The sequence below is a fragment of the Symphodus melops genome (assembly GCF_947650265.1).
Source record: "Symphodus melops genome assembly, chromosome: 12".
NCBI lineage: Eukaryota > Metazoa > Chordata > Actinopteri > Labriformes > Labridae > Symphodus > Symphodus melops.
The window spans coordinates 3,988,408-4,059,520 of NC_136702.1; the positions used below are offsets into that span (position 1 = coordinate 3,988,408).

Sequence of the window (71,113 nt, forward strand, 5' to 3'; positions counted from 1 at the left end):
TGATGACGAGTCTCTCAGTTGAGAAAGAAATTGACTAAAAATGCAAACAAGTACTCTTCACTTGGCATCAGATATGAGCATGTGGGTGTCAGACCCAAGAGATTCCTCCTTCTGTTCTTTCTCTGTGTGCAACTTCGATTTGTGGACATTAATTTCATTCAGCACACAGATTATTATGGTTGGAGCTGATTTAAACAAGTGTTCCCACTAAAAACCACAAACAAAAATATTACAGGGACATTTGAAACACTGCTAATAATGTGAAATAACATTTTAATAGTAGACTATATAGTATGTTGGAAAAGAATCAGTTTCTCGAAATGCATGCCCTTTTCATTGTATTCAGTCTTTTAAACTACTTTGTAGATTAATATGATACCGACCTTTTGAAGTGGAAGCATTAACCTGGAAACAGAAATCTGACGAAATATATAACCTTACTCTAGAAATTGTAAAAAGCTATGGGTTATCAAACATTTTCTCTCTGTGGTGAGGGAGTTATTGAAAGTGTACCAAAATAAAATACTCTGACGTTAATCACCTGATGACAGGTACAGTTCTTGAATAACTTTTAAGCTTTTCCCTTATCCTAAATGAGCATTCCTCTGAATGAAACATCTGCTATATTTCAGACACATTTCACTGAGTAGAATCACTGCTGATAATCCACCCACCCTTTATAAACTGGCAGCAGTAAATCCACATGTTAAATACAGAATCCATCAAAGAGATGGGGAATATACATGGTAGACAGCTGGTAAAAGAAGTGAGTGGGAAGACTAAAAAAAAGCCATAAAGCTTCACTCGTCAGTAAAGATCAATGACAATGCAGAAATTTGTTGAATTTTCTGAAGCAAATCATGACAAGATTTCATTACAATGTTAAAACATAATTTTACACTTCAAAATAACATGTCAAGCTGCAAGAGCTTGAAGTCTCTGCATAGCCAACTGAAATCCTTAATTTACTTAAAAATAATTGATGGCAGTATTTTAGATTGCATCTGTATTTGACTGGCATCATGTTGAATCTCTGCAAGCTTAACAGTTGTGAGTGAAAACTAACTGCAGATAAAATGTCCTGGAGATAATTACAGGCAACACACGCAGACAGTGAACAGAATACAAGAACAAAAAAACACCAAACTAATAGTGTAATAGTAATAACGATCAGATTTGGTCTCTTAGGTTTAGCTAAAGCAAAGTATGTGGGAGTTAAACCAAATCCCAATACATTCATTTGGGTATTTTCAGCAGCAGTGCTTGCTTGTTTGACCGTACTTGCAGTTTTGTGTGATTGGGTGACCTCCCCACAAATTTCTCTACACGTGCATCTTGAAACATTGAATTGATCTCTCTAGTCTTGGGTCACCTTGTACTGATATATTTTTATGCAATGGTGCATGCTGTCTGACACTGCTAGTTGGCCCTCAGGCAGCAGAGTCAGGCCACGTGGACTACTCAAGCCATTGCTTATTATGGGCCATCCTACTCCCTGTGAAGGGTATAACAGGACCCTATGCTGCTGTCCCCAATCTGCAACCAGAACATTACCATCTGTATCTATACAGATTCCCCATGGGCAAGTCAGCACTGGTCCCATACCAGCACATACACCTAGAACTCTCACTGTATTCCAACCTGGTTCCAGGACTTTGATGCAAGGCACACAACCTGTTTCGTTACCCCTTTCGGACACAGCTATCATGCCTGAGCTCAAACAGGCTGCCACTAAATAGGGCCTATGGAATCCAGTAACCACTGTGCGCTCAAGACGACAGCCTGTCTTAGATTCAAGTTTCAGGGCAATTAGGGTGCCTTTCCTGATATCAGCTACCAAGAACTCATCCAGTCGGGTTATGGTCACGCCCCTTGGAGCCTCAAGCTCATCTTTTGCAGAGCTCAATGCTGACCCTCCAAAAGTCTGGAGCAGGCGACCATGCCGGTTAAACACGAGCAGGGCTCTCTCTGCTGCACAGCTAATTGCAATCAAGCCTTTTGCATTGACAGCAATATCAAAGTAATTCCGACATCGTCTTGAAGAGGCCTCAGAAGTTGGGGAGGTCACTTGCTGGAGGACATTGCCCCGAGGATCAGTCACCTGTTTCAAGAAGTACATTTATTTTATGGCTGGTTGCAACTTAATTTGGCATGGTACACATGCTTTATTTGGTACATGTCTGAAAGTTACTTTACATAAAACATACCTGAACACGTGCATTCCCACAGTCCACTATAAAGAGTTGGCCCTGTGGTGTGGCGTGGATTCCACTTGGCAGGGTGAGATCTGATCGACCTGAACCCTGCTTTCCAAACTGCCTGGTCAGATGAATTCCTCTGGGGTTGAATGCTCTCAAGGATAGGTTGTCACCTTCCTCCTCAAGTTCCTCCAGTGCTGGCTCTCCTTTCTCCCCTCTGCCCCTCTTTGATTCTTGGGAGTTACTGTCTATGTAAGGCATGGATAAAGACCGAGCTACCAGTGGTTGTTTTGAGCCAATTGCTGTAATGTTTGTGTGTGGCTGCTGAAGTACATTATACCTCCTGTATGTGGGGTACGCTAGTGCCCGTTCCATGTCAGAGACCCTTGGTCCTCTACTGAGAGTTGGTGAGTTTGACGGGGAACTTGACATGGAGTTGAAGTTGCCACACTTCATGTTCGACACTTCTACATGCTCATTTGTCCCACCGCTGATAAACGGGCGTGTCTTGTGGGTCAGGTCTACTGCAGACTTTGATAGACGACAATTGTAGTTTAAAGACCCTCTGTTCATGCTGTAGTCATGAGATGGGCTAACAATGAAGGTATAGCTGGAATCAAGGCTGTCTGTGGGGGATGGTGCCCTGCCAGAATCACCGTGGGTCCCTAGGGAGTGTTCATCAGAAGACTGGCTGAGGCATGAGTGAGGTCGCCCTCTAGAGGTGAGGTCCAGGCAGCTTTGGCTGGTCAGAGGCTCTCTTGGAGTTATTCTTTGATAAGATAGGCCACTGTTGTTGTAACACAAATGTTTGCTATTGGATTTTAGATGTTGTCTTTTATCTCCATCCTGGCGGTCTAAACTTAAGCACTGACTAAGCTTAGTATGCTCCCATTTTCTTTCAGGTGAGGGGGATGGCTTCCTACCAGAGACAGTCATCGATTTCCTCTGATTCCTGGGAGAGTAATGTCTCCCGTTACTTTTCATTTTGTACCTCGACTCTCTGCCATCGGTATCCATGTTTTTATGTACATTGGGGACAGCCAGAAATACATCTTCCGTCTGTGGTTGAAAAGACACTGAATCTATTTCATCCTCCTGGGATGACTCCAGGTCGGACTGCTCACCCTTCTGAAACCATGGACTAATCCTTGTTGGGGTGAGCGTTTGTTCCTCCTTTGGTTCCATGTCACTCCGGTTCGAGAGGCTTATCTTTCTGACAACTCTGCCTGTTGGTGAGGTCCACCCCTGTTGCAGAGAGCTTTTTTGTAACTCAGAACCTTGATTTTTTGTTTCTTCACATTGCATGTCCTGTGAATGGAGGGCACACAGCTGCCCATGTTGCCCACAACCTCCGACATGCAGGCACAGGCTTTGTTCTTGCACTCGAATATCTCCGAATGCCACAGCATTAGGTTGGGAGCTGGGCTTGAAGTTCACTTTCTTTAGAGAAACTGATACTTCCCATGGCTGAATAAACTCTGCTACCTCTTTTAGCAGCACGTTCTGGTTTGGTCCTTTTTCATCCAGACCTGATCCTTGACCAATGTCTTGAACCTGCTGCTGAAGTTGTACCAGTTTACGAAGCCTTTGGTCCAACAGGGACTGGCTGACCCGTGCAGCTGCCATGTTCTCCCTCTGGATCTGCTCCAGACGCTGCTGAGTGTCCCGATGGTCCTGCTCCACCCTCTCAAGCAGGCGTCGCTCTTCTCTGCGTGCTCCCGAGATGGCCCGCTCTAAAGCAAGCTTCAAAGATTCCATCTCAGTTGCATGGCGCTCATGTAAATGTTGCAGCTCCGCCTCTGCCTGGGCAAGGTCGCAACGTGCCTGTGTTATCCAGCATAGAGGGGACTGGGGCAGGAGAGCAGCAGATGTACCATCAGACTGACGATTACAACTCGGACTATGGCCTGGGATAGGGGAGGTGGGGTTACTATCCAAAGGAGATCCCCCGAACATAATGATGGATGGAACCTTATTTATCTGCAATTTCAGTTTCTACTGAAAGACAAAAAAAAGAGAAGGAAGACAAAAATATATCCATAAACAAAACTGATAACTACATTTTAAATTAAGTGATTCCCATTCCACACAATTTGAATGTCAATGTTGCTCACAGAGGAATAATTGACTCCACTTGGCTTGATGTAGAAATCCGGCCCACTCCTTTACAGCCCTACGAAATGAGCAACAGCTCAGACAAGGATTTAAAAACTCTTTTTATGTTCCTCTATGCCATGCTATGTTGCAGTATAGTAATATTATAGTATGCAAAAAAAATAACAGTCTACATGTGCCTACTAATTTGTAAGTGATGTCCAAACATTTAAGTTTTAACTACCTTAAGTACAAGATATTATTTACAATGTTACATTACTTAGATGTGATTTAAACAAGGTAGTATCAACTACTTCAACAAGACATCTTTTGTTTGAGGTTTTTCCAGGCAACAGTGAATGAATACAAATGGTAAGGTGATACGACAATAAAGGAAGGCAATACAAGAGACAAGGCTGTGGGCCGAACAAACAAGCAAAGAGGAGGAAGAAAGTTTTGAGTTTTGCGCTGAGAACTTGATTAGCATTTCAAATGGCGGCAGACAGCCCGAAGCATCCATAGTGAGGGCGAGAGTGGGAGGTAAAGAGACAGCCTGAGTGTCAACACAACAATACTTCTCAAATCCCCAGTACTGCAAATAGTCCCAGCTTTGATATTTTATTCAGGAGAAGAACAAAGTGAAGCATTCTTACCGGGAGTACATTAGGAAGTTTATGGCCCCAAATATTTTCAATATCTCACAGATTTGGTGCAGATTCACGTGTTGTGTTTGAAAACTATCTCATGCTTCTGACTTACTCTGACAACAATTTCCCAAACAAAATCAACTCTGCATCAACTCTTAAGCCAAATACCTCGGAACAAAGCTTGTGACTGTAATAAATGCATCTCAAATAAACAAGTGTTACAAATGTGGTGAGTTAAAGCTCCTGTAATTAGTGTTTGGCTGTTAATTAAAAAGGTTTTTTTATGCACAAATAAGATAAATGGACCATTAAAGAGAAGACCAATTTTTTCTATTTAGTTGTTATTCAGCATGTCATCCCTGGCAGCCTTGGATCCAGATGAGGTGAATAACATCACACAGAAACAGACGACAATTTCAAAATTCCACATCAAACATTTATTAGGATTTGCACGACTGACATTTAACATAAAGAGGGATACTACCTACCCATGTTCAGGGAAAAAGATAGGCCTAAAGTTAAATCAAACTGACTTTGTCCACAGGGGGCGGCAAACCACAAACCAAAACTTCCTCACAGGAGGGTAAATATTGTAAAGTATATCATAGAACAATGTATATCCCTTAGAATTTAATATCTTAGATCTGCTGCATTTATAAGATGGCTAAATACTATATATTTTAAATTTAGTGGGATACAACTGATAATGGTGATACAAGGATTCTGTTTAAGTAGCAGTTGCTGTATTTGTTGTGGTTTTGTTTTTAATGTTTGAAGTTGTGGCCTTTGTCAGAAGAATGAATTGTTTGAATACACGTAGCCCAGTTAGTCTTCATGCTGTGGTTTCAATTCCCCGACACATAATTTATTAAACGCTCTGAAACATTATTTTGTTCTTGTTGATACTTGAGAACATTTTAATCTACCTGCATTCCTATAAAATAATGAAAGAGGAACTTAAAATGTATCTCGGTGTCTATAAAAATGGATATTGAATAGTCTCCCAAGTCTCATGTGCCATTTAGATTATTTATATTAGAGATTATTAACACATGTATTAAAGGCTCTGCACCGGCTACACCTCTACGTGTCCCAGACTCTTATTACAAAAACTACATTATAGATGAGGAGCGTCACGTTTCTCATCATGTGAGTGCTTCTCTTGGATAGTTGGCTCACGTTCAGAATATAACAGAAATCTAAATAACACTTGGGTTCCCATTTTCACAGAAAAGAGAAGCACTCAATCTAATTTTACCTTAAAAAAACAAACAAACAGTAAAGCTCCTGTAAGGAATGCTTGGCACTCCTCCTGGACAAAGTGTTACTTCTTGTCTTTTAGCTGATCTCTTCCTTAACATGTGTATGTTTTGTAGTTTTTTCGGACAAAAACAGTCTCATCATCATTGTAGAGTCAAGAGTGTCACTCACTGTGAATATCTGCAGTGGAAAATTTTAGATTGTTTCTTCAGTGTGCTATCACCTGCTCCTGTTGCAGGAGTTACTGGCATAGATATGAACAACGAAAAATGATCAATGTTGTCACTGATGACAACTCTTTTGATGTAGTAGCTCCTTTTCACGGCAGCATCAATATTCATTTCAGTCTGTTTGAAAAACTCTTCATAAGAATTTAAAAATCAGATTTTTTAGCATGAGAAAAAATCCCACAAACAATTACTCGAACTTACCTGTCGTCAGGTACCAGCCCTGCTACAGCCAAATGCTCAACTCTAATTGAACACATCTACCCACCCTCTCACTTTTACCTCCTACCTCTTCTCGTGCTGGGCCCCCTCTCGTTGGCTGTTGCTCGGAGACCAACAAGCCGACTCCAGTTTCCTCTGTATGTAAACTCAGAGTGTGCATCCAAGATTGATATTATACTGCTCTTCAAACTGAGAAGACGACTATAAATAATAGCTCATTTATTAATAACACAAACTACATGGGTCAAGAGAAAAAAAAACTTGTTTATGTTATAAACCTAATAAACCTATGAGCTTTTGCACAGATATGTGTGTGCTATGAAATTCAGTTTGAAGTTACTTTGCGATCTACATTTCTAGGATTAGTTAGAATGCTGTTTGTGGTTCGCTTCATGTTGCTTATTTGAGCTTTTGGTGGTTATGGCTGCAATTCATGTTTGATCATACAGCATTGCTGATTTTGTTTTCAGATATGTAATTTCATGCAAAACCCAAATAATCAATTCAAGATGGTATAATCCTTCGACTTTCTCTTGAACGCATTATTACAGTTACTGTGTTTAACTCGTGTTTCACTGCAGCATCCTCTGAAGCCTTAGTTTAATCAGCTTTGGTTTGTGGTTGCCTAGACACAGCTGCAGTTGACACTCTGCCTTCTTCTTCTGCATCTGTTCACTATAAATGGAAGATGACGACAAGTGGGAAACAAATGATTAATTTACCACCACACTCTCGTTGCCATCATTATTATTGTTCAGTTCATGTTCAGCTATATTTATCTGAGTCGTATCCCCTATAGAGTTGTACTGCAGGGGTCTGTCTGCATGCCAGTCCATAGAAGGCGGTGCGAGTGCTGTAAAGGATACATTTAGCCTTTTACCAAGTTACGAGTCCAGAACAGGTCTATCAGGAAGCTTTGAAGACAAACATGAACCGTTGTACAAGTCCGTTTGGCTTCGTTCCCTCCTTGCACCACTTTATTTTCTCTGGAATGTGCTAAACAAATAAAAGTAAACATGAACCGACAGCATCCGAGAGCGCTGTGATGGAACCATTCGACTACACCACAATCGAGTTAACATCCTAAAGCTTTCCCGTGTCTCTTGTTAAATCCTGCAGAAACCTTGTGGATACTTTCAGACCTCGAAAAAAATCACCCTGAATAAGTGAGTGAAATAATGTTTGTTTAGGATGCAGATCCATACAGGTAAGAGAGAAAAATAATGACACCAGGACACGTGACATATTGCTAGGCAAAGAATTTATAAATTAATAAAAACATTCCCTTTGTAGTGTTCTTCTGACAGCTTTTCCCACTTTGTATTTCTGTCCATTTTTCTAATGATTTCAAAATATAGAAAAATATTTCTGACAACATTCATCATTCCATTACTTTTAGCATGAATGTTCATCCTGTCTCGATGGTTATATCACATACCTCTGCATTTGTCTTCAACCCGACACTTCTTTTTTACAGTATTTACACGTTAATGCATTCAACATCATCTTTCAGCCTCTAAGGGGGGGGGGGGGGACACACCAGAGCATGATTTGCATAGATCACAGGGGTGAAATCAGTCAGTGGGTTGGAGGGGTATTAATGCTTAAAACATAATATATATTTTTACAACCTGTGACAAAAAACAACAAAAAAACAAAACATAAATCAACACATTGTAAATCCATTTCATCCATGGCACTACGACACGTGTTGGGACTCACACGTGAAAACAATCTCCCTGCAAAACAGCTGAAAACAGCAATTTAAAAACGACATAGCATAAACTCCTCTTAACAATAGAAATGGCAACTAAAATGTGGAAAAAATTAAACTAAAGTGGAAGCCTCATTTGGCACACATCATGTTCTGATTTAAGAGATTTATTTTGACCAACATTTACGTTGGCTGGCAGTGGAGGAGCCAATCAAAACCCAAATAATCTGAATTGAAAAGAAGTGACGGGTGAACACTTTGGCATGCTGTTTGCAGTTTCTTTCTGTTCAACATCAACAAGCACAAACAGAAACTGAAGAGATAGCACGCTCTGGATTCAGATCGACATAAACAACGGTGAAATGTCAAAAGAATCTGTTTTACAGTTTGACACACGAACCGTCGTGCTCAAGACCGTCTGCCTTAAACACAGACGGAAAAAACAAGGGAAAAAAAGAGAAAGAAATCGGTGGCATACAGAATCAAAACTTTTGTTTTCAGCTTTGGGTTTACAAAACATCTTTGTCAGTTCAATCAAGATTTTCTCAAGTTCTGAGTTGAGCTGAGGTGACATAAGGAAGCAGACAGCCGCGCTGACAGTTTGAGGTGTCAACTCTTCAGACAGTTAACGGTTCTGTTTTCTGAGATTTGGTTTCGTTTGTTGCTTCTTTAAAGTCAAAGGCTTTTGGATGATAGTTTCAGATATCCTGACCGACTGATTTGAATTGATTTTTTGGATCAATGCCAATATCAATAATAATAAAAAAATCAGATACCAATAAATCGGCCGATTTTTTCTTTGATCTATGTTCGATCTTTAGCGATACATAGAAGCAGATATACACGTTTATTCCTTAAAATGCAGTAATCAAACACTTGTGGAAAAGATATACAGTATAACGTAGACAAGATGGTGTCTAACTATGCATGTGCGTTCATCGCTACTTGACACTCTGGAGCGTGATGATGCCTGTTGCACTCCATATAGCGCCCTCTGCTGGTGAAAGAGAACTGCTAGTGAAACTTAAATGAAATGCTTTTTGACAGGTGAATGAATGAATGAATATATATATATATATATATATAAATAAATATATATATATATATATATGCCCTAAAATTAGCCGATACTGATAGTTGATATGCTGATATCGGCTGATATTGTCGGCTGGCAGATTTCTCAGTGACGTTCTAGAAGAACCTGCAGTAAAGATGACTCTTGAGTCATGTTAGTTGCTGCAACAAAACAATGACGTGAATGTGAAGAATTGACATCAACGTTGTATATCTACTGGTGCTATAACAGTTGGAGCGCTGACTTGTCTCCCAGCAGGGGAAGACGTGTGCTGCCTTTTATTTGTGTTACGAAGGATGAAAACAACTTCAAACAGCTTTCTAAGGTGAAGACGATATCAAAGACGTTAACGCTCCCCGCTTTATTTCACCGTGTTTTAAAACAACAAATTAAAGAAGCTCTGCTAAATATCGGATACCTCGAGGAAGCTTCCTGGTTACCGTATGAAAGACACCCTATCCCTCACTTTACCTTATCCATGTCTCTTTATTCTTAGAAATCTTTAAAAATACGAATGACAAAATGAAAGCAGTGAGAAATGACGTTGGATGTGTAGGCAGGTGTAAACGAGCTCACACCAGAAACGTGTTCAGTCTCAGACAAATGCCAACAACAACAATTTAAGTTTTGCAGCTCCCTTTTTGTTGTTTTGTTTTAACTTGGTGCTAAATGTGAGAAACACACTTTGCTATGTCCAAAACATCTTTTAAAGGACTGCTCTGGTTTACAGATGCATGTCCATCACCTTGGTATGTTGGTAAAAACTTTTGGTACATTTTTTGGGGGGAATACAGCCGAACAGTGTTCAGACTGTTAAACAGAGACAATCCATGTTTCAGGTCTCATCACAGAGAGATTGTCTTTGGTGTTGAAGAATTCAAAAACCACATTACTGGCTGAAATTGCTTTTATACACTAACTAACATACTGACAGAACTGAGCATGACCCATCATGCTGAAAAATCTCCACCACAAGGGTTTATAAAAAATAGCGTATTTAAAAAGAAACACAATCTTGAGTGTAAACGTTGAGGAACCTGCAGTGGAGTGAAACCGCCCCTCGGCCTTTCTTTCTCTGTGCACAGGAGACATTCATCTTGTAACACAGTGATGTAGCGCAGGCTGAGGTGAAGAGATGGACGGACCGACGGCAGTCTGTAAAAACACCAACACACACCTCGAACGATTTGATTCGCTGGGAGAAAAACATTCAGCATGGAGCGCGTCTGCAGGCGTCGAGATAACGCACTAAAAAACTACTTCATGGGAGGGATCTCAAGGTCACCTTAAAACCTAATAACACTAACACTATCTCTTATTAATTTCTTATAAACCTGTCCTTAATGTGCATGCAGAGACTCTTACAGTTTTAAAAATCACATAACGCGTCTATAAATTCCATAGAAAAGGGATTTACAGGTGTAATGACGTTCTACATTTACAAACAACGACTGCACCTATGGCTTTAACTGGCTGAGGAAGCCAGAGACATGTCCAAGAATGATGAATCTTTCAAAGATTAAGACTTTGCAGGATGGCAGGCGCTTTTAGCGGTTCATATCCTGCCAAAAGGCGAGAGAGGGCGAGAGAGAGGGCGAGAGAGAGAGAGAGAGAGAGAGAGAGAGAGAGAGAGAGAGAGAGAGAGAGAGCGAATGTGCAGAAAATCGAATGATTTAACAAAGCAGGGTCAAACTTAAGTCGGTTTTACATTACAGTCTTACAGTTAATTATCCATTTTACAGTTTCCCTTAATTCTGAAGAGATTGTTACCAAGTTGCCTCATCATTTCCTGAAGGCTTTGATGAAACAAAGTAAGAAAATGAAGAAGGGACTGCAGGTAAGATTAGGAATAACGATCTTATCAAACAAAAGAAAAATCAAAGAGCAGCAATTCAAACTCGCTTGGCTAAAAAGTTTTTAACACTGTGTGGCTGCGACTTCACTCAACCTCAAGAAATGCAAGAAGAAATAAATTAAAGGCTGATCACACAACACTGGCACTGACCTCTCCTCCTCACATACACATTTATACTTGGTACCGAACGATGAAATCAAGAGTTGGTAGCAGTTACACAACTTGAAATAATAAAAAGGGGGGGGAGTTAGTGTTTTAAAAATAGCAGCTCGTTTAGTTCCAAGATGAACTGTTGTGTGTTCAGTTTGGCTCGTCTCACTCAGAAGAGACATCCTGCAGCGAACACAAACAAAAAACGGCAAAAGTTGAAATGGAGTTCGCTCTTAAGAGCTTTACTTTTAGCTCACAAACAGAACGCCTTTTAAAGAAGTCGTGCCTCATGAGGTCTCTTTTTTTATGTCAGTTCAGAAAATGGAAATTGTTCCTACGCTTCCCTTCTTGCTTTCTTTTCAAGCACACTCTGGGGTCTTAAAAAAAAAAAAAAAAAAAGACTGAATGACACACGAAAGGTATGAAATGTAAAAAGCACTGCTGCCTCTTTAGAAGCTACAGGTGGCATCCTGATGGCCTGCAGAGTTAGTATCACCTTGGTGTCATTCAATCAAATAATCTCAAACACACACACTGGCTCCCACATGTTGCTGATATGTCTCAAAAATGGTGCAAATGCAAAACAAAAAGACATGAAAAGTATTAATGGCATCAATAATCTGAAGATTTCCAGTATTTTGTGTTGGCCTTACTAATTTTCAGAAAGAAAGAAAGAAAGTGGCACTGACTCACTTTTGTTTCCAGTTTTCCTTTTTTTTGTCTTGGCAGCGCTGCAGCCTTTCAGAGGTTACATCTGATGGTTTTATGTCAGCGCTCATCGTGGCTGGTTGTTGATGGAGGGGGGAAAAAAAGCTCCATGTTGAAAGCGGTGATGACGCTTTCAATGTTTTCCTGCTAAACTTTTTTTTTTTTTTGGTGTCATCATTTCTTTGAGGACAGAACCTTCATTTCCTCTGTGCTGCCTTTGAAAATGCAAAGATGAGAGAGTGTCAACTAGCACCAGTATGTGCACCTATCTCTATTACCTGTGGCTTCACTGGCTCACAGAATACCACGGCATGGTATGTGTATATACAAGCTCCGACATCTCAGACATTCACTGAGATTTTCTGTGTATAGAATGCAAATATAATACATGATATGCACAATATCGTGTACGTTTACAGGGGAGTAAAATGCGTCCGGTCTTATAGGCATCCTATAATGATTTTGGTACAAAAATCTTTTGTCATCACAAGTTCGAGTGCTCCAGTCTCTCCATGTAGTCCTGTAGGACTCGTTTGAAAATAAAAGTCTGCTGAGAGCTCATTATGAGGAGTTCACCGTCTACTCCTCTGCCTCCCGGCTCTGAGGGAAAGGCAGGCTGACGGCGTGCTCTTGAGCCAGGGCGGCGAGCTCCTTCAGGAACTCACAGAAGATGACGGCGCAGTAGACGGCGTTCTTCACTCGCAGAGCCTCGGCCTGCTTCTCCAGCGACGTGCCGCCGCCGCCTCCGCCGCCCCTGAACAGAGCGCTGTGCAGTGACTGGCCGCCGTCCCGAACGTGTGCGAGGGCCAGCTGAGCTGCGTGTCTCGCCCGCGTCGGGCTGTTTGTGTGACGGAGTATCAGGTCTCCGAGAGATGGCTTACGACTTTTCACTGAAAGAACACAAAAAGTTTACAGGAAAATACAACATCAATAAAGACCTTCAAAAAACAGAAATAAATAAAAAACTTTTCTAATAACGTTCCATCTTTGTGTCAGACATTTAGAACCACACTACATACTGTATCAACAATTCTTGTTTTTAACATTTTAATTATAAGGAAAAATACATTCAGCGTCTTTCTATGCTTGATAAATTGTTTTTGAAATGGATCTGCGTTTTTTTTATTTATTTAAAGGACACCAAAATCCATCCCTGGATTTGGCACAAAACAAGAAAAAAGATAGTACTCCATCACTGACAGAGCATCATGTTTGTAATGTGTGATCTTTCTCTCTCTGTCTCCATCTTTATGTTTTTCCTCTCTCTCTTTTGCACTGTGGCCTACATGAACATGTTCTAATATGAATGAGATCGGATCCAGCCCCCTTAACTCTTAAAAAGACTCTCAAAGCAAATCAGAAAGCCAAGAAAGATAAAAAGATAAATAGATGAGAAGAGAAAAGACATAGCTGACAGACTGTCTGATTTTTAGATAACATGTTGTTGAGACTTAGTGTGGGAATAATTCATTTTAATTAAAGGAAAACTACATCAGAGTGTGTCTCAGTTAGAGAAGCCAGCCTGAAGGAAACACTTCGCTCTGACTTTTTTTTAAGTGTGCGCGTCAACGCAGCTTCTGTTTCCATTCTCACCGAGTGAATCGGAGCGCCGCAGGGTCGGAACTCCTGCAAGCGTGTCGGACCAGTCCACTTTGCCTCTGGCCACCAGGTACTGCTGGGCTTTCTTCAGCATGGCGGGGAAGTCCTCGTGGGAGGCTGCAAACGCCTCGATACGGTTCTTCACAGAACCTAGAACCTAGAGAGGGGAGCCGGTCAAACGTTACAGGTGCTGTGATTGACCTCTGAAAAATGTTATCTGATGACCACAGTACTTCAGACATGGACAGTGAAGCTTTATCACTGCATGTTACGGGCCTGATAACAATCCTATTTTATTTTGAAAGTACCAGGTACTTCCTTGGAGAAGCCACGGGGGTCATGAACATTGAGGACTTTTACTTCCTTTCTGTGTCACTGCTAAAACTGAGGCAGTTAATATGTTTCTGTCTAGACGATGGACAGGTTTGGACTGCGGAGGAATCGTACTTTAAGGCCAACACATGGAAGCGTTTTCTTCTGCTCGTGTGTACCTGGATCAGTGACTTGACACTGGGCTGGAAGACCATGTTGGTGTTGAGCAGGAAGGATCGGAGGAGCGGCTGAGGGTAGCAGGCCAGCTGAGCCACGATGCCCGTCAGCAGGATGTTGACGTACAGCGAGTTTTGGAGCATGTTCTCCAGCTTGGAAAACAGAACCACCATGAAAGGACCTGGACAGAGACAGAGAGAGAGAGAGAGAGACTGATGAGTCACTAAGTGGAAACATAGAACGCACAATTATAGCTGAGCTGCATGTGAACAAACTGGGGGAAATCTGAGAGAAGTCTCTGACGGCCTTTGATAAAAATGACTGATGTGTCGATCAGACTGTCCATCTGAAAGGAAGGCAGCAGCAGGAAGCTCGAACAGCTCGAAAAGGTGCAACGCGGAACATTTATCTCACCACCTCTTTGGATTGACAAGCTCTTATTATCCTACTTTGACTTGCCAAGAAACTTTGAATAGAAAAGGTTCATAACAAGAAAGAAAGTGTGAAATGTTATTCAAGTGCAGTGGAAGCATGAAGCTGGTACTCAGACATTTTGATTAAAGCTGCTTCATCATTCTTCTAAATGTGCAGCAGTGTGATCTCGAATGTGCTGGTGTCACCACATGATGCACTTAAATAACAGGGTGATGTGTGCTCAGAGAGGTAAGAACCTGAGGGAGCAACAAAAGCTTTAGCAGCTACTACAGATCTTTAAAATCAACTGATTTTATTTGATTTGAAAAGCTTTGTGTTCGCAGCCTGTGGCTCCGCCTTTCTGTGCGACGGCTCTGACCACGTCAAGTAGAACACCTTTCGTCCTTTCAGAAAGGCGCCGTTAACGTCAGCGGTGCTCGTTTTTAAAACAATGGTTCTCAGCTGATAACAAGTGTTTGAAGAAGTGACAACAAAACTCCTGTTTGACAAGACACAGCAAAGAGTCTGCTGTTCACTTTACATCTTGTCAATAATAATAATAATAATAATAATAAAAATAACGTTCTTAGACTGAATCCTTCCCTTTGTACACATTTACCCAGCAATCAGGTAGGCTGATGCACAAGGTGACATCACCAGTGAGAGTCTCACCTGTGTACGGCTGAGGTGCGGGCTGATTTAGAGGTCTGGCAGGACTACACAGGCCGCGCATAGAAACTTCTCCCTTTGCGTCTCCCGTGGGCTTCCCCTCCAGCCCTGTGGACAGCTGCTGCTGCTCCTCTTCCTGCCGCTCGCTTTGAGACTCTCTGGCACTTTCCTCCTTCTGGCGGAGCCCTCTGCTGCGCTCCTTCACGCGGTCCTCCAGTTCGCTCAGCTCCTGCGTGAAGGCCTCGATGCTGATGCCCTGACCGTTGGAGTCTCCGGGCAGCTGTGGCTCCCCTGGTGCCTGCTCCAGCAGCTCCTTGATTAAACTCTCTACAGACTGTTGCGTCTGGTTGGCTTCTGGAAGATCTGAGGATGCACTGTGTGGGTTCGAGGTGTCGCTGGTCGGCAGTTTGGTGTCAGACGGTTGCTGAGTGACGGAGATCTGAGAGGCGTTCTGGTTAGAGCAGAGAGATTTAGCATCGCTTATGTCGTTGTTGCTAAAGATGGACTGAGTGAGAGCGGTGCAGCTTTGGGAGGGACAGGTGACGAGTGATCCGTTTTGATTTGAATTTTCATCCAAATACTGCTGCTCCCCTAAATCTCTTTTTACTTTCTTAACCTCCAGCCCTCTGTCCTGATTGTCTGAGCAGCCGTCAACCGAGCCAATTGTCCCGTTATACATCGCCTGGTAGCTAACAGTAATGGCAGACGCTGGAATGTGAGCAGCAGGGGACGAGGAGGGATGCGAGGTTGATAAAGATGCACCTGAGGACGTGGAGGGGACGAGGTGAGGTACGGGCTTTGGCAGGAGCTCCTCTCTCTGCAGGCTGCGTTTCTTCGAGCGAGGCGTGAGGCTGATGCAGTTGTTTTTGCCGATCGTGACGTCCCACTCTCCGCTGTCCCGCTCCGAGCTACTCCACTCAGATCGCGCTGCAGCGACGATGGCTGCCCTCTGCTGGCCTGGAGGGGTGTTACTGCTCCCTCCCTGTTGGATGGAGAAATGCTCAGGGAACACGGCCACGGAAGGGTTGGAGGTAGGGGGGGGTGGGGGTAGAGGGGCCGTGTTTGGGGAGGGGTTTTCTCCATCGTAAGGTGCAGACCAATTACGACATTCCCAGGAACAAAGCTCGATGCCCCTCCGAGCGTCTCTGAGGTACTCCAAGTAGCCTGAATCCCAGTCCAGACCCTCTGCATGAGGAGGCTGAGGGTGCATCGGGCTGTCAGGGGAGAGAGGGTGGGAGCCTGAAGGCCCTGACTGCAGTGCCTCCATGCTGGTGGGGTTAGACGAACCCCCTCCTCCTATACCACTTCCAATGCTCTGTTGGCGCATGAAGAAGGATAAGCGGGACGGGGTGCTGGGTCTGGGTGGGGCTGGAGACTCTGTGCTGGGACTGTTTAATACTAATGGATGAAGAAACACAAGAACAATCAATTTCCTTTCAACATCACTGCTGAGTTTATAGATGTTTTTACGTAAATAAATGTACAAACCGTCTCTTTTCTACAGGTGTCTGATTGTTGCTCACCTTTGCCCCAGAATGGATTATCCTCATCCCGCTCAGCAGAGGCTGCTGCATTGAACCGGCAGCACTCTGGGATTAGCGACAGGAACTTATCTGCTGACTTTCCGTATATGTCAGTCTCCCTGATAGCTCGACGCTGACTCAGCATTACATGGGTGCAGGGCATTAGGTACCTAGGAGAAAAGCACACATTGTTTTATCTGGGTTTAAGTGGACAGGTATAACCCAGCTGTGATCGCAGTTGTGTTATCTGCAGACCTAACAGACTGGTTTGTTAAAAATATATAGACCTCTTAATCTTTGGCAGCGATGAAACGGTTACTCTTGTGACTCAAAGACGAGCCTTTAGTTGAATGACCATGTCTAGAGAAAGATGTGATTTGCATATTAAATGAGTCAGCCCTTTGGAGGACAAGCTGAGATGTGCAGGCACACCTGAGAACGAGCTGCAGCATGATGTCTTCACAGTTCAGGGAGAGAAGAGTCCTGAAGAGGCTCAGTGAAACCATACAGAGCTGCAACACACGCAAAGGAAAGGAAGCCATTATCCACAAAGATAAGGTTTACAGACAGGTCCAACTTTTGGGATTTATATTAGTAAACACAAGTTGTGAAAAACTGCTCAACCAATCTTTCCATGATATGGACATTTTTCAGTGACTGAAAGAAAAACTGGTTTCTTTTGATTTTGAAGTTTTTATTTGAGAAAAGACTTGAAGACTGAATTCTATCAGTGTTAGTTGTGTATTAAAAGACCACCTTCAGTGATCAACAGAACAGCCCATAGATGCAGAAATGTTAACGTTCACTTTGCATGTTTGTTTTAATAAAAACAGACATGCAATCAGTTCGTGCTCTCAGCCCACGCACCGCCCACACAACAGAGTTTATATAAGGCCTCCATCCCGTAAACGTATATATACAGATTTTTTTTATACCCTTGAGTTGCTGCTGATGCGTGTCAACAAAGTGTCCAGGATGGTGTCGTTGTCATGGCGATGCATCAGGATGAAGCGCAGGAAGGTTTTGAGAAGGGAAGTGTCTGACACGCTGCGCAGGAAGAGGTCCAGATAGGCGGTGCTGGCGATCATTTCGTCCACTGAGGACTACAGGCACGCACAAACAAAAACAAGCAAACATCAGAAAAACAAAACAGGCCAGTGAGACAGCTGTCCTGTGAGTAATATCTATGATTTAAGAAGACAGGTAACAAGATCATTTGTTTAATATTGTGAAACCACTTTAGCTTCACCAACACTCTGAGTCATCTTGGGTAAGAATCAATGTTCAGAAAATAAGTCTACTTAAATGTTTCAAGTCTCCTGTTAAAATTCAAAAACACTGAAAAATGCCTTCCAGTAAGTCAGAAGGAGTCTTAACTGGTGGCTACATTTCCTTCTGAGACACAAATGATGCTCCGCCTGATCCTGTTTTATTTACAGGGTAAGTTTACTCAAATCACAAAAAAAAACAAAACTGGAAATTTGCCTCGCTGCTTTGTTCTCCTGCCAACCAATCAGGCAGCAGCTTACATGCACCACGAGTTTCCTGCAGAATGGCAGCTAGGTTTGGCCAGAACGTGGAATATATTGGACAGAGTGTTTTTGTGCTAAAATCTGGATATGGCCAAAAACATATTTTCAGAGATCACAAAAAAAATGTTTTGCCCACTAAATTTAAATAGAATCAAAATCATTAAAATAGGATGAAATGACGGATAGACAACCAGTAAAGACGATGCATACAGCAAAGGCTGCTGCTGGGGATGAGCAAAAAATATACAATTACAAATTCTTTTCCAATGTATCTTGGGTAAAAGGAGGTGTACCTGTGTTCTTGTGTGTGCCACCAATCCCCTTCCTACCTTGTGCAGTGCCGGGCCCATGACCGGGACAAGGAAGCCGTTGTGGAGGTAGTCCAGTAGTTGTGAGCGCACCAGGGGATGAGCCACCTGCACCACAGCGTTGCAGAACTCCAGCGAGTTCATGAACAGCACGAGCGACGACACACCCATCCAGTCCTCCCGCCGCAGGGCGTGCCAGTCGTCTCCCCGGACCTCGATCTTCCTCGGCAGAGACGAGTAGAGAGCGCTGAGGCCCGTTGCCAGCACCTAGGGAGGAGAGGTAGGTTTCAGTGAATCAGTTCAGATGGATATGGCCACCTTCCATACATGTGTCTGCAGAGACCGTGTCCTCTGACTGTATTTTGATGTTTTGGCTGACTCGTTTCTGAGCGGTGGGGCTGGTCGGTTAGTTAAGGCGTTGAAACAATTCAGCAATTGGACTTGATTCTAGCCGGCAAATATGACAGATGCAGACAAGCAGCAAATGAGAGAAAATATAATCATAGTGAGGCGAAATGCCATGTGGATAAAGTTAGTCTCAAAATAAGGATGAACCTAGTGTTGGCTTTTACTCACGTTGGCGGAGGTGGCCAGGTAGGTATCAAACAGCAGCCGTTAGCATGTGCTAGTGTGCGATAGCTTACAGTAAACATACATACTAAACCCCAGTGAGAGTGCATCTCTGCTGGTCTATCAACAGGTTTCATTCTCCTGGAGCCCTTGGCTTGTAGAGACAGCCTCAAGTGGACACTGGAGGAAATGGAGTTTTTTTATGTACTGCTGTATTTGACCAACGCCTGTGGTTGAGTCTTGACCGGGAAGAGAAAAAAAAAAAAAAAAAAAACATACCTTGCCAAAAGCTTTGGTAAATTATATCCACAGGCAACACAAAAAGATGACTTGACTGATCAAGTAAGAGACCAGTTTATTTCATTACAAAACGTTCTTAGTGAAAACAAAGTTGCCTCTGTATAATAACGTAGACGACAGATCTTATGTGTAAAGATACAGACAACTCTCTGCCTAGCCTTTCCCATGAGGTAGCATGTTTATTTTGTAAATAATACGGTCGTGTACCATGACTGTGTTTTCATGACACAACCAGGGACTCAGCAGATGAACGCTCATTTAACTGTCGCAGTCTGCAGCAAAAAAAACCTCCCAAAACTAAGTATGTGGAGACAAATGGATGAAAAGTGCTCGTTTTGAGAGGAGGTAAAAGCTCTCATGCCACTCACTGTTTTGACAACAGCTGCTTGAATTCGTGACATCATATTTAACTGAGACTGTGCTGTAGAAATAAGAAGTAAGTGACCCACGTGTATGAAAAAAACAAAAACAAACAGACTATCTACATTTTCCATGCACTGAAAATTTGAAGATGGCAGTAAAAAGTCATCAGTAAGAGGGTGCTACAGTTGTTGAGGAGTCTAATGCAACATTCATACAGGCACTGAGGATAATAATGTGCAAGAACACAGGGGCAGAAAATATGAAGAAGAGCATTTGGTCGTTGGAGCCACCTCCGCTGGTCCTTCTCGCCTGTAAGTAGGTCACACTGGAAGGAGGACGAGCAGAAAATAGCTGAGCAGGTCTTTAACAGCAAAGTGAAGCTGCTTGAACCTCCAAACGAGCTCAAGTAAGCCTTCCTACCTCACAGTTTTTTTTTACTCTTAAATATTTCAATCGCTCCGTACTCTTAGAAGAAACGTGGTTGGTCCTGGTGCACACAGTATCTTTGAGGCACCGAGCGCTCTCATTCATCATGAGTGAAACTTTGACTGACATTTGTTGTTTTATCATCCTGGTAGTTTAAGACATTCAGTGGGCTGAGGTGGGGTTTTTTAAATTTTCAGGAAACTCTGAAAGTTGAGTCACAGCTGAATGGATGTAGATAAGAGCACAGAGTGCATCATCATGTCCTTCCACACACACACACACACACACACACACACACACACACACACACACACACACACACACACACACACACACACACACACACACACACACACACACACACACACACACACACACACACACACACACACACACACACACACACACACACACACACACACTTAAAGCATGTGTGTCACATTATTGAATAGAAAGGTCATGTGAATGTGAATATCATGCTGATGGCTTTCTGTGAGGGACTTCATTCACGGCTTCAGTTCGATTTATTATGCTTCAATTTGAATGGACATGTTAATAAGAGGTCAGGATGCTGAGCTTGAAGTGAAATGGGATCTCTGCCCTTCTTTGTGGTCGTGACTTAAAAAAACAACTGAACAAACGAATGCTTGATCAGAGTTCGGATGCTCTGCCTCACGGGTTTTGATTAAAGCCAAATTTAGTCGTGACAGGTTTTGCTATCAGCATCATGCTGTGAGACACTCGATGTGCATGTGAGAGAGAAAGCAACACACACACACACACACACACACACACACGCACACAAAAAAAAGGCAAGAGCAAACAGCAAGTGTCGACTGCAGGCTGAAAATAATGCAGTGATAGTGTATGAAAATGTGTCCTGCTTTAAAGAATTAACCTCCACAGCACAAAGTGGAGGGAAGATCATAAATAAAATAACAGCTCTCTGGAAACCATTATGAATCTTCAACGGCTCCTCAAAGGGCTTAAATTGTCTTGAAATCAAACGTCAGTGGTTTATTATTGGATTATATAGCCTGAAAAAATGTAATGCATCTCTAAGTGTCTTCTACTACTTATCAATGACAGCACAGAGTCAGGAGCAGCAGCTCTCACCGGGCAGAAGTAGGAGTTCTCAGCGATGTAACGGGCCACGGCCTCATTGCTGGCTGACGTGGCCATGACCAGCAGAAGAGCATCTCGGGCTTGCTGTCCGATGGCTCCGTCCCGGTGGATGAACGGCACGAGGAGAGAGAAGATCAGCAGGTTGGTGGAGCCCTGCTGAGCTGGTGCCGCCCGGAACAACATCTCCAGAACCACAGGCTGCCGGGCCATGGACACACACACCTGGTGGGGTTTAACAAACGTGCATCAGTTATCATTCCTTTGTTGGTCGCATGGAAAACAGGGGCTTCACATAGAGCTGTCAACACATTCAGTTTTTGAGCTATGAGCAGCTCATTTGCAAAAAACAGATAAAAGTCATTCTGAAAAACAGCGTCCTGAGAGTTTAGATGAACACTTAAAACAGAGCCGTTATGTGATCCAAAATCTCAGTTAAAGCCAAATAACTAGACGGATCATTTTTCACATGAGATTCAGGGTCAGGCATCGTTTATATCGACATATGGTCCATGTCGCGTTTAAATAACACTTAACAATTCTTCTGTAGAGCTGCCAGTTGGATTATCTCGTGTGTGAAAATGTACAGTATTCAGTTTCAGAGGGATCATGTTTGAGGCGTCCAGAGGATAAACCTTCCATGTCATTTTTTTAAATTGGTTAGATATAGAATAATGTTGTGATTTTGATTTAAAGTAATACTTTCTCCTAAATTCAGAAAAGTCTCTTCATGATTTAGATATTAAAGAAAACCGTATGGTGTGTTGAACGTATGACAGTTGAGCCCAATTAAAGTAATTTGGCTGTTGCTCACTTGAAGTTGGATCCATTCCCGTCTGACTATCTTTGGAGTTGGCTGGTTTGGAAATCAAACTAAATGTTGAGCTCTCTGATCATAAACTGGCTTTGTTTTACTCTCATCATACCATTTCAAAGATATGTTTTGATTTTATAGACTTAAACTAGGACGGTCAACTCCAAATTGTGAGGAAAAAAAAACAAAAAAACTTTATCTTTTTCTAAATGGCATGCAAACAGTAAAATGAGACGTGTTTTATAACTCAGCTCGACACATTTTCAGTGCAGAGCTCATGAAAAATTCAAAACCAATCCAACATCTTTTTTAAATATAGCATTTTTCTTTCTTGATGCCGTCATGCACATTGCAACTAAATAAACAAGATAACCTTCCTTCAGTGCAAACTTGCTGTAAAAGTGTTCTGGAGTTGCCAAGCAACAAGGCTCGAATCACGGTGTACTCCAGGCAACATGTGTTCCTGTCTGATGGTCAATATTTCTTCTTGTTCTCAGATTAAAAATAAATTCAGCATATTAAACTGCAAAGCTCAAAGGTTTTGTGCAGACTGGAGATGTGTCTCTGCACATTAAAGAAGCATGTAGATACAAGTCAGACGTACCTGATTGAGCAGCAGCACCAGGCTGTTCTCTAGGCCTGGGGGACAACCAAGTTCTGGGTCAGCACAAGCTCCCAGCAGCCTCAGCAAAGGGTGGAGGACGGCTGTGTGCTGCAGCAAAGGCTGCTGGGACTGGCCGATGAGCATCTCAAACAGTTTGAGCAGCGCCCCCTGGCTGTCTGGGTCCAGGCCGCGGCGGAGGTGCCACTGAACCAGGCACTCCAGAATGTTCTCGGTGACCACCAGCTCCAGGATGGGGCCCATGGGTGACACGCTGGCGCCGCCGTCCGAGGTCTCAGCGGGCCGTTCCTCTGCCAGCAGACACAACATCTGGTCCGTGTGGTTTCTCACCGCCGTCAGGTCGTCGCTGGAGGATGAAGGCTCGGGCTGCTCCAACACCCAAGACACCTGAATAAGAAGCCTTTGTTTAGTACTAACACTTGTGCCTTACTAGCAGGAGACTTCGAACACAGCAATTCACAGCAACTCTCAAGCCACTTCTGAAATCAGTTTGCATCCTGAATCATGAGCATTAGACTTTAAAATTCATTAATCAGGTCTTTTAGGTCGTTTTCGCATTAACTGTAATTGTTTCATACCGTGCCCAAGCACGATTGCTCCCCCTGGCCAAAGGTTCATCTTTGCGTGCCCTGTTCTATTTTTACATCAAGTCATTTTATTTAGGTGTTCAAAATGTGATTGTGAAATGTTCTCCCTCACCCCCAAAAACACTTTGTCAAAATATTTGTAATAAAAAGGGGGGACATCTTAATTAGAGCCATTCAGCACTGCAGCTGTGAGGTGCGACTTAAAATATTAGTCAGTAACAGAACACAGATAAAGGTTTCACAACGCTCTGCCAGTCAGCGTGACTCCAGCAGCGATGATCTGCAGATCCGTGAGCAGCTTGTGCTGATAAGAGAAGTGCTTCATGAAGTGTGAGATTAATTTTTTAACCGAAGATCAGAAGCAAGTTAGTAAATGTTGCACAACTCAAAAAAAAAAGAAAAAAACCCCTTTCATGGTGGTCTGACCACACGCTGCCACGTTTGTGTTTCTCCTCCACTTTCAAACAGAGGATTGATAAAACTAGAAAATTATGTTCTAGTTTCCCTTCGTCTAAAACACAAGCATGTGAGCTAAAAGTCATTTCACTGCCTGGAAGAGGAATGTATACAGCAGGTGAAAGAAAACGCTGCTACAGTTTTGTGGTTTTGGATTCTTAAAATAAATAAACAATACTTCACTTGAAAATATTTTTTTTAACTGTATTTCAAAAGAAAATGTTAAAAGCACTTTATTGGAGTCTCTAGGGACTCAGGATGGGAAATTATGTAAGTACTGTACTACCCGGTCGAGCGGCGCCCTTGAGCAAGGCACCGAACCCCTAAAAGCTCTGAAGCGCTCCGTGCATCAGTGTGTAGCAGCCCCACTCTGACATCTCCCCATCAATTCATGTCCACAGATCCGTGCCTCTCACTGGAAACCAGAATGTTCCCTCAGGATTAAAGAAGCTCTTCTTTATTCGTTTGTGCTAAACGCTGGTTTGTAACGGGGACTGTGAGCAACTCAAGCAACCTCACTTTTCTTGTTCCATAAAAGTTTTCACTCACATTTGAGCACATACTTGTTTTCATATTGTGACATTGCCTCTTCTCATTGTTCAGATATACGTTGAAATCCACTGAATCATAAGTCCTGTGTTGTGAGGCGGGTTGTATTATTAGATGCTTGCCAACACACTTCTTGTTGGAGTGTTGTGTTTCTGTTTACATTCTGCTTAAACGACTCTACGGAGAGAGGCTAATGGACCGGGATGAGAAACGTCCATCAGACATAGGACACTTTGACAACCTCCACACCATTAAGCAGCACTCACATCACTTCTGCTGCCTCTGACGACATTCAGCAGTCAGCAGTTGGCACAGATCTGTTACCTTTCAACTTTCAGCCAGTGATTGGACGTGAGCCAGTCACCATGATACACTACACTGAGTGAATACACTTATCAATACTGGTACAGCCAAGCCAATGTGTGAACATTCACACTCTGTGTCAGGATAGATAATCATTCAGTGAAACAGAGAAAGAGCCTAACTGGTCTCTCAGTCATTTATTGTTGACCAAAAAGTGAACATCTAGTTTCTCTATGCTGTTTTACAGATGAGATATTTACAATAACGTCCCTTAGTAACTATACTGACAGCTCATGGCTCTGATTTTATTCCTTTCATCGTCTAATAGAGTCACTATAAAAACAGTACATTTGGACAGGAGGTTCGACTAAAGACTAAAAAATAAAAATCAGGGGAGGGAGGGAGAGGGAGAGAGAGAGAGAGAGAGAGAGAGAGAGAGAGAGAGAGAGAGAGAGAGAGAGAGAGAGAGAGAGAGAGAGAGAGAGAGAGAAGTGGATAACTGTCCCTCAAGAGTTGAGTCTAACAGTCTGAAATCCATTGAGTCATAGTTTTGTTCTTTTCGTGATATTTTCTCACTCACAAAAAACATCACAGACTCAAGTGCAGAAATATTGGTGGCCACAGATTGGAAAAATTAACACAAGTTTTCCTTTTTAGTGACAGGTCAACACAAATAGGCAGTTCAGAGAGTGTGGTCGGAGACATCGACCCCAACAGAGCGAAATGACGAACAGAAAATGAGGTAATGAAACAGTCTCTGCTCATGCGCCGTTCTCAGGTCATGATCATCCAACATCACATCTTGAATTCTACCTGCTGCACTCTAACATCAGCTCGTCACGATTTAACGTGCAAATGTACCAGAGGGCTGTCAGTATAAGGCAAAAGAAAGAGTGTTTGCGTTCATACATGGAGTTTGTGCAAGTGTGAAAGCCCTTCACGTGAGTAAAGTGTCATTAAGGAAACATTTAATGGCTCAAACTGAAGAACAACAAGGCCACACAGTTCAGAATTTAAGATATTAGGTGTGTCTCCAGCTCACCTGTCTCCAGTGGTTCTCAAACACCATGAGGCAGGTCTCCGGGTCGGCAGTGCAGGGGCTGGAGGGGGCGGCACTCAGGCCGGACCGACTCCCAGGTCCCCGGGGGTTTAACCTGCTCAGCCAGCTCATACTGGCCCTGATGAGAGGCAGGCAGGTAGCAAGAGCTCAGAGAGAAGTCCAGTGGAAAGAAAAAAAAAGGCAAACAAAAAGGAAAGATAAGGAAAATCGAAAGTAGTCGGGAAGGGATGGGGAGGAAGTAGGGGAGAGAGGGGGGAGGGGGGGGGGTGAATCCAAAGAGAGAGGAGGAGGTATGGGAGGTTTGCTGTAGTCGGGCTGTCACTTCCAATCAGAGCACATCTAAGAAAAGTGTGCTGCTGCTTCAGAATCTGTGCAACCCTGTCCTCCCTTCAAACCCTGTCATCCAGTCTGAAGCCAACACCACTCCATAGCCAGTCAGGACAGGCCCTTTGTGCTGTGAAGAAGCACAACAAACACAACGATCAACATTTAAGCTGACATGTACACATTTACAGTAAAACACATTTTTACAGATGAACAGGGCTGCATAACAGCAAAAGTCTTTATGTAAGCTCACTCAGCATGCATTCGATGGCAGCCTTGGTATAATGAATGTGTCTTTACAATATTAGGATGAAGTCGGATGAAACTTCCCTGAGGTTAATTGATGTCAATTCAGAGGTGGAAATGAAGGACGTAAACAGGTGTAGTGTTTGAAACGTGAAAAACAGCAGACAGACATAGAAACCCTGTGTTAGCATACACTTCATATACAGAAGTTATTAACATATAAACAATCTCTTTAACACACCCAGTTATTTTATTTCAAGTGTTTAACATACTTCTAATCTGTAATTCCTATAGTGTGGCTCTGAAGGAGGAATGAACCAGCTTTTGTCTTCAGCTGGTCACACTTGGTCTTTAAACACCAAATATTCAACTGATCTGAATCTGGATTAGTCCCAGCTCGTGCATTGTATCACGCTTTCCTTCAAGTCTCCACTAATTCAACAGTTTAGATGAGATCCTCTGGTTGGACTGGAAATGTGTCCAAAAAAATACAAACGAATTAAAGTACATTGATGCAAAAAAGAAAGAAAGTTTCCATGAACATTCCTGCTCTATCATTTCCAACCGACCTGTGTACGCAGACAAATTAAAGTGACAGTCATCTTTGTGTGCTCCTGCACTCTCCAACCCTTAATCCTCCAGAAACACACATTCATTCAGAAATATATCATTTGTGATGAAGAGTTTTTCTTTCTGTTTTCCCAAACAAACTAAAGTCAGCGCCCACAACATCGTTACCAGGGAAACCGATCTATTCTTTTCTGTCAAGACTTCAGCCATCCGCCTTCTCCTTTACCATGAGAGGAGCTGTGTGTCCTGTCTAATGGATACTTTTACCATCAGCCATCTTAGTTACTCCCTTCTTGTAATCAAATCTTCAACTGAACAACTGATGTTGATGGATGATTTTGCATCCTGGAATTAGTCTTCATATTAAAAAGTGTTTTTCTCTCCATTCACTTTCTTCTAAATGACCTTATCTAAGTGCATGAATCATTTATGCAATAGAAAAGTAGTTGGTTTTTTAAATGAATGTTTTTAAATAATGGTTGAGCTGTTATTGTTAAAAGTTTGTAATAAGCAGACTGTTAATAAACATGGACGTAGTCTTAGTTATGTCACTAATTTCTGAATTGGAACTTTCTCAAACTTTCATAAAATCAAAACGGGGTATAGAAAAAAATAAATCAAACCTACAGTGTGTGCCAATAAAGAAATTAAACTAAATTCCTTTATCTGAATTACTTCTGTTAGCCAGCCTCAAGTGGACACTTGATGAACTGCATGTTTTTCCGCATTGGGCTCATTTTGCTAACAGCAGAGGTTGCTGCGGTGTAAGGCAGAAACATGTTTTTTATACTAATGTAAAAACATGGGGTCTGCTGTGTCTGAAACACTATACACTAAATATAGCTCAATGATGCACTTCTTCTGTGTTGGGCTATTACATCTTGATATTTCCAAAAATATCTGCCAGTGGTTATGTAGTGCAGCTGCTCGACTGTGAGGATTATTTGTGTAGTAGCGAACAGATGGATCATCTGTTGAGAAGTGGATTATGTTGGATGAGTGGTTTTGATGTTTGATGCCTTTTTTAAACTGTGTGACTTCGTGTTCCTCTTCGAATCACAACAAAAAGTGTTTGTGAATCAAGCTGACAGATGCCGCTGTTTCCTGTCAGGGAGCAAACGCTGACTTTTTAAGACGTGCCTTTCAAGCCAACAGGCCTATTTGATGGTTAAAAGACGAATTTTTTTATATGTGCATTCCTTTTAAGATTAACCCTAAACCTTAAGGTTAGCTTTCTCCTAAAGAAATTCACAGTGATGACAACCTATCAATGTCATATTATTGTTAATGGCTGCTCACTTTTGTCTCCTATGTGTTTTTTTAAAAAAGGAGAGCTGACAGTCTTAATGGGTTGACTTCCACACTGTAAAAAGGAGTTTTAGATTTTAAAAGCAGCTTACAAGTGTTTTTATTATTTTTGGCCACATGATGTGGACTTAGTTCACAAGACTTGGACTGGGGTCAGACACGAGTAACAGATTTGGTTACTCCCAGCACAACCTCACTAAATCAATAAGGAACCATGCTTTTATGTATTGAATTTCTCATACAACAGATAGATCCGTTTCTACACACAAACTGAGCACTGAGAAGAGCGTTCAAAAGAAAGAATCAGTTTGCAATGATTCACCACCAGCCACCAGGAGGTGAGTCAAAGTTAATAACAGGTTCACAGAAAAAGAAACTCAACCTACGGAGCTGAAAAATAAGATATTTAAAGCCAAAGGACACTGAAAATAAGATGGTTGGAAATATATTCAGTCTATCATTTACCGTAAATGCAATATTCTTAAACGCAGGTCAGCTATTCGGCTTCAGCGTTCAGGACAAAGCTTTTTGATCAGCTGATACGAGGTGCACAAACATGCTAGTTTGAAAGTTTAAAAAAGGTGTTGCATTTCCATGTCACACACACGGCATCATAAAAAACTCCCATAAAGTCCAAAGTTCAACTACAGATTCCACAAAAGGGAGCAAACTCTTAAAGACACGGGAGTTTGTCAAATTTAAACACAACAACTGAGAAATCTAAAAGGCAAATGTGTTCTCTCTTTAAGTTCAGATGGACTGGAAGTAGAGACACAGCTTTCAAAGTTTGCAGGACAAAGTCACAGCCATGTCTGAGCTCTGCACGGACAGTCCAGGTGTACACAGGTGTGTGGAAATGAGCTCCAAGGACTCTGGAAACTTTACTGCCCTTTACATTCCTCACATTTCTGTCTCTGTGCCCTTCTGACTGGACTGTTACCAAGTTCTGTGACAGATAAAAGTCCATCAGAGCCCCACCAGCTTTATCTACCCTCGGGATCACTGTATGCATGTATCTAGCTAGCTAGGTATCTATGCATGTATGTATGTATGTATGTATGTATGTATGTATATATCTAGTACATCACATCACAAACTTTTAATGCCAAAAAGGAAATCTTAAAAAGTGAAGCTTCAATTCTTGATCATCAAGTTGTAACAACTCAATTAATTGGTTACTAATAAAATAATGCATATTTAAATTGAATTGTTGCAAATAAGGGATTTAGTGAATAAGTAATGAGCATTATTTAAATAATAATTTTAACATGCAGCAGAATAAGACAACAAATCAAGTAATAGCGAAAATAACGACCACATTAACATAAATGAATATAATCATTAATTGCAGAGCTTAATCCAAAAACAGTAGTGTCTCACCAGGCAAATGTTGCCAACTCTCCATGATTTTAACTTCTCTGTCATTGCACAGCAAAAGCAACAGGATGCAGTTCAGCATCTAACTGGCAGTGCAAAACAGCTTTAAAGTGCAAAGCAAAGGAAGCATGCTGGAGATCCAGTGCAATCAAAAGTCAATAGTGAGATTCAATACCCATTACTACGCTTGAGTGCATTACTTCCTCCATAACACAATTAGATCAGATGATGTAAATACAGCTGTAACTCCAGTCCTTTGCCCCTAATCAAGATTACATTACTTTATTTTGTTAAAGTCCCATTACGTTTTCTCCCCCATTTGTTAAGGATAAAGATATCAACAAAAGCACTTTATCAGGTGGAGTTTCCTGGAAAACGATATGCACTCACAGATTAAAGTCCCTCTTAATCAAAACAGTGTTTTGGGGTCAGCCTGTAAACCCCTACTATCATTACACCTACTTGGCTTTAGTCTGATTGATTAATTAGAACATTATATTAATAGCATCTGGTCTTTACGCCTGATCTTTAAGTCATCGCCCTGCGTCAGATCAGCTCATATAAGCGAACCGAAAAGAGGCTTACAGAAAACTACAACCAATGCATGTCAATAGCAAGATGATGTAGCAAGCTAGTTGGTACTGCAAAAAGATAATTCGCTGTCTTGGAAGTGTCAGCCGCTAATTATTTTTTTTTAATACTTTAAAGTGCTTCTTAATGTACAATAAAGTCAGAATTACTCACATTGTTTTTCTTTTGCAGTCCTAATAGTTATTTCGAGGTGCTGGTTTCCACGGATACCTGCTCGCGCGGTTGCTAGCAAGTTAGCGCTGGTTGGTTGCTAACGACTAGCCGCTAATGAATTCCACAATGTCAGAGCAGTAAACGCACGAAAAGCTCGCAAGTAACCTGGAGACAACCGGCAGGCTAATCCAAACTGAGCCGGGGAAGCTAACAAATTAACCACTCCTTCATTCTGACTGCCGGGCATCCTGTTAAGAGACAGATAAACATCCCATCTGATGATTTCTCAAACACTCTCCTCTCTCCCGCAGCCATCTTACTTTAGCTCCGCCTACACGGCTTCTCTGACTCACACCCACCGCGACGCTGCGCTGCGCTGCTCTCCTTCTTCTTCTTCTCCCCCTCCTCCTCCCTGCCCTGCTTCTCTCTGCTGGATGAAGACTGCAAAGTATGGTACCCAAAATAAGGGGGAAAAAGCTTCATGACTGATTTCAGTGGCGATTCTGGAGTCAGTTAAGCAAAAATTTACAGCAGGGGCACCTCAACTCAACTCCGCTTTATTTATATAGCACCTTTCATACATAAAACATGCAGCCCAAAGGGCTTCACAGAAGAAAAGACAGTACAAAATACAAGAATGTCAATTACTTGTATTGACATTCAATAAAATAAGATTAAAAATAATAATAATAAAATAAAGACACAATAAATAATAAATAAAATACAGGTAGTAAAAATCACTATTAATTAAAAGTCAGATTAAAAAGGTGGGTCTTTAGTTTACGTTTAAAGCGAGCTCTAAGTTCTGATGTCCAGAGGCAGTGAGTTTCACAGTTTGGGAGCATAAAAGCAGAATGTAAATTTAAAAACCTTGACTATACCAATTTAACACAATTCTCAACTCCAAGTCGATACAGCTTGGACTGGTTGTAGATCTTGTCATGGGCTTAACTATTCAGTGGTTCCAAACCCAGATGAAAATATTTCTAAAGATCTTAAAAGTCCTTATGGAGCAACAAAGAGTCATCCTATGGTTGATAGCAACTTTATTTAGAGTAACAGATCACATGCAGATGGATAAAAAAAAGATTCTTTATACAAATAAATATTTTATTTAATCACCAATACCTCATTTCTGCTGAATCTTTATTTCCCCCCAATTTTATCTAGATGTAGGCTACCCTGAAAATGAACTAATAAGAAAAAACCTTTGTATGTTTTTTGACAGTGAGGCTTGGTTTATACACTGGTTATTGTTTGTTGTCTCCATCAGTCACTCTGTGATCTGCTGTGGTAGAGGACCTCTTTGCTTTTCTAGGCGATGGAAGAATTCTCAGAGGACTCATGACATCTGTTGTGGTTTCCTTCCATAGAGACCAGCCTTGCTAAGCAGAGCTCAGGTGGACCTACTCTGTTGTTAGGTGGACTGTACGCCAAGGTGTCTAAAGGGGTGTCTGATTTCTTCTCCCTGAAAGTCTGACTTCGAGGGAGTCTCACTGAAAGATGTGTTAGTTAAAGGGTTGACTTTGGAGGATGGATAAAACAGATGATGGAAGTATCAGAGGGGACAAATGGCAGAGGCTGCTCAGGTGGCAACGAGGGCAGAAAGTAAATGAGGAGGGAGAAGATGGAGTCAAGGAAGAAGGGAAACGTAACAGCTTTCTGGATCTGAAGCTCAAAGTCAAGTGAGTCATTAATGACTTCTGATTAAGACGTTTTCATACAGCACCCAAAATGCTGTCTGATATTTTTCAATCATCAAGTTAATATAAAGCAGTTTGAGTGTAGAGTATTCTGTTTTCATGTTTTGCATTTTAATTTCTTTGAAGATTTTAAGGTAAGCATATTAAAACAAGACGGGTTGACTAAAAGTCCTTACAAACCAGAAAGCGAAGGCACTAATGAAAAACGTATATGTGTTCAGACTACCATATTATGTGTGATGTTTAAATGTTTCAAAGTCTAGATATTTTACAAAGAAAAGTCCCCATAACTTCAGAAATAACTCCTGTACCACAATGTCTTTGTGACAGTTGTCCTCATGTCACACCATCATGGCTAATCTCTCCGTCATCTTTCCCCTCAGTTGGAATGACTGGCTGGTCGATCCTGCAGAAAAATTCTATTATGTGTGGCTACAGATCATGATCTTTCCCATCGTCTACAACTCTGTTATTATCATTCTGAGGTACAAACATGAAATGTTGATGAATATAAAAGTTAATATATATCCAAATACATCACCTGTGACTATTCAACTCAACAGTTTCAAACCCAGTCTTATTGGTTATTTTTCCTCAGAACATGCTTCACCACCATCGCACTGAGCTACCTGCCTGTGTGGTTCACTCTGGATTATCTGTCAGACCTCATGTACATGACTGATATGGTCATCACTGTTCACACAGGTAAATACTCTTTAATTGTGCTGTTGTTTTTACAGGGATTTGAAAAAGAATGAAATTCCTCAAAACTGAAATTCACCACAGTCAATGTTGATACACCTCTCTGGACAATTTTGTGTGAAGACCAGACCTCCTCCATATGGACTAATTGGAGTCCCTTACAGTATACTTTAAAAAAAAAAAAAAAACTATTTGATATGAAAGGGCAATTTTCTGTCCTTCAAACATAAAGAAATAATTACTCTTTGAGGAAACAAAACAACTTCCGCAACTTAAAATAACTTCTGCAGTATCCTGAAAGTAACACCCCACATTGTCCTGTATTGGGTCTCTTCTGGACTTTAACAGGCAAACCAGTCCTAACGTCAAGTCCATATTGGCTCTACCTGACATCAAAGGTATAAAGTGTCACATCTTTAATATTAATATAGCAAATATATCCTCTCTGAATAAATCATTGAGTAATGACTTTTGAAAAAAGGAGTGAAGTTTGTTTATGTTTCATTCAGAGGATCAAAAATGTTTCATACATGTTTTTTTTCCACGTGAACCGTGACCTGTCCAACTGTTAGCCCTGCTTCCCCGGTGGGGTAAGCGAGACAACCTCACCCACAGTCACGCTATTTATAGAGGCCTAGTTGTAACTTTAACTTCCACACAGGCAACTCTGAAGCAATAATGTTGAGTTCTTGGGTGATGACAAATTTCACTTGCATGATCATTGACGTCTTGGTGTCTTACATTCCTGCATGACATTAAATCAGTTTTAACTTTTATGGATTTGTTGTCCCTTCATGTGAATGTACCTTTACTTGGTTTTTGCTTCGGTGTGCTTTAGATTTTTTTAAACCTTATTCTTCTGTCTCCAGGTTACCTGCATCAGGGCATCCTGGTCAGGGACGTAAACCAGCTGAAGAAGCAATACCTCCACTCTAAACGATTCTTAAGGGATGTGGTTTCACTGCTGCCCACCGACCTCCTCTACTTTGTCGTTGGCATCCAAACTCCTATGATTCGGATCAACCGCCTTCTGCGAATTCCAAGACTCAACGAGGCCCTGGACCGTATGGAGACCAGAACCTCTTACCCAAACACCTTCCGCATCTCCAAACTTATGATCTACATCTTTGTGTTGATCCACTGGAACGCTTGTCTCTACTTTGCGCTCTCCAGTTACATTGGCTTTGGGAGTGATGGTTGGGTCTACCCAAACACCACCAACCCAGAGTTTGCCTCCATGCGTCGTCAGTACTTTTACTGCTTTTGGTTCTCTGCCCAGATTTTCACCACAGTAGGAGACACCCGGATGCCAAACAGGGAGGAGGAGTACTTGTTTATGATTGCAGATCTGCTCATTGCAGTGCTGGTGTTTGCGTCAATTGTTGGCAATGTTGGGAATGTTATCAACAGCCTAAGAGATCGTGATAATGTTTTCTTCCCAAACCATGAGCTGGTAAGTTGAAAGGCTGTTTGTGTAGACTTTTGCTGTAATTCCATTCAGCATTTTTTCAACTTCAGCACCTCTTGAAGGTTAAAAGTATTCTGCTTTATTTTGCTTTTGCTTTATTTATTTATTTTTTTGCAACAAGACCAAGACAAATTCCTGATATACTTGGCAATAAAACCCGATTTTGATCTGATTCAACTCTGACTTACTCTTTTCAGCGAATTAACAGAAGTAAAGTTGTATTAAAGATGTACACTGATTGCTTGATAAGTATTAAAACACAGTTTTGCCACTTCTATTTAATCTGTGACTCCTTAATAACATCCTGCAAACAGTACTGACTGTCTGTGGACATGGTGTTTGTGGGAAAAAAAACCTTCAATGCATTGAGATCAACAAAACCAACTTACCAAACACTATGGAACTGGATTTGGCTTATTTAACTGTGATCGATTGACATTATTCCCAGCTTTGACTTTCAATCTATTCAGATTTTTTATTTTTTTAAAAGAACTTCCTCCTGACAGTTTCTGATAATTTCTATGAAAAACCTGCAATGAAACATTACATTAATTTTTCTGTTCTTCTTCTCCTCACTTCAGGTGAAGGCATACCTGCGCAGCCATCACATTAGCAAGGAGCTGCAACAGCGTATCGATAACTGGTACCAGCATCTTTACATAAACAAGAAGATCATGAGAGAGAATGAAATCCTGCAGCAGCTGCCCATACACCTGAGGACAGAGATAGCTGTCAGTGTTCATCTTCCAACACTCTCCAAAGTCACCATCTTCAAGAGCTGTGAGAAGAGTCTGCTGGAGGAGCTGGTGCTAAAGCTCAACCCTCAGGTGAAAATACAATTTTGAAGACACTGGCCACTGCAACAACACGGGGGTGGGGTGTTGTCCAAAGTCTTGTTTTGTGTAGATTTAAATAAATCCCTGCTGCATTGCCTGTAATCTGTGAGAACAGAGTTGTTCAAGGAGTAATTCATGCTTATTGTCTGGTAGGTGTTCAGTCCTGGAGAGTATGTCTGCAGGAAAGGAGACGTAGGCCATGAAATGTACATCATCAGAGAGGGAAAACTTGCAGTTGTAGCGGATGACGGGGTCACAGAGTTTGCTGTGCTAAGTGAAGGGAACTTCTTTGGGGAAATAAGCATCCTCAACATCAAAGGTAAGTCAAGAGCAAAAGACTTTTCAAGCAAAAAAAAAACAAACAAGCAATATTAGATTTTATATGCATTTCTGTTATGTAATGTTTGTAAATGTTGTAATATACAATATTTAAGCATTTGTTCTGTTTTCTTTATAGCATGATCATAGAAATTATTTCATAGATTTTAATTTTTTTTAAATAATTGCATATTAAAATGTTTGACCTTAAGATATGAAATATTCATATTCCAGCACCTATAACGTAATATCTTTCTTATTAATAGTTTTTGCTTTTTCAACACTTTTTAAAATCTTTCAATAAATCACAACGTATATTCTTGTAGGTAACAAGTCAGGCAATCGTCGCACTGCCAACATCCGCAGCATTGGCTACTCCGACCTGTTCAGCCTGTCAAAAGAAGACCTGACAGACGTGCTGTCTGAGTTCCCTGCTGCTAAGTGTCATCTTGAGGAGAAAGGCAGACAGATCCTCATCAAGATGGGCATGTTGGAGGAAAGTGGGGATGGAGTGGAGGTGGAGGTGGAGAACGTGGAAACCAAGATACAAAGACTGGAAAAAAACTTAGAAATCCTGCAAACTAAACTAGCTCGACTGATGATGGAGCTCGAGTCAAGCAACCGCAAGATGCAGGCCAGGGTGGTGCAGCTTGAGTGGGAGGTGGCTGCACTGGGGACTAAGATGCCAGAAGATGGGGAAGAAGGAGGACTGGGGGAAGAAAGAGGAGAAGGGGTGGGTGGGGAGGTACATTTAGTGCGAGAAGAAGCAGAGGGAGAAGAAGAGAGGAGTTCAGATGTAAAAGTGAAAAAACAGGGACAGGGAGAAGACAGTAAGGATGTGACCAAAGAGGGAGATGGAGAAAGCACTAAAAGTACCAAAGATGATGTAGAAAGGATGATGGAGGGAGATACATCAGGTGTGAAGGACCCAGGCAATCAGGAAAAGAAAATAGAAGATAATGGAGCAAAGAGCAGAGAGAGAGGAGATGACAGACCGGGGAAAGGAGATGGTGCTGAGATTGAGGCAGAAGATGAAAAAGAAGAGAAAAGTGGGGGAAGAGAATCTGAAGAGGGGGTAGAAAATAAAGAAGAACAATCAGACGACACGCAGAAAGAGCCAAAACATGATGAACAGAAAAAATAAATGGAAAAAGAAAAACACAACAGGAAGGGCTGTCTGTTTCACATCAATTTAAATATTGAAAAATCGGTTGCACCACTTCTGCAATACTATACAGTACCACAAGATGGCGGCATTTTGCCCCAACTTCAAATAAAGTTTAATTCAAAGAACCATATGCTTGAAATATGACAGATGGTATCTTAGATTTTTATTTCACGTAAGGTTGTGTTTTCATGTTGATAAGTTATAACATATTTTTGGAGGTTATAAACGTACCCCTTTAGGGTTAGGGTTTTCATTTTCATTTATTTTGTAGGCTACTTTGAAATAAAAAATATAAAGGAATATTTATGGGTTAGAAATAGCAGAGGGTAATACATTTTATTAATATAACTAGTGTTTATTCTCGATATGTTTTCCCCCAGTTGTTTCACCAACTAATTAATAGTTAAACCATGCGGTTAAGACTGACAAGCATGTAGAGCAATGCACATATACAAAAAAAAGAAAGAAAAAAAGATAGATTTTCATGAAATACCTTTGTAAGCTTTATGGACGGCTGATTCATTCATTGTAAGACACTTGTCTTTACATAAGAACCTTTAAAAAAGCTATTTTAAATGATAAATTTTCTCATTAAAGACACGAGGCACATCTGTATTGTAAAAAAAACACATTTAAAGAACATATAGTCATGATAATGATTAAAATGTTTAATATCTTATGATACAACACTACCAGGAGCCATGCTTTTACTTCTGATGGTAGCTTTAAGTGGTACAGTTTTGAATGCTGGGACGCCTGACACACGCCTCACATTCACATGATTATAATTATTTTCCAATCCAAGTGAAATACGAATTAAATTCCAGATACGTTTTTGTGTTTTACATGTTTTGTTTTTTTGTTTAAATTTAAAAAATAAAATAAAATAAAAAAAGCACAAGTTGGCCCTTTAATGACGCACGGACTACGTACTTCCCGGAAGTGCAGTGGAGGGGGACACACACACACACACACACACAGGCCCCTTCGATTCAACACAACTGCACACATAAGCATTTACTAATAATAAAGCCCTGTTTGTATGTCATTTTCATGGAGTACCGTCGCTAACACATATGGAGTGTCAAGAGGAAAAGCCGATCATCTACACAATGGAAAACAAGCCGATTGTGACGTGTGAGTGTTCAACACAAGGAGACGGTTTTTTTTCTGCTTTGACAGTTAGCCAGCGAGCTGAACTCATTAGCTCTCTAGGCTAAGCTAACTGGCAGCCTCGTATTATAGCCAGGTTGTATGGACATGTTTGTGTATATGTGGGGACTGGTGGTTTAATTTAAACCTGTCAATACACCTGTTCTACATCAGTGTACAGACAAAGTGTTCACAGAAGGAGCCGCTTCTCTCTCAGCTAGCCGGCAGCAGCTACATTGATTAACAGGCCTAGGTGGCGTTAAAAAAAACGTCACGGCTATTGCTGCAGTTTGGTCTAAGACATCTCACATTGTCTCCTGCTGTGCAGCCTCTCTCATTAAGACTGTAGTCTCCACATGCTAGTTGGGTGTCATTCACAAATCCTCCTTGGAGTCTTGGAGGAGTTATTTCAGGAGCCCCGGCTGTACTGGATGACAGCTTCAGCTCCATTTTTAGGATCTTGTGGTTTCAGAGGTACCCCGGTACACAGAGGATCCAGTAGTGTGAATAGTGACGTGGTGACCTTAATTGGTGTGATCCAGGAAATGCCTGTTGTCAGGTGTGCTTGCCTCTGAGATCATATACATGCCACATATTAAACAGGTTACAGATCCGTGTCTGTCAGCATGAGGTTCAGTGCTGCAATGTACAGTAATTGTCAGTCCTTTCAAGTGTTCGGTTTGATTCTGATTTGTAATATTATGGAGGGAAATGTGGCTGATATTAGAGAGTCTTTAATACATTGTGGGTCTTTCTTACCTGACAGCACCTCTCTGCCTTGTGTCTTTGTTTATGTTGGCTTTGCTGTGTGACCACTGATTTAAGACCAGATGAAGTGTTGAATATTGATCTAATAAAAACCGGCGGTATAAGTGTGCAGGTCTCTGTCTCTCTTTCCGTTTGGTGTTTTGCAGAGTTGAATACCAACTATAGTGTCTCTAATGTCTCTGTCTCGGTTGTTTTGCTCAGTTTCATGTAGGGACGCCCTGTTGACAGACATCAAACTGTGCCTTGCACTTCATCTGATGTGTGTGTTCTTTGTCTTCTGACATCAGTTGGCCAGCTTGTATATCTGTTGATTTAGATAAATTATTCTTTTCCTGGGGAGAGGACGTTGCCTGTTGTTGTTGTTAATATACATCACAGAATAAAGTCCTTCACCTGCTCCTTTGTAAAGTGTTTTCATGATTGATTTGGTCAAATGTGTTAGTTTTGTTTGGAGTTGAGTTTGATGACCTCTTCTAATTCAAATGGCTGCACATCCTGGGCTAATTTAATTTATCCTGATGCATCAGAACGATGGAATAAGGCTTTCAGCGTCAAGCTCAAGATCACAACCTTTTTTGCTTTGAGGTTGTGCATACATGGAGATCTTTTGACTTGTAGCATATATATATATATATATATAGTAATGGTGTTATCATATACGGGACAGCAGCTCCAGAACCAGAGATGTGTTGTTCCTGTGCAGGTGTTAATGAGCGGACAGCAGGACAGACAGATTTTAAAGGAGTCATTTAGTCAGCACAAGTCTTTTGTCCGGTCTGCAGCGAACACATCTCTCCATGAGGGTTAGGTGCTGACCTTTGTCTTCAGGATTATTGTTGGCGTTTTTTATCATGAACACTGGATCGATTAGTCCTCTTTACCCCTGCGTCTGTTGATGTGGCCTGAACAAGGAGCTCAGTCTTACAAGTCACTGTTTATCACAGCGCACACAGTCAGCCTCTAGGAATGACAGTTTGAGTGTTTCTAAAACGGGGCGCCGGCAGAGAAAGCTGAGTCTTTTTATTATTGAGCAGCATGTCGGGTTCTTCCACTCGTCGATGTCGATGTGAGGCCAAGTTCACAGGGAGGTCATGATTAAGGAGAGGGACCAACTAAAAACAAGTTGTAAAAAGTCAATTTTTAAATGCAGCGTGCCTTAGTGCTCTGAATCAATCCACTACGTCAACGTAAGGGATCTTTGATTTTTAAGCATCTCCGGTAAAAAGACCACGTCTTTATCTTTCCAACAGGGAGCGATGCTTTACTTAATGTGGCTGTTTTTTTGTTTTTTTTTTACGTGTTGAGAACTCTGATGTGATCGCAGACGCTGTTCTGCAGTTTCTTTGCACTGCTCTTCTCCCGTCATGTTTTTTTAATCACGCTCTAAATCACATTTTGTAACAGGCTTTATGTTGGCCACCCAAATGAGGAGAGACAATATGTTGTTAAGAGTCCTGAACTCTGGTGTTCACTTTTTCATTCAGTCGTCTCCTCTTCGGTTTTGTGCGTCTCACTCGACCTCAGATTCGGTGCTCTTCATGCTGCAGACGATGGTGATCAAACAGGCCGTACACTCAAGATTCCTGCATGTAAATATCACAGCATGAGATGAGCTGTTACACCTCTGAAACTAAAAGCACTTCCTCCTGCATTTGTTTGTCTTAACATTATTAAGTCATAATAAGGAGTTCAACACTCGCTGAAAGCTCCGGATGTTTCCCAGAGGAGCTGCACGTGTGAACACAAACAGCCAAACGTTTCTCCTGCCCGACCCAGAGAAGTGTTATTAACTCTCAGCCTGTGCCAAAAATATCCTCCATGTTTCTTTACAGTAAACCCTTGATTGGTTACGTGGTTAATATTTGGGCGCTTTAAAATAAAAGAAGAAGACTGAGAATGTGTCCATTCTTCTCGACAGGTATTTTATCAGCACACATGGAGCTGTGTGGGATTGTTTTTTCTAACTTTATTTATCCCTGTGGGGCCATTCAAAGGCACAGAGAAGCAGTAAGAGGTCGACCGCATACACATTCATACAGGGGGTTAAGTATCTTGCTCAAGGACATATTGGACATGTTGCTCACAGGGTATCGAACCCTCGACCTTCCGGTTGAGAGACGACGACTCTACCCACTGAGCCACAGCCGCCATGTTCATGTTGACCTCCCTTCTAAATGTTCCTTGTCCTTCTCTCTCACGGCAGGCGGTGGAGACCAGAGCTTGTTTACCTCTCTCTACACCTCGTTGGCCCAACAACTCCCCAGGGAGCCGATGGAGTGGAGGAGGTAAGAGCTGCCGTGCTGACGACGAACACAGTTTTGAATACAGCCGCGTGTAGCCACCGCTAACAGACCCTGCTTTCTCCTCTGTGCAGGACGTACGGCCGGGCACCCAAAATGATCCACCTTGAAGCTAATTTTGTCCAGTTTAAAGAGGAGCTGCTCCCGAAGGAGGGCAACAAGGCCCTCCTCACCTTCCCCTTCCTCCACATCTACTGGACTGACTGCTGTGTGAGTAGCACCGACGCACCAACACACCCGCAGTACACAACAACCCCATTCTTTCAATCACTGGGTAATTTAATTAACAGTACTGGGAAGCATTAATTATAACATCATGGAAAAACGCCCTCCCTGTTCCAGCAGAGGGACAATAAAGGACTGTTCTCTTTCATTCTGCTCCGTCCTGCTGGGAGAGCAAGTGCACATTCTCAACCTTAACGCTGCGTTTGAAAGCTTGTGTTGCATGAATGATATCACACCGATGGCTCCTGTGTTTGAGAAAAGATGAGGATGTGCTGCCGCATTAAAGAATTGTTTAATGGCCTCTGAACCAAGTTGTGCCGCTTCAAAAATACAAAGACACACCGACGATGAAGATGTATTTTAACTGCACCGTCCGCCAGTGGCTGCTAACCAACTTCTTGAGTGCAGGGAGTCCGGATAAAGTTTATGTACCGCTGATGTTCTGGAGAAGAGGCGACGTCTGCTCGTCTGTCCTCTAAGAAGAGATGAGGACGGATGAGCATCCCATCTGGAGAAAAGTGGGTCACAGACAGCTCTGTATGCAAACTCATACGGTGGGATACATCCGATCTGCCACTTCTGTGAGTTCAGACGCTTTGGCATGACTCCATGTGAGTGAAGGTTTACAGACAGTGTGCTTGAAAAGCTCTGTTCACCCACTTCACACTCGTATATAAACTCATATATATTTAAAAAAAAAAAAAAAAAAAAAGTTTTGAGGAGGATAAAAGATCTGCTCTGTGAAAGAAAGGAGAACAGTTTTCATCTGGTCAGCATTAGCACAGAGCTGTAAGTAAACTGCGATGGCCAGCAGCCTAAAGTGAACCTGACATCTACTTAGGCTGCTTTAGGGTGGGCAGACTGGAGAAAAAAAAAAAACATGAAGGGGTAGCAGGAACCTGCAGCTGCTGACTGAGCAGCTGTTTAGTTTGAGGAAGTGCTGTCGTCAGCTTGTGACTCATGACATTTCCTACAGACTGTGCCTGGAGTGTCGGAGCACAGAGACAGTATCTGTGTGCAGGGAGGACACAGCAGCAAAACAAGTTTTTTTTGTTTTTTTCTTTTTAAAAAGGATTTCCAGCAATAAAGAGACTGACATTGTAAAACTGACAACTCATTTTTTGTTAAAATAAGAAGGCGTAATGTTTCCTTCGTGAAAGAGAAGAAACAAGTCAGCTGAACACATTCTGTGCTAAAGCTGTCTTTTAACTTTTCAATACTTTTGATAGTGTTAGAAACTACATGTTCCAAACGGTACAGAATCCTTTATTTTAACGGCGTCTCATGATATTGAAAAAATTAATTTTTTGAGCAGAGGAGGTAACACTGTCTAAATTGCACAAATACACAATGTTGTCAATCTATTTGTGTAATTTTGACTGTTTTCATGCAATGTCTGATTTTTTTTACTAGTCGTGCATTTAACTTAAAAATCCTGATAAAGTGACAACCCTCGGTGTGAGTGTGCCCACGCTGTCTCGATTATGTAAGTGGAGTGAATGTAGCTGCAGCCTGTTTACTACAAGCAGCAGATCCTGCCGACGCAGCACGACAGATGGTGAGGACAGGTTGATCACACGGTGGAAACACTAAAGCTTCGACTTGAGCAGGCGACTAAACAAAGTTCAAACCAGCAGTGTTCACATGTGTTATTGTTCGCAGGTACGGCTGCAGTAAAACTTGTGAGAGCAAACAGCAGTAAAGATCCAGACACAAGCAGCTGACTGTGGGAGGCACTGGCTCATCTGTCTTGTTGGTTTTGTCTGTCTGTTTGTAAAGTTTGAGAGATTTGAACTACTTGTTTGTTTTTCTATGCATGTGTGCGGCCTTTAACAAACACTCAGCTCTACGGTGTTCTCTCCATAACTTTCCATGAACAAGGGTTGCACACGCAGCGTCGGTCATCTTCCAAAACATTGCACAACACAAATGCTTCAGTTCCTTCTTTCAGCCCGTCGACTCCGTTACATAACTTCTGACCTGTCATATTATAGCCGACCACCCGTTAAGATTCAGAACACTTTGAGACGTTCTGTACCGTCTAGAAGCGGTCCTTCACTCAGTCAGACCCAGTCAGCGACAGTGTGTCACCACCACGTGGAGCACAAAGAGTTCATAATGTTCTGTTATCAGAGAAGGAAAAACCTGCAGCTCAGCATTCTTCACTAGTTTCCATCTTCTGATAACATCTGACCTGGAAAAGCTCCTCGACATGTGGTATTCATTTATCAGGCAGCTGAAGAGAGACGGGAAATGTCGGGATGAGAGAGTTGGGGATGACATGCTGGAGAGGGTCGGATTCGAACCCGCGGTCACTGCAGCAAAGACTGCAGCCGCTGTACACGGGGCGGGCGACGTAACCACGAGGCTATCCAGTGTCCTGTCCAGTGTTTAAATGACACGTCTCTGAAAGAATCTTCATGAATTTCCTAGTTCAGGTCAAGCTGTATTCCTACATACTTGCACTGTGTGTTCTTTAAAAAAAAAAAAAAAGGTGTGAGCGATTCAATAATTGCGTCACAAGAGTCAGAACAACAGTATGTCGCCTTATCGATATTTTGTCCCACTTGCTCGCGTTTCAGTGAGTTAAATTTTCTGCACTCTCCGTCAGGACTGAATGTTTAGTTATTTTTCATCCATGAATAAATACCTGTTTCCTTTCCTTGTAGGACACAGAGATGTATAAGACTTCGGTGAAAGAGGACATGACGCGCTGGCAGAACAGTTTGCGGACGCACGGCTCGGCAGACTGGGTCATCATCGTCGTGGAGACCAACGACACCAAGAAGAAGAACAAGACCAACATCCTGCCCAGAGCGTCGATCGTGGACAAGATCCGCAGCGACTTCTGCAACAAGCAGAACGACAGGTGAGGACGCTCTTTAAGAAATCCAGATCAAACTGGGAAACGAGGATTAGAACGTCCTTCTTCTTGGCTTTGTGGGATTATTGAGCGTTTATATGGAATGATAAGAATCTGATCATTCGAAGCCCAGAAGAGGTGGAAACACAAATTGTACTCTTATCCGACTTGTTTCGACCTTGTCATTATTTTCCCCCTCGGGTGCAGGTGTGTGGTGCTGTCCGATCCTCTCAAGGACTCGTCTCGGTCTCAGGAATCCTGGAACTCGTTGTTGCTGAAGCTGCGAACTCTCCTCCTCATGTCCTTCACAAAGAACCTGGGCCGCTTCGAAGACGACATGCGGACGCTCCGGGAGAAGCGCACCCAGCCGGGCTGGAGCTTCTGCGAATACTTCATGGTCCAGGTATGTTTAATTAGAAAGAGAGGTGGATTTATAGGTTGTGGTGACTGATTCTGACTCGACTGAGAGAGAGAGCGTAGAAATCTTTCTTTATTAAGATGATGAGTTTAAACAACCTCAGACTACTCAGTGGTGTCTCCGTTAGGAAAAGTCATCCCTGTGTTTATAGATTGATTCCTTCCTGTCTTCTTACTCTGCCTAGTTTCCAGGTTTCTATAACTTCTGTGACCTTTGTCTGGTGTCTTTGTGTGTGCTGTGCAGGAGGAGCTGGCCTTTGTTTTTGAGATGCTGCAGCAGTTTGAAGATGCCTTGGTCCAGTACGATGAACTCGATGCCCTTTTTACCCAATATGTCCTGAACTTTGGGGCCGGCGGTAAGTGCAGAACGCCAAATAATACGCTTTGTTCAACAAGTGCTGTCCCCTTTAATAAGTCGAGCGTGCGCCGGTGACATGTCTTTCCGTACGCTGCGGTCCAAACTCATTCAGTCGATGCTTTTTACCCACAGATACGGCGAACTGGCTCGGGTCATTCTGCGCCCCGGTGAAGAGCTGGAGCGGCTTGCTGCTTCGCCGGCCCATCGACATGGAGAAGAGGGACGGGATCCAGCGCGGGGAGGCCAGCCTGCTAGACCTGAGGAGCTACCTGTTCTCCCGACAGTGCACGTTACTCATCTTCCTGCAGAGGCCCTGGGAGGTGACGCAGAGAGCCCTGGAGCTGCTGCACAACTGTGTCCAGGAATTACGCCTCCTGGAGGTAAAAAGACTTCAACATTGCTGCTTTTCCCCCCCGAACAATTATTTCCATTGCTGCCTTATTTAGAGCTAGACACATGGATCGGTACTTTTATTGGACAAACAGGTGAATCTCTTGGATAACAATCAAGAAAGTGTTTATTCAGTGAAGTTTAGACCTCATTACACTTAATCCGTACGGTGACGCATAAACAACAAATGTGCCATGAAAACCTAAACTCTCGGCCCTCTTGGTAATCATGTTTTCATTCATGTGTTGTTCAGGTGTCAGTAGTGGAGGGGGCGCTCGACTGCTGGGTGTTCCTCAGCTGTTTGGAGGTTCTGCACAGGATCGAGGGCTGCTGTGATCCGGCCCAGTTGGCTGCAAACTGCTCTCATACGGTCGGCCTGTGGGCGTACGCCACTGACAAGGTAACAGAAACACTTCACTTTATTCACTTATCTAACTCACACACCGTGCTACCTTCACTGAGCCAGTATCACCACGTCAGGTAATACATGTCACTCTTTCTCCAAATACTCCCATTTGATTTCATCCCCAGCTGAAGTCTCTGGGGGAACTCTGTGGCCTGGTGTCAGAGAAGGAGCCCACATCAGATGACCTGAACCGGACTGTGGATCTGCTGGCCGGACTCGGGGATGAGCGGCCTGAGACCGGTGAGTTTTCAGACTCAGCTGTGAAGTCTTGAAGGGTTTCATTGAGACTCACGTCTTTCTTTTGTTTCTTTTTTGCTCTTAAACTGGTCGTGCCAAAAGTACTAAGATTTGTAATAAGGGTAGGTATTATAGCCTACATTTAAAGCCTATACCTTTTTGGTCAATTTATTATTATTAATAATATCATTTGCATAACAACCAAAACAGCAACAGATTCCCATTCAACAAAATACCCAACCAACATCATTAACCCAAAGATTACAAGAACATCATAAGAACCCAGGCAGCACAAACAGCCTACAGTAATATTTCTGCTAACAAGATGATTCACACAGGCAGAATCCAAAGATGCTTCTGGAACACCCAAATCCCTTAATGCCGTTTGTTAAGGTGCTAAGGGACGCACAGTGCGGCACATTCCTCCTGTCGAAACCTTCCAACTCAGGCTCTTCTCTGACAGCAGCGTCCTCCATGTGTGGACGGGTTAAAGCATGACAGATTCCTTCTTTCATCTTACATCTGCCTCTTCTTCCTTTGTTTCCTTTCTTCCACTCGCAGCCCCTTCTTTATATTCAGTTCAAGGCGGCGGGATATTTACAGCCCTGTAATGTCTCCCTTTAAATGTAAAGAGGGCGTTATGCTGCGCTGTCGTGAAGTCGAGGCACAAGGCGGATCAGTGAGGCTCCTGCTGTGTGTCTCAGGCTTCTGCAGAGACGTGACACCATGTTAGCATCGCCCACTTGGACACTGATGTGATGCCGTTGTGTACTTGGGAGAGGAGATCAAAGGCGTGATGACAGCAGAGCTCTGTAGAGGGCTTTTAAAAAAAACTAAAAAACTTCCTTGTTTTGAACTGTCCTTTGTTTTCCTCAACAGTCAACAGCTTGCAGAGTCCTTACAAAAAGCTTAAAGAAGCCCTGTCGTCGGTGGAAGCTTTCGAGAGGCACTATCTTGTAAGTCGATTTTCTCGCCTGCAGTTTGATGTCTTGTTCAGAAGTCGACAAAACAGGAAGCTCAAAGATTCTCTGAATTCCTGTCTTGAGGTTTTCTTTTTTTTCTGATGTAATCCCGTGGCAAGCTCAGTGGAAACTGTTAAGTTGATTATCTTCTTCCCCTCTTTTTTTCTCCCCCGCTCCACCACAAACACCACCTCCTTGCATCAGGAGCTGTCTCACGCCGCGATGGAGATGTACAGAGCCATCGGCCGGCTGAGGTCCGCCAGGCTGGTGGGGAAAAGTCTGGCCGAGTTCTACATGTAAGGAAGCCTTCTAGTTCCGCTGAAGCACAAACACGCTGCTATTTTCAGCTCGTGTGGTTGAACACGACTCTTCTGCTGAACTGTCAGTAACAAAGTGCTCGTAAACACCCACACATTCCTGGGCAGAGGGAGAGCTTTAATCAGGCGCAGTAAATCAAAACCGCTTGATAGGCAGGAGGGGATTTTTAAACTGAATGAGAAGCTGTTGACAGTCAAAATTCAGACCCTTATTTAGATAATCAACTCATCATGCACGGACAGTGATCTCCTTCTCTTCTGCTCAAGACGTGTTCAGATGAATCTGATTGGCTCGTGTGTGTGTGTGTGTGTTTGTCAGGAGGAAGGGGGACCCTGAGCGAGCGGAGACCTTCTTACAGGAAGCTCTGAAGTCGTACGTGTCGGAGGGATGGAGCCTCCCCGTCACTCACACCAGGAAACAGATCGCTGAGTGTCAGAAACTGCTGGGCAGAACTGAAGAGTATCCTTCAACGTCACAAACACGAGTCAGCATTACAGCAACTTCAACTTTCACCATGCAAAACGATCCTGAGAGAAGATGTAATGTGCTGCGGATGGTTAACATAGGAAGTTCAACACAAAGACTCCAATGATCCAAAGGAGTCAAGTTTATTTGATTTTTGTGGCATGTTGCGTTGTGATGGTTCGAATGTGTTTGTACATGTGATCGCTGTTCACGGGTTCCTTTGAGGAAGTTTTGCATCAATGCGCCCTAGTGTTTGTTTCCTTCACCATTTACCTCACAGCTACCTGCAGACCAGTGCCTTGTTAGCTGGTGATGTGAATCTGACCACCGAGGAGAGGAAGCACTTTTGTCAAGAGATCCTGAGCTTTGCTGGCAAATCTGCAGATCAGGGTAAGTCACTCTGTTTATTACGAGTTAAAGCCTTTGAGCTCTACCACATCAAACTGAGAGCACATAAAACATTTTTTATATCTGTGAGGTCATGTGAGGGACTTTTCCAGAGGTCATTATGTTTTGGGTGTGACACCTTTGCTTCAGTCTGCTGATGCACCAGTGTCAGCTGTGCTGACAAACATCAACCAGGCTGCAAATACTGTGCAGTTCAACAGTGTCAGTAGCTAATGTGTATTTGTTCTATGCTGGCAAACTAAAAACTGCTGTTTTTTAGTTGGCTGGAGAAGAAGAAGTCACCTGTTGGATTTGTTTTCATCAATCTTTATTTTTATAGCACATTTAAAGATAAGATGATCCTTTATTCATCTCGCAAGCCGAGAAATTTACAGTCTTAAAGCAGCAAAGCAGGATAGCTAAAGAAAATCACACAGTGCAAAAAAAAAAAAAAATGTTGAAGTGTAGAAAAAAAGAAGTGCATCAAACCAATAATCTAAGAGCTAGTAAAAATTGCGCATCAATTAAATTAAATAAAACAACCTTTGTTAACCAAAGTTTTGTACAGGCAAAAAAAAAAAAAAAACTAAAGACAATATATGACATAGCATAGAGTGAAACACACATAAAGAGTGAAGCACAATAAAAATACAATAAGTATTAGCTGAATAAAAAATGTGACGCTCAACATGTTTAAATGTGAAAGCAAATGGGAAAGATCCTGAAGTTTGTAGGACATGTTCTGGTGTCATTTAAAGAGGGACAGCAAACAAGGATTCATATAAATCTAATCTCATTTGAAAAACAGACGCACAGAATTAGGAAGACAGTAATGAAATAAAACGTTGATTTATGAAAGGGCACATGGCTAAATGATTATTTTAAACATCGTATCAGACCTGATTTATTTCATAGCCGGTTCACTTTTCCTAAAATGTTTTTATCTTATTATTAAATCCCTTACACGGTCACAATGTGTGCTTCATAAGCTCATTTTGTTTTTCCTTCTCCACAGCCCACAAAGTGACTCTCAGTCTGGGCGTTTTTGCTCAACTTACACGGCTGCAGTTCCGCCCGCCCACCGCTTCAGTGCACTCAGGAGCCGTGCTGCAGGTGGAGCTCACTCTGCGCTGTTTGATGCCCGTGTCAGTGAGCATACAGCAGCTAGCCGCCAGCATTCATTTTGACCTGGAGCGGGGAGGAACGAATGGGAGGTCAAAGTCGGCTCAGAGGCAAACAAACCCAGGCACTGTGGAGTTTGTCCAGGCGAACCCATCAGCAGGTCCCCCTTCCTCTTCAGCGTGTCCCTCTTTAGAGATGGATGAGATTCAAGACAGGAGTCCCACGGACAATTCCCTAAACTCCACTGGAGTGGTTTGTAAAAACACTCATCTGCTCATGCGTCTTCATGACAGCAACTCGCCGCCGGACACGCCCAACTGTGTCAGCCCTCCAGCTGTGTCGGTGAAAGAAGGAGCGCAGATGTTAAAAGTGCAGGATGTGACGTTAGAGCCTGGAAACAACAGCATTGTTTTCACAGCACCCGTAAGAGATGCTCTGCTGCCTTTAGTTAAAAAAAGAAAGAGAAAAAAAAGCGAGCTGGCTTTTTCCCTTCATGTTCTCACTTTCTCTGTTTTTCCACCTCCCTCTGCAGAGCGGACAGCCGGGCACTTACACACTACGTCAGCTGTTTGCCACAGTGGGTCATTTGCAGTTTGTGCTGCCTCACATCTACCCATCAGTCCAGTATGAAGTTTATTCTCAGGAGCCCCAACTCACTGTGGAGCCTCTCTCAGGTTCGAATGTTTGACATGATTACTGACATGAATGCTGAAAGTCTGAGGTTGTGGAAATGGTTGCAACATCATGAAGTTCAATCCTTTTTTTTCCTTTTGAAGGAGACTTCTAATGTGTCACCATGAATTAACTCTTAAAAAAAAAGTACTGTCCAGCTGCTTCCAAAATTGAGTCATTTATGTTTGAAATTTCAAAAAACTTCACGTAAAGTCCTTCTAATTGTGTAAATTGCACAAACATATTTTCAGTGCTTAGACTAGAAACGACAGCTTTGGTGAGCAGCTGTTTTCATATAGTTGTGTGTGTGTGTGTGTGTGTGTGTGTGTGTGTGTGTGTGTGTGTGTGTGTGTGTGTGTGTGTGTGTGTGTGTGTGTGTGTGTGTGTGTGTGTTTTCAGAGCCGCTGTTGGCCGGTCTACCTCAGATGGTGAAGTTCACTCTGCTGACGGGTCACTACGCTGTGAAGAAAGGAGACGCTCTGCAGCTCAGCAACACAGACACCATGCCCATCCTGCCCTCATCCAGCTGCACCGCCCGCATCAGCAACCCCGCCGCTGGTCAGCACACCTCCTTTAAAAAAGAAAAACCTTCATCTATCCACCAGTTTAATGTGACTCGGAGGATCTCATTGTTTTCTCTCGCTCGTTCCCTTTTGTTGTGTTCAGAGTTGGTTGGCGAAAGCGTCCTGTCCATTCAGTCCTCTGAAAAGGTGACCAGCATCAGTCTCCCTGCCTGTCAGCCCTACCACACTCTGGAGTTCCAGCTCGAGGTTTTGTGTGTCATCCCGTCCGGATCAGAACGGCCGCCCAATGAGAGGCTGACAAACGGGGAGGTTCGCCACCGACCGCGCAGCTATAGTCATCCTGATACGCCCATGACCGCCATCGACCAGAGGGTGAGTGTCTCATCAAAGTACAACATTTATTGTTTAAGAGTTGTTGAGCGTGAACACATTTCCGTTGGTGAAGTTTGTTGATGGTGTCCTGAATATTTCCTGCTGCGTTCACACATCAGCTCAACCCAACTTCTTCTTCTATGTTTTTTAAAAATATATATTTTTTGGGATATTTTTTGCCGTCAGTGATAGGACAGCTAAAGAGAGACAGGAAATGTTAGGAGGAGCGAGTGCAGATTTTAAACAGAGGACTACAGCCTGTACACGGGGCGCACAACAAAACCCCAATCTAAGCCCCGAGCTCACTCCGACTTCCTGCTAACCTTTTTAACGTTCAGCTGTTCGTGTTCACACATGCAGCCCATCCTGAAAATGAGTTTTTCCTGGTGTCTCTCTGCAGATGTCTATCGACTGTCCCTGGTCGATCTACTCCACGCTGCTCGCCCTCACCTTCCACATCCCCTTCAAGACCAAACACCTGCTGCTTTCTGCTGGAAACAGGTAAAGCCTCCATTCTTTAAATACCATAATCAGGACTTGATATCTCAAAAGTAAAAAATGATAAATGACAACCCACTAGGTCATTTTTTTGTAATCCTGTCTTTTACCTTTATTTGTTTAGCACATTTAAACCAAAGTGCTTTACAGAGCATAAAAACAGAATCAAATATAAAGCAAGGAAAGACAGTATATACTCGTAGCCTACATATGCATTTCAACACATATATATACACATATATACAAGTACAGGCATACAAACATATAAGTACATACATAGAATTAAAAAAAAAGTAAGTAAAGTAAGGAAGTGATTTAATGTTCAGAAAGGAATCATTCAAGAGGAACTAATCACATGATGCCAAGAAAACTCTGACAAAACCTTCTTCTCACACACACACCTTTGACGTGACTCCACAGGAAGTACATCCAGGTGTGTGTGCAGAATGTGTCTGATGTGAGCTTCACGCTGGCTGAAGTGAAACTGACAGAGAAGCAGCAGGAGTCGCTGGAGCTGCAGTCTCTCAACACTAAAACACAACAGGTGAGCCTCAAACTACCAACACGCAAACTGTTTAACATCTGACCTTGTGCTTTTAGTGAGGACAAACCCTCACCAGCCGTTCATTAATCTCTGTGTGTGTGTGTGTAGCTTCTGTGCAGTAAGCACAGTGTGTTCTGCTTGTGGGAGGTGAGGTGGAAGGACGACCTGCCCTCATGCCTTCAGTGTGTTTTCTCTGCAAACTTCTCTCCGCTCAACCAAGACGTCTCCACCTTCAAACCTTTCCACTACCAGTTCCAGCTCGAGAGAGTCACCGTGAGTTCAATTCCACGAGGATTTTTTATTTTTTTATTTTTCTATTTTCTTTGAGCTCAGACTTTAAACTCTCTGAGACATCCGGACAGGCATATTGAACTGTTCTTTAGCCAGAAGACGGCTCACAATGACCTTCTTTATTGTCCGTCTAAGCTAACCTTTAACAATTAGAGAGTTTCCCGCAGCATGACTAACGGCTCTTTGGTTCTGTCAGACTCTGTACAGTGTGAAAGCGGAGATCTTTCCTCCTCCTGGGGAGCAGCACTGTCGCTCTGGTCTCCTGTGTGGGCTGGAGGTGTGTATAACACGACTCACTGAACCGGCAGAGGGCGAGATCGCCGAGGACAGCAAGACCGACACTGACGGCCTCAAAACAACCAAACTCATGTATGAGGGTAAGTCTGGACGATGACGTATTACACCACAAGTGTTCTTCAAGGAAGGACAAACGGCATGAATCAAAGCAGAACATTTTGACTTTGTACTAATGTGAATAAAATAATGTTCTCTCGTGTAATCTGAAATGTTGAGATCGTTTCACAGAATGTTTCAAATGACCATCATTTTCTACTTTTATGATAAATGTCAAAATCTGCAACTTTCTTTTACAGAAATGTAGGAGAAATAAAACATCACATCGAACCACATGAGCTATAATATAAGCTTCACTATCACGAGTTAAAACATAAAGTGTTTTTTCATTTTGTAGTTAATCACTCTAAATTTCTTTGATCATATCGAACATGTAGAAGAAAACAAAAACTGTCTCACAGTTTAAGAAAGTGAAGGGATTGTTAGGCCAATTATTAAGCTAAACCATCCTTTGGTTCCCACAGCATTGGAAGCATAGGCTGAAGGTGTGTCTCTGTGTCCACAGTGGCTGACAGCAGCAGTAACTGGGCCGTGTGTGGGAAGAGTTCAGGGATGGTGTCGATGCCCATGGCAGCGAGCGCCACCCACAAGGTGCAGATCGAGGTGATGCCTCTGTTTGCAGGACACCTGCCCTTCCCCAAGATCAAAGTGTTGAAGTATCTGCCTCACACTGCAGCTGTGGCCCCCCAACAAGACCCTGGTAAGTTCATATGTGCATCTCAGTGAACGTATATAGAGACGTCAGTGTGAAGACATCAAGCACATTGTGCTCGCTGTAATGAGTTCCTTTCCTGCCGTCCTCAGACAGCTGTGTAGAAAACGACAGTCTGTCCCTGCTGGACAAGACGCTGGACGACCAGGCTGACACGGCGAGCATCCGCAGCCGGGGCAGCGTGCACTCTGTGGGCAGCGGCGACCAGCAGCAGAGGGGCGTGGCCATGCCGCGCCTGGAGCCCTTCAGCCCCGGGCAGGTGTTCAATCACAGCAACACGCAGCAGGTCCTGGTGCTGCCCGCCACCGACGACCACATCATGGAGGTCAACGCTACATGACCCTGGTTGGGAAACCAAACGCCCCCTCCTTATAGAACTGAAACCAGGCCCTGGACGGACTCTGCTGAGCTTTTACTCAGGGGGCGAACCGGGTCCGTGAGTCCACGTTGAGGACCGGACTCCTTCCTAAGCATGAAACGTTCACATCACTGGAGACAATACGGACTAGCACAGTGACGAGCCGATGACATCCGCAGATAAGATTGACATAAAGAGTTTTATTTGCCATATGTTGTACATAGCTCATTGGATGGATTTATAGTTCTAAATACATAAATAAATATATCTATAAATATGGACTGATGTCTCAGACCAGCACCTGTCGTGCTCCTCTGAGCTGAAGAATAACAGGTCCAGATTGTCCCATGATGCACCAAAGCCCTTCGTGTGTGTGTGTACGCCTCGATCAGGTACTCAAGTACTGTAACCATGACGACTGAGTGTGTCCTGCTGCGTGTGCTGCTCCTGAGCCTCTCGTGTCCTCAGCACTTCTAGATTTGAGACTTTTACTTCAGTGCTCACATTTAAGTACCAAAAATAAGCTGCTGCTTTTGTTTAAAAAAAAAAAAAAAAAAAGTCAACACAAAGTTTGGGACGTCTCCAGAATCCTCACAGACTTTTCTGTTCTGTCCACTCAGTTCAGGTTCAGGCCTGATGTGGTTGAGGTTAGAACCGACAGTAGTTTGAAATATAACATCTGCACACCTCTGGCATGAAAACTAAACAAATCTGCGAGCTTATGTATTCTGTCTCTCTGGCTGATGCATCTCATCCTTCTGTTCCGTCCAAACCGATGCACGTCGGGCCAATAACAAGCTTTTATGCTATTCGTGGCTTGTAATAAAAATGGCTGCCGCTTATGTTAAAAAAATTCTGAATCTGCCGGATAGATGGTCACACACGCGTTACGTGTACAGTACATACTGAGCGTTGTTGCCAAACCATGTCACGCCAGGCCACGTGTGTATTTATATCAAGATTTGGAAGTTGAAACAAGCCACCTCGCCTTGCCGCCCAGCACCATGTGACACGTTCAGGTTACTGTGATAGACGGGATGCTCCGAGACACTTTGGTCTGCATGTGTGAGAAAAGGAAAAAATGAACTCAAAACCCAGACGAGGACTTTTCACAAACTTTAGTTTTTAGTTGACTTCAACCGCTCAGTGTAATAACTGCACACTGTGCTGCTTGATGATTGGCTCGTTGATGAATGGTGAGCTATGTTTGTTGAGGGACCAGTGCCTCGTCTGGACGAGTTGAACATCTCATACAGTCGGTTTGACAGTCAGGTGAGGAGCCTCTCTTTGTTGTACCTTTTTTAAATTTGGGGCCATTTGAAAAGAAATGTGTTCATGTTCCTGTCCCCAAACTTGAAGAAATGTGTTGGCTGCTCATGTTCGGTCTTTTAGCGTCTCATTCGTTGGCCCTATTGTCGTAACACATTGTGCATGCAGAGCATTTTAAAGTTACCTTTGGCATCTTTTTGAACTTCTTCAGGAACCAAGTCAAATCTGTTCCAAAGATAACGTTTAGAAAAACTGCAGTTCATGTCTGTTTGTTTTAAGGATCATTTGAAGGAACTGTTCAAAGTTCATCAACTGTGACATATAAGAAGGTTCACTTAAGATCAAAATGCACAGAGCGGCATTTTCTTGTTAGGTTATTAAGATAGATTGATGAACATAAAGCACTCCAGTCCCACAGAAAGTTGAAGTTGTTTTCAGAAGTGTCCTGATGGTGGATATATCATGAAAAAAACAGAAAAAAACTGAGTGACTTTTTATTTTGGAACTAAAGCAGTGACTTATTTTGACTGAAATGCAGAAGCACAGATTTCTCAAATGCAAACCAGTGACGTCCTGAGGCTCAGAGTGTAGCTGTGAGTGTGTGTGTGTGTGTGTGTGTGTGTGTGTGTGTGTGTGTGTGTGTCTGTCATGTGTATCTCTTCTGCTGTAGTTCTGTGAATGTGTGAGGGTCCATGTGTGTGTCTGTGTACGAATGTGTGTGACTTTTAAACAAGGATCAACTAATGCACATTATTGTCTATCTATTGTCTGACCCTTCAGTGGATTGTTCATATACAGTGTGTGTGTATTTATTCTTTTTGTGTGTGCGTTGCCAAATCTGAGTCTGAGCTATGCACACATACTGTAAGTTAAGAGTTGTCTAAATGAATGAAATAAGTCATTACTGGATTCATTCATTCATTTATTCGATGGGTGATTGTCAGCTACTCCTCCCCCCCTTCCCCCCTGCTCCTCTTTGACCACTGTACATATTGATCTGTAAATAATAGTTCAAATCAAAATCATCTTTGATTGCCAACTATATTAAAAAATAATTGGAACTGATTCACTGTGTGGTTTTTAGAGTTGAAGAAAGAACTATGAGCATTTATCTCCTCTTAAAAACAAAAGCATCACATGAATACGTCATTGACTTTCTTTTATAAAGAGTCAAACTGTCACTGAGAACTATTTCCTGTTTTTAAAAGTCTTCAATTAAATGTCTTGTTTGGTTAAATGATTCTCCAAGCTCAACATAATGGCCGGCAGAAGCTCAGTCCGGAGCGACTTGGATCGGGAACTGAAGGGTTTCTGGTTCAAGTCCCACTGTGGACCAACATATGGAAGTTGGTCTGGTCGCTGGAGAGGTCCCGGGACGCTACATTAATAGACAGTAAACAAGTTTGGGGGATTCACTTAGATTATTCAGCAATTATGTAACACATCTGATGTGTAAGTTTTACCTTAATAAGTACAATGTCTCTTGGTAGTCTTAGACATTTTTTTTTGCTCAAACTTAGAGAGAAGGCATCTCTTCAATTTGGTCTTCAAATGTCATGAAGGTAGGCTGGATCCTCAGAGGGGTCTCAGGATAATCCGTGGGATGCAAAATCATGGATAGGGAAGTCTTCTGTTTTATACTTTTGTGCTTGTTATGTGTAATACTTAATTCTTTGTTTTTAAAATCACTTAAACGGCACAGTGTAAGAGGAAAATCCACTTAGTGTCAAAGTAAGACAAAGAAAGAAAGATGAATCTGGAATAGACACCAGGTGGCGTAATGAACACACTGCAGGAGTAGATAAAAGAACTGGCAGTGCAAACAGCTTTTGTTTACATATTGCTCTGAAAACTCTTCCTGATTATGACTTTGTTAAGCTCCAAGTTAAGTTTTTTTTTTTTAAATCTTAAGCCACCAGCTGGTGTTGTATTCGTTATTGTTGCAGAAGCAACAAAGGTCTTACTTGAGGACTCCACTTCTGTGCAGTGTATGAGCATCCGTGTCATTTCTAATATCACCACTAGGGGGTGCCAACGTGAAAGTGAATGATGTAGACCACTAATGCTGCTTTTGGCCTCTTGTGTTTTTTAATGTTGGATATTTTTTTGTGGTTTTGAGAGCCAAAAATTAAAGTAAATGAAATATATTGTCAGTGTCCTGGGTCTCAGATAAAACCATACTCAAACCCGTAGGTGAGAAAGCATTTTTGGCAAACAGTATTAAACCTTTTGACGTTTTGTGTCTCCAGGTGAGGACCTGATCTAGAACTTTGTAGTCTAGAATCAGCGTCTGTTCCCGCCCCCCCTCACCTTATCTCTCATTAACATGACGCAGCTGCTCACCGGGAGGTCTCTCACTTTAAAACAAACGTCTCGCGCTCCTTTTGTTGCCAATGTCTCAGGTGGGAAATCAAACAGAGTAACACAAGCAAACATGAGGCCGAACTTGGCTCCTCTGCTGCTGCTGCTGTTAGCGGTGTGTTTCCCCACCGTGTGTGCTCTCTCACATGTGGAGGACGTGAAGAGTCAGGAGCGGCTCTTCCTCAGCTCCCTCGGCCTCTCTGAGAAGCCCCGGCCCGCAGGAAGCGTCCAGCCGCGGCGTCACGTCCCCTCCGCGCTGTGGAAGATGTTCCGCAGCTCAGAGAACATGAAGGCCCAGGAGAGCGACACCTGCACGGTGTCTGAGTACGGAGTCCGCGGCAACATCATCCGATACGTGCAGGACCAAGGTAGGCAGAGGGTCTTTGACTTTAGGGTGTGAATGTTGATTGGATTACAGAAGCACAGACCTAAAAGATGTTTGAGCTACAAAATAAATAAATAAAATAAATTTTTAAATAAAAGGAGACTGAAACAGCAGTTAAATGTTCATTTTGCATTAGTCATGTTTATTTATAACCTATAGTTCAAAGTGCTGCTTTCACATCAAGACAAATGGTAAAATGAACTTAAATGTCACAACAACTTGACTGGTTTTTAGCAACCTGTGTTTTGCATTAACCCCCTCTCTCAAAATAAGATGATCTTGCTGCAGACATCCTAAACCCCAGCTGTATGTAAAAATGCATTTTGATTTCAACCTCTGTGTTTGGGAGAAAAATAATTGGTCATGACAAATAATTCTTCTTCATGATTTCTGTTATTATGCGCCCCGTATCTGCTTAAATAAAAAGCTCGTAAATGCGTTTGTGTTTAATTGCTGCTCTCCCCCCTGGTGTGTTGCAGGCAGGCTGGTGTCTGGTTGGAGCAGCTGTCAGCCCTGTGTGGAGAAGCAGCTCTTCTTCAACATGTCGGTGCTGCAGCCTGTGGAGCTGCTGTCCCTGGCTCAGCTGGAGATCAAGTTCCACTGGAAAGCCTTCAGCCCTGCTGAGCTGCTGCAAGGGCCCCGGGCCCTCAGCGTGTCTCTGTACAAAGTGATCCGAGCCACACTGAGGGGGGCCAACCCTCAGGCCAACCGCAGACTCCTGCTGTCCCAGTCGGTGCAGCTGCAGCCGGACCCAGCCTCCATCACTCTGGACCTCACCTCACTGGCTGAGAGCTGGAGGAAACTGGGACTCAACTACGGTTTGGTTTTAGAGCTGCTTCCTCTCAGCGCACACCCAGACGAACTGCTGTCTTTTACACCTGGGAAATCTCTGCCACTGGACGCAGCCTTCGACCTCCCACTAGTCCAGGCGTCTTTAGTCGCAGTGTCCCTCAACCCCCATCAGTGTCGCTCCCGACAAAGACGAAGCACAGTCCACCTCCCGGTCACGCATAGCAATGTGTGCAAAGCCCGCCGCCTCTTCATCGACTTCAAAGACGTTGGCTGGCAGGACTGGATCATCGCTCCGCAGGGATACATGGCCAACTACTGCCACGGAGAATGTCCCTTCCCGCTAAGCGAGAGTCTGAACGGCACCAACCATGCCATCCTGCAGACTCTGGTGCACTCCCTGGACCCACATGGCACGCCACAGCCCTGCTGTGTCCCCATCCGCCTGTCCCCTATCTCCATGCTCTACTACGACAACAACGACAACGTGGTGCTGAGACATTACCAGGACATGGTGGTGGACGAGTGTGGCTGTCGATGACATTGGCCCTTGCACATAAAAACAGTATTTCTTTCCATTTTCTCTAAATTCTGTGAGATAATTCTGTAATAAGGAAATAAGGTCATCAATGATTTTAAGTGTATTTTCTCAAATAAATGAAACTATGTCTTTTAACCTGACTTCTGATGTTAATAAAATCTCCAATAAAGCCACACTGGAGGAGACTGAAATTGAAAGTCAAGTTTTCCTGAGTCGCTCATTCAGGTGGTCTGATAATTAAATGAGCTCGGGGGCCACTGGACAGGTTGTCTTCCCCTAAAGGACCCGTCAGACTTTTGATGGGAAAGACTTCAGTATTTTCTAGTGGTCCCTTGTACCTACTGAAGCAAACTGCTCTGCCTGTTTAGCATAGAAATGCTGCTTAAGTAAGTGAAAGTGAAGCAGAAGTCTAGAGAGGATAAAGAAACGTCTCCTTTAAGATTTCAAGAAAATTACTCAAAAGTTTTAAGTCTTACAGCCTCTCAGAGAACAGTATAATAAATGTAATTTAATTTCAGCAGGGTTTTTTTTTACTAGTAAAAATGCCTTCATTTGGGCATTTGTCTAATTCTTTATATTTTAGTTTATAATAGAATAATCCTTTGCACATATATTTTACAGGAGAGTAAAGTGTCCATCATCAACTTAAGGTTAATTCCTGCACACTGTCGAGCTTGCACACAGGAAGGTAACCCTTATTTTAGTTTAAAAAAAAAAAGTCCCATCTCACATACCAAAAGCTGAAAAGTAATTTTTTAGGGCAAACTGCAAACACATACATGTAACTTAAAAAGAGAGAAATCTGAGAACGGCACCAAATCTCTCCTTCCTCATCAAGCAGAGAATGTTCGACACATTTTTCTGATGGAAGACTTTCTGACCAAACATTTCTGCTGATAGACATTTTAATAACCAGACTGTTGAAAACAATATATTAGAGCCCACAGATTACAGTCGCATATTCTGCTGCAACTGCATGTTTTCCTTGTAATGGTGAAATGCCAGAACAAACTTGTGAAATAAAAAGAAGAAAGAGATCAACCCAAACAGAACATGTGTACAGTGAGAGGGATGACACAAGGGCGAGGTTTGAAGGAAGAACAGATTCTTAAAGTAATGAAACAAGGGAGAAGAAAAAAAATAAATGAAGGCATAATCCTAAGAACGTGTGTGGAGATGTTTGTATGCTTGTGTTGTAGGCAGAGATATTCATATGTGGAGTTTATATAAAGAGCGCTTCACTGTATTTGCTTTAAAATAAAGATGAAAGAGTTTTAGTGTCCTCTGCACGATATTAATGCCAGTAAGTTTTGCAATGTTATGTTATATGTTGCTTTAAAAAGACTTGTAGGTTTGAGTAAATACCAAAAAGCCAACACCATCCTCTTGATAGAAGCATTCCCCATGGGCACACATCAGATGAGCGTCCATTCTGCATGACGTGAAGGGTCTCCGCCTTCACGTGCCGCGTCTCTCTTTCCCCGAGGTTGAAATGTCTCACTGACACAGAGCAGCTACTCTTTTATCTACAAAAGAAGAAATTAACTCTCTTATCTCACCTTCCTGCCTGATAACACCCTCACTACCACCGCCACAAAGACAGACCACTGGGGTTGCCATGACGACGGCTTGGTCGCCACAGCAACTGATAGAGACTGACAGGCTGTAGTAATTAGTGAGAGAGACATAGGGAGAGTTTTGGGTGTGAAGAAGAGACCCACTGATCAGATTTTGGTAGTAGTAGTAGTGGAACGTTCCGGATTAACATTAAAAAACCTTTTTTTTTTTTTTTTAAGGATTTCTATGAAGATATCTGCAGAGAGAGATTCACAATTCGGAGTTAAGTTAACTTTATTTTTCCCCACTCTTCACTCTTTATGTGTTTCACTTTGTTATTTCATTTATTGTCTTTACAGTGTTTTTTTTTGTTTTGCGTGTACAGCACTTTGGTCAACCAATGTTGTTTTAAATGTGCTATAGAAATAAAGATTGACTGATTGAAGTTAGATACAAGAACACACAAGTTATAATTAGCAGTTATTGTTGTTGATGTGGCCAAAAACCACTGGGATAAAGTTGCTGCTGAGTGTGCGGATAATCACTTCATGGATTAAATTCTTGGAGTGTGAATGAAATATATTTATCAAAAGGACAGAAGTTACTCATCGCTGTTAATTTAATGAACTAACACCACCAAGCAGCAGTACTCTGAATGTGGCTACATTTCATCTGAAAGCATTTCACTATTTCTCTTAGGGTTTTTATTTTGCATCTTCCTGTTTATTGTTCTGCCAATTTTCTTAATCACATTGTTTTCTCCTTCTCCTCTGATGTGTAACTTGACTGAGCAGAAACAGAAGATGAATGAAAGGGAGAAAGCGGAGACAGACAGGAAAAGGAAGCAGCCTCGGGCTGCTCAACAGTACTTTGCTGTCAAAGACAAAGTCATTTCCACTTCACCCTCTGGGGCCCTCGATACACACTCTATCTCCACCAGTCAGACTCACAGGAGCTTTTTTCTTTCTGTCTCTAAAACTAAACTCACACTCTCTCTCCTCCTTCTCCCAGATGAATCTTCACTCAGATAACTTTAAGATAACTGAAATTATATTCAAGCTTAACGTCAGAGCTGAGGCCTGGGGACACAATGAGCTTCACCAACACTGTGAAAGGAAGCTCACAAACTGAAGTCACTGGGTCTGCGAGAATACATTCAGGTCAGTTTATAGTGACACTAACAGCTGGGTTTGATAGACAGCATGTTGGACAATCCATCATCTTGGTCCTGGTATAAATATTTCAACGTTTATTGGTTGGATTGAGATGAGAATCATGATTATTATCATTATCTCTATAATATTAAATCTTTGAATCTTGGTAACCCCTTGTCTTTATAAGCTATCAAGAAGTAGACATAATTTACAAGTGAAACATTTGGAAAGCTATCAGAGTTATCCTCATGAGATTTACGCACTCTTTCATGACCCGTGGATGAACTCTAACTTTACTGACCCCTTAGATTTACCCCACAGCTAAATTTAGACCCTAATTTCCGCGGTCCAAATGCACATAGTTCTTCAAAAGGTTCCTGGTTCCGGGGGAAGTTCCTGCAGCCGAAAAGAGTCTTAAGATTGTTTTGATTTTAGCGCCTCCTTTTGACAAAGTGGTACCTTCTCTTTGCTCCTGTACATGTATAAGAAGTGTTATTTTTTTACAACATACTGCTGTCTTTTAACAATCAAACATATCTCTTCTTGAGAATCTTTGTCCTACGCCTTTGTCTTCTCTTTCATTCTTCCGGTACCTTGATTACAATTAGACATGACTAAAGTATGTATGGATACTTTACTCACATCGGGGTTCAATCTTTCATGGCCAAAGTTCAAATGTTATTGGACACAAATGGACAGCTGGCTTACTTCCTCTCTAAGTTCTGCAGTTTCATTCTCCCACATGTGCACAGTCAATGAGAAATGAATAATCAATACCAGTCCAGATGGAGCCTGTGGAGCCGGTATGACTCAGCCATCCTGCCTGGATGTGGCTCTTCATTCCGTCTGTATATCTGTCTCCTCTCTCTCTGTATCGATTCATTTTCTGCTCTTGGGGCCTCACAGGGGAAGAAAATGGAGGAGACCTCAATGCTGCCGCATACAGTGGTATATTCAACCTTTTTTTTTTTAGCTTCTATGCAGCAACACATTCAGTCAGGCCTGATCTTATCTCGTCCAACATCTAAAGGATGAACTGGACCAGGGATTGTGAGCCCAAACAAGTTCAGTGACAAACATCTTTCCTGCTCTTTTGAATGAAAAGGAGCAAAATCCTGCAGCCAGGCTCTTCAAAGAGGTGGGAGGACTGAAAACCAGGAAAGAGCAGTAATGTTAAACTATTTGCATACTTTATACAATGACAGTAGCACCTTACTCTGGTTGCGACCATTAACTGGAGAGAAGCCTTTTTTGTGATTCACTTTTCACAAAATGTGGAAAGGGATCACTTGGATGTTTAATTTTCCGCTTATTTTGGAATTAAATACTCTTATAATACGACTTCTTTCTTAAACTTTTACATCACACAAACAAAATAATGACTACGTTTTATTATTGCATTTTTAAAATGTCAAACAGTTGAAAGAAGCAGTTGGATCCAACTCCATCTGCATCAGCTACTGTACAACATCACACCACTTCTGGGTTCTCTTATGATGTAACTCTAAAAGCAACCGTTCTTCATTATGGGCAGAATTACTTCGACATTTTACAACATTTTAATGCACACACTTATTTACTGTAACTGGAGAGGAGCTCTATGTGGAATTTGCTGCTTTTAGTTTTGTAAAGGATCCGATTACTTCTGACACTTGGAGAAATGTTCTTTTCTGAACCAGCAGGGGGCAATGTGGCTTCAGCTCAATGTTCAGAGTGGACAAGCTGCTGTGGCTGTCTTTGTATCCCACTGGTGTGTGTGTGTGTGTGTGTGTGTGTGTGTGTGTGTGTGTGTGTGTGTGTGTGTGTGTGTGTGTGTGTCTGAATCCTCCCAGCATGAGTTTGTTGCTGGTTAGCAGCTGAGCTGACCACTGCAGAGCCCATCAGCAGTGAATCTTAGTGTGAGGACTGGATGTGTGTTTGTGTGCATGTGTGAGCCTGTGTATGGCTCACTGGTGAGTTTTTATTGTTTCATAATACTATTCAGAATAAAGTGTGTCAATAAAATACTGTCAAAGCATTTATTCCAAAAAAACAAAAAAACAGTTATAGTACCTCATTATAAAATCATAAGACATAAAGGGTAGCCATTAGTGCAAGAATGATTGACAGGCCGTCAAATACACCGACTTCAATCAAAAGATCTTTACACACATACACTCTTAAAAATGTCTCTTATTTGCAGCCAGGCTTCCCCTAAATTCTTAGTTGTTGGTTCACATGTCCCTCACAGTGTGATGTCTTCCCTGTCGAACGAGACGTCGTCTCAGCAGGGACGACATGCGGTAAAAAGGACGAGCATGGATGCCGAACAAGAGACCAGAATTTAACACGATGTTGAAATTTATTCCCCTATGCCGAAAAAAACGAAATGAAGAAGAACATTCAAAGGAAGAACATACCAATAAGCAGATCAAATAATGAAGCAGTTTTGTGTCATGAATAAAGATCGTACCGGATGCAGGTTGCAAACAACTAGCTAGTGGTCAATTTTCTAAATATTATCTGCTGCATACACATATCAGCTAGCCCTGATGACAAGGGTACATTTTAGGGCTTGAAAAAAATAAAATAAAAAAAGCTTAAATCTGAACCTCCATCAGGTACTTCTAAGTACTTCTACTTCTAAATGTCCCAACCTCTATCTACTGCCAGCTGAAAGATGTAGCTTTTGGACTTACTTTCTTTCTTTTTAAAGATATTTTTGGGGTCTTTCTGCTTTAATTAAATAGGACAGCCGAAGTGAGACAGGAAGTGTTGGGACTAGAGAGCGAGGGGTGACATGCAGAAAAGGGCAGAGGTCAGATTTGAACCCACTGCCTGTGCACTGACGACTATAACATCCATACATGGATTGAGCCTCATGACCCCTGCAGGCTATTGGCGCCCCATTTGGATGCACCTTCACCCAAATCGTACCTCTTCATTGTCCAGTGATGAACCTGCAGGTAAATCTCGTTCCTTAAAAGAACAATGGGCCTTTGGGATTTTTAGTTGTCATCTTTTAAAACACTTAACTCCAATCACTTTTTGTGTTTGCATTTCTTTTGGAGCTGTTTCCCTTTAGTTAAAAGGTAATATCATTATATTCTTTGAGAGAAAATGGGTAAATAATAAATATAGTCCCCATTGATTGGTGACACTAACATTCATCGTATCCCTTGGCAGAGAGAAATGTGTGTCTGTGTTGTAGCTCACTTATGGCTGCCTCGAGACGTGACTTAAGAGCCACATTTCAAGGCCTCTTTAATGCAAGCAGATGATCACATGAGTGTCAAAGATGACAGTCAGGTACTTATTCTGTCTCACACACAGACACACTCATCGTTCCATTGACCTCCATACTGAGTACAGTAATACGGTCTGATACGACAAGCACTCTGACTAATGTTCTGTCACACACACGCACGCACGCACGCACACACACACACACATGCACACGCACACACACACACACACACACACACACACACACACACACACACACACACTTACTTGCCGTCTTGGCTCCCATATTTCTAATCCTTTTACAGTCTGTGTCACACTCGTATACATTTGGCACAGACGCACACACAGTCACCTAATCAATGATAATGGAATCAGCTTGTAGTCTGCCTGGTAACACAAGCCTGTGCGTCATTAACATGCTAACCTACACTTTCGATCGCACACATACACATGTTCACATGTTAGAGCGTGCTAAACCAGATGTTGCACAGCATAACATTCTGCAACTATGCCAAGAATAATCTGAAAAGTGTTGATTGCTCGTACTTAAAGCTATTTTTGTTCAATATGAGAGACATAATCAAATGACTGTGAAAAGACTGTATTGATCCGTTTTTGGTCACAATATAATCACTGTTATGTTCAGTTTCATCATTCACGTTCATCTTTTCTTTAACTGTAGCATCAGGTAACTCTTTGTTCAGTCGTCTTTTCACATATGCCCAACACTCATTAGGCTAAAAGCCTGAGAACAATCAACAAAGTCTTAGTTATGTTACCCATTGGAAGCCCAATCAGGACTTTTGAAGCCTGTCTATATTGGAAATACTGTTGTCATCCCAATTTTCAGTGAACTTGTCACCAGGGAAGGAGCTGAAGCTGAGGCAGGTCGTAAGCCAAACAGCTTCAACACATCAGCCCATCAGTAAGGTCAGCCACGTGCCTCAGTATGTCTGAGTCTGAGTCTTATTCTTCATACAATGGAGACAGATGATTTATAAAAATAATTCCGCCCCCGTACAATGGGTGCCAATAAAGACAAGCTACTCAATTCCATTTCATTTTGAGAACCAGACTATCAACACGTTTATTTCTACTGTAAATATGGCAACTTTAAAATGGCCGTTTTTCAGCCAGCCTCAAGTGGACACTCTGGGAACTGTAGGCTCTTTTACACTTCTGCATTGGCTTCATTTTTCAACAGCTGAGGATGCCCTTTGGTTTTGTTGCCGATTTTGTCACCTTGACTTTTTTTTTCTGCCGACTCCAAAGAAATCAGGGTCAGCGATCTCAGTATATTCTGTAAAATGCAGACCACCGCCTGCCTCCTCTTTACATCATGTCCAGCCTCCTAAAAGCCCCCTCCACCCCTCAATCTCCTGAGGTGAGAGAAATGTTTGAAAGAGCAGCTCAGCACAGCAGTCAGCTACAGCTAAAAGGCTGGAGCATTTTTTTTTGTTGTATTCTGTGAAGAAGAAAGAGAACCAAAGAGTCCGGAGCATTTTAACATTTTAACAGCTACTGATGCAAAGAGCATCCTGTCATCTTTTCTTCCTGAAAGTCATAAATCCCACTCTCTATGATCCAATTCACTGGCTTATATTTAAAAGATGAAGTTTGAATTATTAGACTCGTGTGCACTGGAATCATTTTGCATCTGAAATTTAGCGCAGGAAAAGTTATTTTAAGTTTTTACAGGGACTTACTGTAGATATCTAAACACTTAGAAAAATGCTTTGAGAGACATATTTGAAGGCATAGGAGGATGAGAACATATAAAATGTGTTTTTATTGCATTGTCCTTAATAGTTTTCTCCTCTTCTCAATAAAATGTGGTCCCAGTGGCTCTGGGAAGTGCTCTAAAGAGGAAAAACTCTTGGCTCAGAACTTTTTGGAGCCATTTAGGAGAACTCCTGGTGGTAAAATAAAATTCTGTGTGAATGTGGCCTCTGGATGTCAGCTTGAGTTGTGGCCAGCGGTGTCCTGTAATGAGGTGACAGCAGGTTCCACCAACACACACTTTAACACCTCATATGGACACACAGCAGACAGAGGTGACACCATTACCCCTGACCCTTCAGCCTGCGTGTGTGTGTACGTGTCCAGGTGTGTTTGTGTGTGTGTGTGTGTGTGTGTGTGTGTGTGTGTGGAGGGAGGGAGGGGGAGGGGTGGAGTATTTAATTATAAAACCAGACGGCTGAGCTCTCACTACACACTGATACAGCTCAACACTTTCACATTAATTTAACACAAATATGTTTTTAATGAGTGTTTAATAACCGTGTCAGACAGTCAGACTCGCAGCACTCTTTGGGTCACTGACCCCTCGCAGGTTAATGCGTCTTTTTGCCAAATTTACTAAATATGGTTTTGGTTCAGTGACTAAGCTCCACGACAGGAAGTGAAGAGCCTGACTTGACCTCTGTTAAAATAACAGCTCAAAGAGGAATCAAGTCAGTTCACTTTCATTTCAAATACAGTATTTCATTTTTGACTGTATATTTTGTTCTATGAAAAACTGAAGCTGGTTTAATACAAATATGGAGTTGATTGCATGAAAAAAAAGAAAAACTGCCAGGACTATTTTCCCAGTTTGTTGCAGAAGAAGAAGATGTAACAAGATGAATTTACTCCAACTTATAGCAAAATATCCTTGTGTCAAAATGTGTTGAAAAGTGAGGTTTTCTTAGAAAAACGTAGGACTACAGGTTCGGGATCAAGTGCTTTTCTTATGTCCTTATCATTTTTTAAAAAAAACAACATTTTTTTAGATTCAATTTTGTTAGTGTTAGAATTCGCTTGAATAAATTCAGTTTCAGGGTCATGAATATCTATTTGAAAGACCATCATCTAAAATCTCTGTTTTTCTTTCTACATTGAGAAAATGTGACTGTAGCAAACAGAAAAAGGAAAACACTTTAATGAGGTTGGAATTGACTATCAACATTTAAAACATGTCAGTTGATGTGGGGGTTTTTTTGTAAAATGTGCAAAATCACAGTTCTTAACTTTTTTTGGGGACTAAGCAAAAATATTTACATATTTTAGACTCTAATCACTTCCCTAACAAGGCGAGCAAAGATCACAAGTGCAGACACACACATGTGTTCCGAACAGGATTAAAATGACTGATCAGCACATGGAATAATAAATCAGATCCTCCCCTGGAGAAATAAATCCTGTCTGAACGAGGCTTTAGTCCGTCTTAGTGTGAGGTGATGGAGGTGAATCACTGCCTGGAAACCTTCTCAGATCTCCACCCACACAGAGAGACACCGAACCAGAGAGACAACACATACAGAGGACGGGAAGACCTATATATAGATCTGTCGTCTGCGTGTGTGTATGTGTGTGTGTGTGTGTGTGTGTGTTTGAGAGTGAGAGAGCACTGGTGAACACACAGCTTCAGTGTCTTTACCCCACTGGGACTCTCAGACCAGCATGAGTAAGCAACCAGTTGGATTTACAGCATATTGACTAAATTAGCATTCGTTCCACAGCCTGAATATTAACTCACCCAACTTACATGCATACACACACGCACACACACACACACACACACACACATTTAGATGCATAAAAACGCCCCCTTTTCTTGACGTGCACACAAGCTATTAGAAAGTCACACACACACACACACACACACACACACACACACACACACACACAAGCAATACAGTAGGCGTACGTACACACTAAGTTGTGATTAATTCCTCCTCAGAAAAGGAAAATTGACTCTGCAGAAAAAAACCGGAGCGTCTGGTTTGTAGGTCGTGACAAATGGCAGTCGGCCATGATCACCTGTCCAGTCCTGGAGGAAGAAAGTGCTGCTTTTTTTTGTTTTACCTCATTATTTCTTCGGGGAATATTGACAAAGCTGCTTTACAGAAACATCCTGCTCAAAATGAAACTGTCCAGTCTTACTCTAAATATAAAACAGCAAGGTATTCACACACACACAGTGCACACACACACTGCAACCAGAGCCCACTGACCTGCCCATCCTTTTTCTGTCTTCACTGCAGCAATTACTACACTTTCCATCCAATTAGTTAGTTGTAGGAACAAGACCACTCAGGTGTAAAAATAGGGAACTACCTGACCTGCTCTCTCGTTCTCTTTTGTTTCCTCCTTCCTGTCCTCATTATGTTCTTCTGTTTGAGACACGCTGCATGGAGGATTTTTTTTCAACTCCTGACAGATAGGGTTTGATGTTAAATGCTGAATTAACATCACATATTGTGTGATTTCACATGAAGCAACAGGGTTGTTGTCAATGTCTTTTAAATGGCCACTGTGCAAGATGCAGTCATCATAAAATCGTCAGCAATTTAGAGAACATATTTTTTGAAGCCATCACATTTGACTGTTTCCAAAGTTGTTTTTAAAGATGTTCAATGTATGGTGAGAATCAATCTTCAACCTACTGGCGATAAGTCAGACGACTATATATCCTCTTTAAGTGCTACCAACCTTGCAAGGGCTTCAGGGCGTGACTTCCTTTTCAGTAAAATGCATTGTTTACAGTCCCATTAGGATTTTGAAAAGGGGCCTTTTGATCACGTCAAAAACGCTACGAAATTCGCCCCTCCAGCAAAATATGTTGATTGATTACATCCCCAGGAGGAGTGCATGTGTGTCTGTTTCTGGTGACTCAGTTTAACTGTAAATAGTAAGTCACACTGAGCTCTTAAAAGTAAGATGTATTTGCTATTTAGGCGTCTTACAGTAAGTCTGCCAAAAGGACAACATCCTGATGCAGATTTGTAAAAGAAAGAGTCTGAAGTTTAAAGGTATAATTCAGTTTCCACTTTTGTTAAATAAGTGGATCACATGTTCCTGAGCCCCTGACGGGATACGAGACCGCGCCCCTTCACCAAGGATTGTATTACACAGTCTCTACACAGATGTGTTGAATGTAGGAGGATGATTTAACTTTACCGGCTTCACTTTTAGGACTTACATGACTGAGACGCTCACTTTATCCACAATGAACAGCGTGAAGGAAACATTTTCTTGTTTATTTTTTTTTTCTGGGATCCCCTGAATTTTCCCGAGGCGACATAAAAGTTCAAGCAGTCTATCTTGAAATCGGTTATCCCTGCCCATCTGCCACTGCTGGCAGGTTTAAAGCAAAGAATCAAACCCAACAAGATTGTTTGTGAAACCTGTGAAACCTCGTGCCAGAGAGAGCCGGATGATTTCAGAGAACAGCAAAGCTTTATCCATAGGGGCCGAAATAATCAAACATTTCACATGGACTGAGAATCAAACAGTCCTACACTTGTTGGAGCATCTTCTTGCTGTTCTCATACTGTGATTTACTTCCTCTGAGCAGAGAGAACAAATACTTTAGCATTTTTTTGAAGGCCAAATTGTATACATAAACAGAAAAGAAGAGTAGAGGGATAATAATTTGCTGGAGGTGACACCGATTACAGTAAAATGCATCTGAGTCAAGATGGTTAAATTTGAGTGAAAAATTGCTGCTTTTCAAGAGGCGTTATGTCTCCATGTGCTTTCATGAATGCACCAAGATAAGAGGAAAAATAGAGACAGCAGAAAAACATGAACAAGAAGTCCCTTTAAAGAGGCGAAAAGACCTTTGTGCATACATTGCTAGCTTGATTTAGAGAAAGTCTAGACGCTGTGTTAGTATTTATTCTGATTGCAATCAAAGTAAAAAGCATAAAAATGTAATGCACACTTTATGTTTTCTTGGATTTGTTAAAGGTAACGTTAAAGCAACATCACAATATGACAGCATGATGTGATCTTCGTCACTTTGCTTCAGCTTATGTGACCGAATCACATTGTGCTAATAGTCACTTTAGTAGTGCTGACACAGGGACTAAAAAACACTTGTTTAATTGCAGGGCAGATTGTTCCCCTGATTATTTCAGAAAGGTCGGAGTCAGGATAAGTCAGCATTATAAGAAAAAAGATTGTACTTATTACTCCTGTTTGGATATTAATGTTGCAATGAAACTAAATCTATTCCTTCAGTTCTGCTTCCCTCACTGACCGCTTCCTCGAAGCGGTAAGATGTGATATAATGCAGTTATCACCATGGAGATGAACCCTCTCCGGACAATGTCAAGAGTCTCCCTCGCTCTCTCTCTCTTCATCGCTCTCTTTCTCCATCTGTAGATTTGATTCCAGGCTTCAGAAGCTGCTCCGAGCCAGAGCAGATGCACGACTGCCAAACGCCTACACCAGAATTTTAAAAAGTCAAACACAAGCGCAGGATGTTCAGCAGTATGCCTTAAATAAAAGAGAAAGTGTGAATGCTAAATGGCACAGCTTACATAAACATTAGCTCAGCATCTTTGTGTTTCCTGTAAGGCTTTTGATAAGAGAGAATTACATAAACATGAACGAACTCTACTTAAAGGAAAGCAGCAACGTGCAACATTTTTAAATTAAACCTTAAAGCTGTTGGCAGGCGGGCAGTTACTTTCACTTATCGAGTGTGGAGACATTGTTCCTCCATGAACAAAGGAAGAACACAGTAAAA

The 71,113-nt window shown here is 42.3% G+C and overlaps 4 protein-coding genes across 4 annotated transcripts; 3 read left to right on the forward strand and 1 right to left on the reverse strand.

The window, feature by feature from the left end:
• Positions 1 to 7,892: 7,892 nt before the first annotated feature.
• Positions 7,893 to 30,756, reverse strand: fhip1b (FHF complex subunit HOOK interacting protein 1B). Its single transcript, XM_079356829.1, has 12 exons — positions 30,426 to 30,756; positions 25,839 to 26,310; positions 22,884 to 23,288; positions 21,460 to 21,690; positions 18,706 to 18,951; positions 17,780 to 17,947; positions 17,277 to 17,356; positions 16,845 to 17,014; positions 15,325 to 16,719; positions 14,241 to 14,419; positions 13,744 to 13,906; positions 7,893 to 13,040 (listed from the first exon to the last, which is right to left on the reverse strand). Exons 2-12 carry the CDS (start codon positions 25,965 to 25,967, stop codon positions 12,730 to 12,732), a joined length of 3,477 nt encoding a protein of 1,158 aa, XP_079212955.1. The 5' UTR covers positions 25,968 to 26,310; positions 30,426 to 30,756; the 3' UTR covers positions 7,893 to 12,729.
• A 65-nt stretch (positions 30,757 to 30,821) lies between these two features.
• On the forward strand, positions 30,822 to 36,782 carry cnga4 (cyclic nucleotide gated channel subunit alpha 4). The gene is made up of 8 exons (XM_079356830.1): positions 30,822 to 30,873; positions 31,699 to 32,110; positions 32,512 to 32,613; positions 32,727 to 32,833; positions 33,700 to 34,283; positions 34,880 to 35,125; positions 35,288 to 35,453; positions 35,779 to 36,782. Exons 2-8 carry the CDS (start codon positions 31,959 to 31,961, stop codon positions 36,594 to 36,596), a joined length of 2,175 nt encoding a protein of 724 aa, XP_079212956.1. The 5' UTR covers positions 30,822 to 30,873; positions 31,699 to 31,958; the 3' UTR covers positions 36,597 to 36,782.
• A 745-nt stretch (positions 36,783 to 37,527) lies between these two features.
• Positions 37,528 to 55,649, forward strand: trappc10 (trafficking protein particle complex subunit 10). Its single transcript, XM_079358149.1, has 23 exons — positions 37,528 to 37,757; positions 40,744 to 40,825; positions 40,915 to 41,050; positions 43,735 to 43,934; positions 44,136 to 44,331; positions 44,590 to 44,701; positions 44,836 to 45,083; positions 45,347 to 45,493; positions 45,625 to 45,739; positions 46,616 to 46,692; positions 46,903 to 46,994; positions 47,335 to 47,475; positions 47,762 to 47,871; positions 48,884 to 49,413; positions 49,523 to 49,664; positions 50,062 to 50,220; positions 50,329 to 50,558; positions 50,959 to 51,059; positions 51,477 to 51,600; positions 51,709 to 51,873; positions 52,088 to 52,268; positions 52,751 to 52,945; positions 53,050 to 55,649. Exons 1-23 carry the CDS (start codon positions 37,697 to 37,699, stop codon positions 53,295 to 53,297), a joined length of 3,792 nt encoding a protein of 1,263 aa, XP_079214275.1. The 5' UTR covers positions 37,528 to 37,696; the 3' UTR covers positions 53,298 to 55,649.
• A 1,263-nt stretch (positions 55,650 to 56,912) lies between these two features.
• Positions 56,913 to 58,835, forward strand: gdf3 (growth differentiation factor 3). Its single transcript, XM_079358117.1, has 2 exons — positions 56,913 to 57,313; positions 57,810 to 58,835. Exons 1-2 carry the CDS (start codon positions 57,019 to 57,021, stop codon positions 58,658 to 58,660), a joined length of 1,146 nt encoding a protein of 381 aa, XP_079214243.1. The 5' UTR covers positions 56,913 to 57,018; the 3' UTR covers positions 58,661 to 58,835.
• The last annotated feature ends 12,278 nt before the right edge of the window (positions 58,836 to 71,113 follow it).

Coding starts and splice junctions, on each gene's coding strand:
- fhip1b (XM_079356829.1), bottom strand. CDS start 25,967: ATGAGCTGGCTGAGCAGGTTAAACCCCCGGGGACCTGGGAGTCGGTCC. Junction 21,691..22,883: donor TGGTGCTGCTGCTCAATCAG/GTACGTCTGACT, acceptor AAACCCCACCAG/GTGTGTGTGTCCATGGCCCG. Junction 14,420..15,324: donor CGCACCTCAGCCGTACACAG/GTGAGACTCTCA, acceptor GTCTCTGTCCAG/GTCCTTTCATGGTGGTTCTG.
- trappc10 (XM_079358149.1), top strand. CDS start 37,697: ATGGAGTGTCAAGAGGAAAAGCCGATCATCTACACAATGGAAAACAAG. Junction 43,935..44,135: donor TGCAACAAGCAGAACGACAG/GTGAGGACGCTC, acceptor CCTCGGGTGCAG/GTGTGTGGTGCTGTCCGATC. Junction 46,693..46,902: donor CTTTCGAGAGGCACTATCTT/GTAAGTCGATTT, acceptor TCCTTGCATCAG/GAGCTGTCTCACGCCGCGAT.
- cnga4 (XM_079356830.1), top strand. CDS start 31,959: ATGGATAAAACAGATGATGGAAGTATCAGAGGGGACAAATGGCAGAGG. Junction 32,111..32,511: donor GATCTGAAGCTCAAAGTCAA/GTGAGTCATTAA, acceptor CTTTCCCCTCAG/TTGGAATGACTGGCTGGTCG. Junction 35,454..35,778: donor AAGCATCCTCAACATCAAAG/GTAAGTCAAGAG, acceptor ATATTCTTGTAG/GTAACAAGTCAGGCAATCGT.
- gdf3 (XM_079358117.1), top strand. CDS start 57,019: ATGAGGCCGAACTTGGCTCCTCTGCTGCTGCTGCTGTTAGCGGTGTGT. Junction 57,314..57,809: donor CCGATACGTGCAGGACCAAG/GTAGGCAGAGGG, acceptor GGTGTGTTGCAG/GCAGGCTGGTGTCTGGTTGG.